The sequence below is a fragment of the Adiantum capillus-veneris genome, chromosome 16 (assembly GCF_014529385.1).
Source record: "Adiantum capillus-veneris isolate H3 chromosome 16, ASM1452938v2, whole genome shotgun sequence".
Classification (NCBI taxonomy): Eukaryota; Viridiplantae; Streptophyta; class Polypodiopsida; order Polypodiales; family Pteridaceae; genus Adiantum; species Adiantum capillus-veneris.
The window spans coordinates 28,671,990-28,744,078 of record NC_140946.1 but is presented as its reverse complement, the minus strand read 5'-3'; positions in this window follow the sequence as shown (position 1 = coordinate 28,744,078).

The window sequence follows — 72,089 nt, the reverse complement described above, 5'->3', positions numbered from 1 at the left end:
AAATATCACAAGCTGTGACATGCCTTTGTATATTTTATAATGTATTGTTTGAGACAAATGACGCTAGTACAAGAGAAACGAGGAAAAATAGGGAGAGTGATAGGAGTGAGATAGTGAGTACCACAAAGAGTGAGGTGAGGGATGAGGCCTTTATATATATCTAGGCAGAGGCTTGTGATATCATGGTTGTGTTAGTTGAACGCATGCTAGTTTAGAGTACGTTCCCATTCGATGTGGAGAAGGCCTAGGCCAACAATTTCCCACGTCGTCACACATGTTACATTGATATGTGGGATGACACTGAGAAGAAAGGAATAAAATTGTTCAAAAGTGATGGAAGATGGTAACAGACATATGATAGGTTCAATGGTGGTCAACATGGCTACGAGGAGACTACTGTGCATGGCTAAGGACTGAAGAACTGTGAACACTCAGTGGCATGTATGGATCAAAGTTGCCAACATGGCTCAAAGACATGTATCCCATGGCTCAGAGGCTGAGTACACATGACCTTAGAAGCAAACCATAGCATCCTGTCTCAAACAAAAGAGCAAGCAGAACTTCCCGCATTTAATACCATCCATTTTGACTGTCTTCATGTTTTTAATTTGGAGATGAGCTTTAATTGTTACTATACTATTTGAGTTACTACTAGTAAGAAAAAACCATCGACATTAACAGTTGTGATAGTAATATCCTTGATGCAAAAACTAGTGAATAAAACAATATCACCCAACACTTGTTCATCAAACTCTACATCTCTAATCACACCTAAGATCAATGCATATATAATTTTTGTAAGGCTTTGCATTTTGCACACCCATTTGATAAGGTGTCCAACCATATTGCATTATCTACAATAGCCATCCTTATTGAAGTGCCAAAAGTGTGCTTTACTCGAGGAGAGTCATGTTGGTTAAGAAACTTATATGATCTTTGTTTGGATCTATTGGTGGAACAGTTTGAACCCATTTAAATTTGTAAACCCATCTACTTCCATGCCGTTTTTTAGTTTAATGTTGCTAGGAAAATGTATGCCTAAGAGCTTATGCTCTTTAGATGGGAGAAACCCATTCCATTGTTAAATGTGCTTCTTCAGGGTTCACTTAAGGGTACATAATTTCTTCAAAAAGTGAAATTGGAGGTGTGAACCTCTTCTAGTGTGGAGCAAATAAGGTATTGATTGCTTTTTGTTGTTGTTTACTTACTCTATGCTTTAAATATCACAAGCTGTGACATGCCTTTGTATATTTTATAATGTATTGTTTGAGACAAATGACGCTAGTACAAGAGAAACGAGGAAAAATAGGGAGAGTGATAGGAGTGAGATAGTGAGTACCACAAAGAGTGAGGGATGAGGCCTTTATATATATCTAGGCAGAGGCTTGTGATATCATGGTTGTGTTAGTTGAACGCATGCTAGTTTAGAGTACGTTCCCATTCGATGTGGAGAAGGCCTAGGCCAACAATTTCCCACGTCGTCACACATGTTACATTGATATGTGGGATGACACTGAGAAGAAAGGAATAAAATTGTTCAAAAGTGATGGAAGATGGTAACAGACATATGATAGGTTCAATGGTGGTCAACATGGCTACGAGGAGACTACTGTGCATGGCTAAGGACTGAAGAACTGTGAACACTCAGTGGCATGTATGGATCAAAGTTGCCAACATGGCTCAAAGACATGTATCCCATGGCTCAGAGGCTGAGTACACATGACCTTAGAAGCAAACCATAGCATCCTGTCTCAAACAAAAGAGCAAGCAGAACTTCCCTCAAGGAAAATTAGGTTGAGGACCAAATGACGAAGGGATTTTTGAACGCAAATGCATAGGGCTGTCTTACCACATATTGCAAAATTATGGATGGTATTGAACCCTTCAAAAACTAGATGCTTATGTAAGGTAAAGGTTTAATCCATGTGGGAAAAAATCCTTTGACTATTCATGCATTTGGAACCGATAAAAAGAAAAAAATTTCATCATATCGAACCAACAAGTCAAGAGGATTCTAATCCAAATTTTAACATTGTTCTTTTATTTTGGTAAAGAGCAATATAAAAGATTACTCAAGATAATACTATGCTATAAGATTAACACCTTACGGTTTGCGGGAAGGGTTTGTCTAGGAGTGCAAAAGGCGGGTTTCTCTGTGGCTCAATGCACGCGCTCACGGGTTTGGGGGTGCGAAGGAGGCGGTTGCTGGGACAGGGCTTTGTGCTTGGCTAAGTGTGCTGTGGCAGGAGGGGGTTTAACTTGTTTAGCCATGCCCTTGAGTAATCTTGAGTAATCTTTTATATTGTTCTTTTATATTGGTAAATCATCAAACTCTACATCTTTAATCACAGCTAAGATCAATGCATATATGATTTTTGTAAGGCTCTGCAGATCAATGCATATATGATTTTTGTAAGGCTCTGCATTTTGCACACCCATTTGATAAGGTGTCCAACCATATTGCATTATCTACGATAGCCATCCTTATTGAAGTGCCAAAATTGAAGTCATGTTGGTTAAGAAACTTATATGATCTTTGTTTGGATCTATTGGTGGAACCGTTTGAACCCATCTAAATTTGTAAACCCATCTACTTCCATGGCCTTTTTAGTTTAATGTTGCTAGGAAAATGTATGCCTAAGAGCTTATGCTCTTTAGATGGGAGAAACCCATTCCATTGTTAAATGTGTTTCTTCAGGGTTCACTTAAGGGTACATAATTTCTTCAAAAAGTGAAATTGGAGGTGTGAACCTCTTCTAGTGTGGAGCAAATAAGGTATTGATTGCTTTTTGTTGTTGTTTACTTACTCTATGATTTAAATGTCACAAGCTGTGACATGCCTTTGTATATTTTATAGTGTACTGTTTGAGACAAATGATGCTAGTACAAGAGAAACGAGGAAAAATAGGGAGAGTGATAGCAGTGAGATAGTGAGTACCACAAAGAGCGAGGGATGTGGCCTTTATATATCTCTAGGCAGAGCCTTGTGATATCATGGTTGTGTTAGTTGAAAGCATGCTAGTTTAGAGTACGTTCCCATTCGATGTGCAGAAGGCCTAGGCCAACAATTTCCCACGTCGTCACACATGTTACATTGATATGTGGGATGACACTGAGAAGAAAGGAATAAAATTGTTCAAAAGCGATGGAAGATGGTAACAGACATATGATAGGTTCAATGGTGGTCAACATGGCTATGAGGAGACTACTGTGCATGGCTAGAGACTGAAGAACTGTGAACACTTAGTGGCATGTATGGATCAAAGTTGCCAACATGAAGTGAGATAGTGAGTGATACAAAGAGTGAGGAATGATGCCTCTATATAGCTCTAGGAAGAGGCTTGGGACATCATTGATTTTGTTAGTTGGAAGCATGCTAGCCTAAAGTAATTCCCACTAAAAGTGGAGAAGGTCTATGCCCACATGCAGGTATCGTTTTGAAAACTTCTTGCACACTTGATTGGTGTTATTTCTTCATTAAAAGACACACATTTGACTTAACTTGGACTTCTCAAGAAAATTTTTATGATGTTTGGTAAATTTGTTATTCTCATTGTCTCTAGAGGCAACCACCTTCTCATCATCTCTAGAGGCAACCAAAATATATGACTCATCCACTCACAATTGTGAGTATGCCAAAAAGAAAAAGAAAATATATAACTCATCCACTCACAATTGTGAATATGATAAATAAAATAAATTTTTTTCTTTAGAAATAAGACACAAGTACAACTCTTCAAATTGAATTTTGCACTTCCTCCCTCATTTTGATGGGACAATTGTGCTGAAGTACCCTTTTTCTTTCTCCGCCAAATCCTTGATAGTTTGAGGTACTAAATACCCAAGTTTTTCTTGAGAAAATAGACCCATACATTCCGTGACCTATCATAAATTTTGTTCACTAAGTAGTATTTTCTCCTCCAAGTGCTTTATGCTTGAATTGGTCCACAAATAGCCAAATGTTAAAGCTCTAATGGAAACTTTAAACTCTCTTGGTACTTCACTCGCAAACAAGAACGATGGGGAGGGATGTTCTTGAGTTAAAGAGTTTAATTTTATGTAGACCTTCCACTTGATCTTCGCTCTTCAATGCATGATAATATTATGGATGGCATGACCTATTTAAATAGATTTCTCTCTTGATGATGGCTCTTTAAAAAAACCCATTAATTTTTTCTAAGCTTCCTCTAAATACTAAAAATTCTCACAAAAATTATAGACATCTACTTATCGATTGTGTTTGTGACGTTTGAAAATTGTTTTATCATCTATTTAAAATATACATTGATTTTATTTGTTTGATTATCTTAAATGCATCATAAAAAATAATTTTGCAGATGGATGACCAAAATCCATACCAAAAGTCCAATGCTACAATAACGTTAGAATTATATCCAATAGTTTTATTTTGTTACTGCCCCTCAATCGTTCCATGCACTACAAACCTATTGGGTGCGCTATTGGTGCTACATAAAAAATTCCAACCCCCATTATGTCCTGACCACTATTGGCACTACGCCCCACATTGCTTCCCAACCTGCCTTGAAATCCCTTCCATCTCCATCCTTCCTTTGAGTCCCTTGCATGTGTGGACCTTGACATACCCATGCAGGCTTCCACTTAGCCCATCCCCGTGTACGGAATGTTCTTTCTTGCGTTGGATTCCTTACTTTGACTCCAAGGTTTTTGAGTTGTCCCCCTTGATTGGATGGATTCAAAATGCTAACATGGGCGGCTAAATTACTGGGGTCATTTCCTTTAGGACATTCGGCCTTCTTATGACCAAATTCCAGACATTGATAACATTGAATCTGCCTTCTACAGTGAATGATTGGAAGAGCATTCACCTTTACAAGAATCCTTTTTACCAATCAATTAGAAGAGTTCCTTAATTAGTGACATCCTCCTCTCTTATCGATCCCTTCTTGGATCCATTTTCCTTCCTCCTTTTCCTGTCGATATTAGGTCTACCTGGACCAAGCAGATTTTTAGACGCATCTATGGGTCCTCCCACCCGACTGGGACTCACTCGCTTCCAATCCCAATTCTAGCGCATTGAATGAACCCGAGCTCAAAATATAAACCAACAACTATCAGTCCTAGCCAGAAAGGACCATCTCCCGTTGCATCCCATAGGTAAACACCTGCGCCGGCCTTTTCCAAACATGTAAAATAATTTTCACACTTAAATTTCTATGTTATGCTAGGGCTATCCATGTCAAATTTTATCGGTAAAGTACTAATCTTAGGTTCATTGAGTTATAATTTCTTTATTCCTATTTCCTTTTAATGTCTACTCAAACAATACCTTAAGAAAACAACGAGTCTCTTGGGACTTTAAGGTTCTGTTTCAACGTAACTTTCAAGTTAACCCCGTCTTGGGCGAATCCCATTTGTTTTCTTTGAATCATTTGCCATCCATGGGGCATCTCCATGGAAGCGGTGAGAATTTTATGGTGAAAGAACACAGTCGGCACTTTCATGTATCCCCTTACTCCCCCCTTCGTAATCGTAAAAAAAACTTGAAAGTAGACAAACTTGAAATGAACAATGCATATTCTCTCTACATTGACCTTTGCTTTGGTGTGAACCATGAGTTATAAATACAAAACTTTAGAATGAACCAACTTGTAATGTTAAAGTAAATAATCTTAAAACTTCCTCTTCTTTGATTGATTATGCAAGAGTGGAAGAGTAAAAATGCAAAATTTTTAAGAGTGGACATGCTAGTGTAGTGAGAAATGCTCATGCAATGGAGGATGAATGATTAACAAATTCTTTTGCAAGATGGGATTTAGGCTTACCTATGCTTCCATGGAGAGGCTTAGAGATTTGGAATAGCTCTTGATTTTTTGATATTTTTGCTTACAACATGGTTTTGCTTTTGGAAGTCAACCCTGGCCAAACCATTTTGAATTTTGTTCAATAAAATGTTATCTAGGCAGCTAGTGAAATTGTAAGTGAACTAGAAAACACCGTGGTGTCTCGATATAATCATGATACTTATCATATTTTTTGACAAATTTATGATGTCCCTTTTTATAAAATAATCCCTCCACAAAAATAGCTTAATCTCATTTCTCCTTTGTATGTCCATTATTTCACTTATACAGTGACTAAAAATAACATTTTTGGGGTTAATTGATATTCAAAAGGACATTGCTTTTTGGGGATTTCAAAAAGCACAAAAAGCAAAAAAAAAGTAAAAAGCTTAAAAAGGAAAATTTTTATAAAATTGAACCACGACTTTATCTAGCCTACCTAAACTAGGAAATGAACCTACTTTTCATCAAAAGCCGCCAAAAAGGATAAAAAGCTTTAGAAAATTGAACTTTAGCTTCCTCGAACCTCAAAGATTAAGGATCTGGCCGTGCTTTTCACAAAAAAAGCACAAAAAAGAAAAATTTTCCAAAATCGAACCAAATGTTTGTCTCACCTATAAGAACACAAAAACGACCTATGTTTCCACTTAAAACCTCCCAACATTGCAGATTAAGCATTCTAGACCAAAAATAAAGTATAGAAATCTATATTTTTAATTTTTGAAATTGGGGAGCTGTTGATGATATAGTTGCTAGGAGTGCTTTGGGTTGAAGGAGGTGGGATGGAGGGAATAATTTTGGTAGTGGAAAGTTTAAAAGAGTATAAAGAAAAAGAGAAATAGATCTTATGGCTGGGAGCCATGTGCATGCAAAAGGACGATCCCTACATCAAGTAGAGGTGCAATTTACCACCTAGATTTTGAGAGCTATGAAAATGCATATAACCCATGGTTCCACAAGTATCATAACCAATTAAAAATGGCCACCAAAGTCTCTTTTCCATAGGTAGAAACTAATCCACCTATGCATGTCTCCACCCTACAAAAGAGTTTTCTAAAAGGGGTACATCAACACAACAAAGGGCACTCAATACTAGAATTATTGCAAGAATTTGAGAGGAGATTTGACCAATTACCTACAACTGAGTAGAGAGTGTTAAACTCCAAAAAGGTGGAACTATTTGTATAAATTGTAAACCAAAAATTGCAAATGAGCCTAGTGGATCTTCTTGAAGATCATGTAGGTGAAATGGGTATGTAGTGGATTGGATGGAAGTGATTGAGGCAATGAACATGGTTGTTAAAAGAAAAAAGATACTTGAGAAATTGGTTGGGGTACGTGCAAGTGTGGATGATGAAGAAGAAGTGATTTGTGTGTGATGAAAGGAGAAGAGTCTGAACCTTGAGGAAGCATTTATGGACGAGCTTGTGAAGATAATTCAATAATTGAACCTTAACCTGAAAGCTATCAATCTTGAGTAGAAAGGTTTGACATGAAGATCAAAGCTAGGAGATTCAAAGAAGGATGGCACACTTCCAATGCACATGGTGTGATAGCCTCAATCACATCGCGAATGATTGTGAAGAATTTGTTGAAGCAAATCATAAGAATTTGGTTTTTTGGAAGGATGGCATGATCCACATGTAAGAAACAAAATTGCCCCTTGAGGAAAAAAATGGAAAATGTGGCATGAAGAAACGCATGGAAGAGATGTTGCAAGAACACCATGCAAATGTAGCTGAAGCACTGACCTATGGCATGCATATTGAAACTAAATTCTAGGATAAGACTACTAGAAATGTTCTTATGGAAACATAATTTTTTGACCATCTGCTATGGAAATAGTACAAAAGGGAAAAGTTGCACATCAATAACTATGCCAAGTGGGTAGTTATATCTAAAAGACTACTAGATGGAAAGATCCTTTTGACTCCCTCTTATTGTATGCACATATAAATAGGCCTCAAAACAATGAGTCCATTGTGGAAGAGAAGCAAAAAAGGAAAGAGGATCTTGCAAGAACTTCAAAAAGGGTGACAAGGTCACGAAGGAAGGAGAATCTAGTTTAGGCGTGCCTCCTATTCCGCTAGAAGTTTTAATGGAGGAGGTTAAGAATGAAAAAGAGAAAGGAAAGTCATGAGGTCCATCTTATAAGCCAAAATTTAATTGGATACTATTGTGAAGAAGTTACTTGAGGAGCACATACTAAATAGTAGGGTGAAGTTTACCTTGGGTGAGATCCTAGGGATTGCAAAGAAAGAATATCATGATAGAATTATCAATATCATGAAGAGTAAGCACCATATACTGCATGGATCCGATAATGACTCATCATAGCAAAAACACAAGGAGTTCAAAGCCGCTTCCCGATTAGATAGAAGCCATCTTGAATGAGATTAATGAAGAGGAATTTAGCAAAGATGAGTGGGGACGAATTGTGGACAATGGTGAGCTTCCTAAATAGGTAAAGCCTGTTAGATTTCATGAGGAGTATACATACGATATACCCTCCACTTGTTTTACATAAAATCATTGGGAAAGGGCTACCATGAAAACTTTGATGAAGGAAGATGATTTTGAAGAATCATTTATTACATTGGTAGGTCAGGGGCCAAAAGTAAATCTTATGTCAAAGAGCTTATACTCAAAAGATAAAACATAGAAAATGGGTGGCAGATATGGGTTGCCAATGCACAATGTGGAGATTTATATGGTGCATTCCCTAATGTCAAAGTTACCATAGGGGATGTGAGTGATGAACATAATTTATTTTTACAAAAACACTCTACCTATCCACTTGTACTAGGCCAACCCTTCATTACTATAAATGGACACAAAGGTTTTGGATGACAAAATTGTGTATGCTAGATCCAAAACCAAGATGCTAAGAAATTTGTCTAATTTTTGACAGTTTGTGTTAATAAGCATACTAGGAAAAGGACACCCTCAAGGATCATCCTGTGCCAAAGTTGACAAAAGAGTTCAAAGAGTACAAGGAATTCTTGGATGTTTTTTGAGTTCCATTTTTGGGGTTGACTTTAAAGGGTTTGGTCTCATACAAGAAATTTAGTGGCTTTGAAAATGGGAGAATCCATCTAGTTGCAATGCCAAATTTGCATCCCAAGAATATGAATTGTTGGATCCAAGTGAAGTGATTTCATTTATTTTTGAAAAATATGCATTTATGGATACGATGGGAGAACTGGATGAAGTTACACAATCCAATGATCAAGCTGAAGTTGACATTGTTAAGGTAAATTTTTTCTTGACATGTATGATTTATTTTTGGAGCAAGATGAGGAACTGGATGCAAAAGAAATATAGGTTATAGTAAATACAAAACAATGGCAAAGAAGGTCACGCCAATGGATATTCCATTACAAAAAGGGAGTGATGTAGTTATGGAAAAGGCTTCACAACAGCGTGCTATTGTGGGGCTTACCGAGCTTCAAATCCTCACTCATACACTCACCGACAACGAGAAGGTGAGATAATTTTGTAGATTTATGGTAGATTTTTTGGTTTGTGTGTGTGTGACATAATGTGTGTGTGTGTGTGTGTGTGTGTGTGTTTGCACAGATTTGGTGGCACCCTCTCAAGCATTTTGTACTCACTTAGGTCACTTATGAGGGCACTATCCCTTTCTTTTCTTGCACGCGTGCACGCACGTGGACACACACACACACACACACACACACACACACGTAAATAAATAAAGATGCACATAATTTAACACACTACGCTTGCATGCACACACACACACAGAAAAATTATATTAAATAAAAAATAAAAACCATATTAATTTTTTTATTTTTAAATTTTGATTAAAAATTATTAGCCACAATCAAACATAATAAAACTTGGTAATAAAAGTATATTTGAAAAAGAATCATCGAGTTATTTCAATTTGGTTTAGATCAATTTATACTTACTCAAAAAAACTTGTTACTTTGTTCATGTATAAATTAAAACTTAATTCGTTTGATACGTTTGACCATATTAGTCAATTTAGACCTAGACGCTTAGGTCAAAGTGCTAGGGTTTGGTCATTTTAATTGGTTTAGAACTTATCACTTAAGATTGGCTAGCTGTATGTTTTAGTCCGCTTAAACTTAGCATTTGGCCGTTTTAATCCATTTAGGACCGGTTCACTCCGCTTCGAGCTAGCCGCTTAGGGTTGGTGGCTTTTGGTTTGGCCACTAATAGATGGTCATGTTTGGACAGTCAGGGTAGGTCACGTAAAGTCGCTTAGGTTTGGCTGCTCCGATTTGGTGTCATAAAATCTAATATCTAACCAACCCAAATGATTTTCTCATATTAAATTGATCACTTAATGTGGGAGAATAAACGGGAACGAGTGTTAAGATATAGATATGTGCTTATAGATCTATCTCAACACGGGGCCAATAGTAAAGGGGCCAAAATGCGAGATGGTCTATCAAGAGCAAGGCTAACCAATGGAGCATAAGACCTTAGGGTTATCTTCATTGGAGACCTCCAATACTGTGTGTAAAAGTCCTTTGACCTTAGGTAAGCTAGGGCTGAGCTTGAGGTGGGAACCCGGCCCAAACTCGAGGTGCTTGTCATGCTTGAGGTGCTTGTCCTGCTTAAGGTGCTTGTCATGCTTGAGGTGCTTGATTAAGATGCTTGAGGTGCTTGACTGGCTCCATGCTTGAGGTGCTTGAGGTGCTTGACTGGCTCCATGCTTGAGGTGCTTGACTTGGTGCATGACTAAGGTGCTTGAGGTGCCTTGAGAAGCTTGCCTGAGATGCTTGTGGGAACACCCCCTACTTCAAGTGCTTAGTCATACTTGATGACTAAGGGGCTTGCTCATCCAAAGTCAAAAAGATCCCTACAAGGAGGGGGGCGAGCCTACAAGGGGGGGGGGGGGGGGGGGGGGGGGGGGGGGGGGAGAGAGAACACACACACACACACACACACACACACACACACAAGGGAAGCCCCAGCTTGAAGAGGCAGCAAGGACACTTGTCAAGTTCCTCGTCATGTTGCCCTCATGGTGGGCCTGAAACCTATTGGTTGGACACCCAAGGGGTCCAATGATAATAAAGGATATTTCATTAATTGATTTTGCATTTATCAAGTCCTCTCTCTCAAAGGGGAAAGGGGGACACTTGTCCCAAGGCTATCCATGTTGCTTGTAATGGCTCCTGCTTGTGATTGGCTAGGCCTGGAGGGGTCCAATGAGCTTCAAGCATGAGCTACAAGGGGGGGTCGACCCAAGAAAGCTAGGGGGGTGCTTAGGGGGTATACTCACCCACACACACTCACAAACACTCTCATTGTGTACTATGCAAAGTGCAAGAGCTCCCTCTCTTTCTCCAAGCAAGTAGAGGTTGAGAGCCTACACCAACACTCTTGGCTATGGAGTGCAAATCCATCCAAGAGCCATGCTTCAATGCTTGAGCTTTCCATCTATTTCTTCTTCATTACTATGCTATTATGTATGCTAGCACAAGAGTTATGATAAGTGAGGAACTAGCTCTTTCTCGTGTGAAATGTTTCTTCTTCCTCTTCCCTACCCTCATTCCCTGCTAGCTCTCTCCACCTTCGAAGGTGTTTGAGGTCTTGGGACTGAGGCTTGGTATAGTTAAAGCTTTCTTCAAGTTTAGGTTATGCTATGATGGTGATGCATGAAGCTTTCCATCTTCATTGCTTCACCTAGGTCACAAGGAACACAAAGAATACAAAGAACAAGTCTCTCTTTATGGGAGAAATCATAATACAAATGCCTATTGGAGGGGGGACCGGCTCCACATAAATCCGGTCCTCAACGGTTGTCATGTTCTCTAAATTCTCTCTCTTGCAAAAGTATTTTCTATGCCAAGTTAACTAATTGCTATGATTATGTTGCTATCTTCAATTATGTCAACCCGCTATGCTCACAAAATCATTTCTTGAAAGTACTCTCATTAAATTTCTCTACTCTCAAATTGAATAGGCAAATTCCATTACATTGGTATCAGAGCATTTGGTTTCTCTTTTCTTGCTTAAGAATAGAGGTCCTTAAGTAGCCTATAAATGGTTGATGTTGTTAATTATAATAGAGTAAGTGGAATTGGGATCTAATATCGGTTTTGTTAAGCCCACTATGTGGGGGATGGTGCACACCTTGGGAGCCTTGGACTTAATAATGGAGTCATTTTAGACTTGCCTACGGCTTTACCATTATTGAGCCATAAGATGTCCAAAAGGAGCTAGCCCTTGGCAACTCTCCTATGTTAGACCTACTCCTCTACTCTCTATAATTAACCACTTTGAGCCGTGGGTGTAGATACTTAAGAGCCGATTTTCAAAGGCTAAGAGGAGTGGCAACTAAGGTTTTGTATTGCCAAAGCATACACTAAGTATAAACATAAATTTTGTTAACATGGCTGACAATAATCAAGAGAGTAGAATGAACATTGATAGCTTTGATTTTGCACATGAAGTGCTAATGATGATGCTCCCATGTTTGTGAATTATCTCGTCACTAGGTTGCAACAAGCTATGGGCAACCCTGTTTTGCAAGCCGAAGTTACTCAACAACTTCGTGCTTATGGAATTTCCCTTCCTCTCCTAGAGGAGAGAGAGCTTAGGAGGCCTCTTGAAGAGACCCCCAAAAGAAGACTCTCTCCCATTCGAGAGGAGGAATCCAAAGAGAAAGAAAGCAATGACAGTCTAAGTTCTTTTGAAGATGTGGCTCCACGAAGACGGCGGTCTAGACGATCGCCTACTCCTCCCAAGAGGAAAAGAGCAACCCACAGTCCTTCTCCTCATCACTCTGAAAGGCAAGAGAGGAAACAAAGGAAGAAAAGGGCTAGGAAGAGGTCACCCTCTTCTCCTTCTTCTTCACCTTCCTCCTCTTCCGATGAAAGTTATGGATATTCTCCTAGAGAATACAAGAGGGGAGGACATCGCAAATCATTTCCTGCATGGCGAAGGTCACAAAAGCTAAAGAAGTTCAAGGAGGGAGGAAAGAGTATCTCTTTTCTCACCTATGATGGCATCTTTGGTGCTACCAACAAAGTGTTGGCCTTCATCCAGCAATTTGATGCGGCCTTTGGGGACGAGGGCTTCACAGAGTCCTCCAAGCTACGCCATGTAGCTATGCACTTCCAAAAATCAGCTCGTCAATGGTGGGCTAGCCTTCGTGGAAATGGAGAAGCCCCAAAGACATGGAAAACTCTACGAGTTTCCATCATGAAGCAATTCCTTCCAAGTGATACTAAAGATAAAGTTCTTACCGAATGGCGCGGCTTGAAGCTTCTCTCTCATGAGTCTATCAACAAGTATGTAGACAAGTTTTGGGATTTACATCTCAAAGCTACTTTCTTTCAAAAGATAGACTTTGCCGAGCAAAGAAAACAATTCTGTGCGGGATTACCTGAAGAGATGGCCGAATACATCAACTCTCAACGGCCCGGTACTATTACTGAAGTAATCCACCATACCATGGTTGCTTCACGCATCAATTTCCATCAAGGGGCTAGACGTAATGTCAAGCCCATGGAAAACAAAGATAAAAATGATGCAAAGGGGAAATCCAATGCTCAAAAATTCCCAAGGCACTTCCAAAAACAACAATAACAACAACAACAATCGGTCCAAGGAGAAGGGAGTTTACAAAGGTAAAAACAAACTCTCTCCTGAAGAGCTTGAAGCTTTTCGCAAGGACCATAAGTGTTTCAAGTGTGGGGAACAAGGACATGGCTATCGTTCTTGCCCCAAGAAGAATACTCGCAATGAGACTCCTAGGGCTTCCACCATCGAAGCTCCAAAAGAGGATGCTCATTGCAAAGTATCATCACTTTCCTATGTGTGGGGAAAGGTAAGAGAGCATGATGCCTTCATCTTGTTTGACCCAGGCTCTACTCTCAACTTCATATCAATAGAGTTGGCGACCAAGTTGGGCATTCAAGATTTTGAGATGGGAGATATAGTAACAGCTGATGCAAATTTCAAGGGACAACAAGCCTCCATCACTCCCTTAATTGGGAAGTTGAGGCTTCATGTCCAAAGCTATGTCGACAAAGAAGACTTCTTCATCTCTCCTCTCCAACATCAGGATGTTATCCTAGGGGCACCATGGTTTGATCGCATGGCTGCCAACATGAAGTTCCCTGAAAGGATAATTTACTTCACCTACAGGGGAAAGAACATGTATATAGATGCTAGTGAGCGTGGTCGCACTATTCCACTTGTAAATCCTCTTTCTTTTGATAAATCAATGAAGAGCTCAGTTTCTGCGTACATGATTTATGTCAAAGAGTCTCTAAAAGCTAATAATGTTTCATCAAATGAAAATGATAGGAATCAAGAAGAGTTAGACGTGTCTACTTTTCTAAAAGGATTCCAAGATGTGTTCATCGATGATATCCCTATGGACCTACCTCCAAAACGAGGGGATGATGACCATCGTATTGAGCTCCTTCCAGGAAGCTCACCGCCTAACAAACCTCCTTATCGAGTCTCACAAGCTCAACAAGAGGAGATTATGAGGCAAGTACATGAATTGGTAGACAAAGGGATGGTGAGGCCTAGTTCCTCTCCCTTTTGCTCTCCAGTCCTTTTAGTGCAAAAGAAAGATGGTACATACCGTATGTGTGTGGACTATCGAGCGCTAAACCATATCACTATCAAAAACATATTTCCCGTGCCTCGGGTAGAAGATCTGTTTGATAGGCTACAAGGCTCTACCTACTTCAGTAGGATTGACCTTAAGAGTGGCTATCATCAAATAAGGATAGTGGATGAAGATATCCTAAAGACCGCGTTTCGCACAACATTTGGTCTTTATGAATATCTAGTCATGCCTTTTGGCTTGACTAATGCACCAGCTACTTTCAATCGTCTCATGGAGAAAATTTTTAGACCATATCGTAAATTCACTGGAGTGTTCTTTGATGATATCATCATCTACTCCAAGTCTTTGGAGGAACATAAGCAACATCTCCAAGTGATTTTTCAAGCCTTGAGGGAGAACAAACTTTTTCTCAACCAAAAGAAAAGTGAATTCTTCCTTCAAGAGATTCAATATCTAGGTCATATTATCTCTCACGATGGTATTCGTATGGATCCATCAAAGTTAGAGGTAATAAAATCATGGCCTAACCCAAGGAATCTACATGAGCTAAGAAGCTTTATTGGTATGTGTGCATACTATAGACGCTTCATAGAAAAATTCTCTCAAGTAGCAGGACCACTACACGACTTAACAAAGAAGAACTTTAAGTTTGTATGGACTGCTAAGGAGCAAAATTCTTTTGAAAAACTCAAAGAGAAGCTTACTTCCCAACCAGTCCTCGTGCTTCCGGATCTCTCAAAGCCATTTGAGGTCCAATGTGATGCTTGTGGTGATTGCCTTGGAGCGGTTTTTCCTTCAAGAAGGGCATGCCATAGCATATGAGAGCCGAAGGCTCAATAGTGATGAACGAGTCTTGGGCATTTATGAGAAAGAGCTTTTAGCTGTTCTACATGCCCTAGACACATGGAAGCACTACCTATTGGGGACTCCATTTATCCTACGAACCGACCACCAAAGTCTCAAGTATTTCATGACGCAAACCAAGCTTTCCGACAAACAAATGAGGTGGGCAAATTTTCTTTCGCAATTTAATTTCCATATTGCTCACATAGCTGGTAAGCACAATCAAGTTGCCGATGCACTTTCACGACGACCAAAAGTTAATGCGGTGTCTATAGCTACTCACAAAGATCTATCCTCTATGATAGATGAGTATGCTACTGACCCTGACTTTAGAGACATAATGTCAGCCCTTGCTTTGGGGAAGAAAGAGGAACCATTCACCTTGCACGATGGTTATCTTCTCCACGGCAATAGGCTATGTGTTACCCATTCCCTTCATGAGAAGGTTATGTATGAATCCCATGCTCCTCCATATGCAGGGCATAGAGGTATTCAACCTACTCTCCGAGGAGTAGAGACGTATTTCTATTGGCCTACCATGAAAGTGGACATACAAGAGTATGTTTCAAAATGTGTAGTATGACAAAAGACCAAGTATGATAGAGGGAAGCAACTTGGATTACTCCAGCCATTGCCTATTCCAAATTCACCATGGGAGAGTATATCCATGGATTTCATCTTTTGATTACCCAAGTCTATCCATAGGAATACAGGAATATGGATAATAGTCGACAAGTTTAGCAAGCAAGCACATTTTATTCCTGTCAAAAAGACTATTAAGGCACATCAAATGGCAACTCTCTTCATATCTCAGATTTTCAAGCACCATGGATTACCCACATCCATCATGTCAGATAGAGATCCTAGAATGACCAGTAATTTCTGGAAAGGCCGGTCTCTTTGAAAATCTAGGAACAAGATTGAATTTCTCTTCGGCCTATCACCCACAAACGGATGGCCAAAGTGAGATAGCCAATCTTACGATACTCGATCTACTCAAGACTTATGTTACCGAAGTAGATCAACGCTCACAATGGGAAACGTATTTACCTCTAGTAGAGTATGCCTACAATAATACTGCCCATACTTCTACGGGTAAAGCACCTTTTGAGATCATAGAGGGAAGACCTAAAAGTCCCTTGCTACTCAAAGTACATGGGAAGATCTTCGCTGCCGATGAGTATAGCCGTGACCTACAAGAATCTTTTCAAAAGATTAGGGAGGCTATAGCCATCTCTCAACAAAGGCAAAAAGCTGCTGCTGATAAGCACTGAAGAGCCTTAATGTTCAAAGAAAATGATTGGGTCTTACTCAAGTTTCCTAAGGCTCGATTAAGGCAAACGACGGGCAAAAATCCTACGGGCCATCAAAAGTATTATGCTAAACTAGCAAAAAGATACTATGGTCCTTTCCAAATCTTGAAGCCCATCAATGAGACGGCTTATCAACTCAAGTTGCCCAACCATTGGGTTATACACAATGCCTTTCATGTAAGCCTACTTAATCCCTACAAAGGAGAGCCACCAACTGAACCAATTATTGAAGACCCTCCCGAAGTTGAAGACCAAGAAGAGGTGCTACAACCCGAAGCTGTCCTTCGGCATGAAGACAAGGTACTACGACATGGTAAGATAATCGGACGGTATCTTATTAAGTTCAAAAATTATCCTTTTGAAGATGCTAGATGGATGCAAGGAATACAACTTAAGGATAGTATGAACCTTGTCAATGCTTACAATGCTACATTAGAGTAAGCAAATGTAGAAATTTCTTTTAAATGACTCATGATTTTGTCTTATAAGACTAGTACTCTTTTTAATTGTGCACAAATTTAACTAGTATGCATGCTTAGAATCATGTTTGTGATGACGACGTCTCTCAAACACCAAGTAGAATTTGTCACTCTACTTTGGGAGAATGAAATGGACTAAAGAGCACACATGCTTGCGGCAGCTATGTCTCCCAAGCACCAAATGGATTAGTCATCCATCTTGGAAAGATGTCGTAGGGTAAAAAAGGGATCCTCTACCCGCTAAGTACGATTGACTAATGACTAAGGCTTTATCTCTTCTACCTCATAGTCGAGGACGACTATGATTTCAAGAGAGGTAATGTCATAAAATCTAATATCTAACCAACCCAAATGATTTTCTCATATTAAATTGATCACTTAATGTGGGAGAATAAACGGGAACAAGTGTTAAGATATAGATATGTGCTTATAGATCTATCTCAACACGGGGCCAATAGTAAAGGGGCCCAAATGGGAGATGGTCTATCAAGAGCAAGGCTAACCAATGGAGCATAAGACCTTAGGGTTAGCTTCATTGAAGACCTCCAATAATGTGTGTAAAAGTCCTTTGACCTTAGGTAAGCTAGGGCTGAGCTTGAGGTGGGAACCCAGCCCAAACTCGAGGTGCTTGTCATGCTTGAGGTGCTTGTCCTGCTTGAGGTGCTTGTCATGCTTGAGGTGCTTGATTAAGATGCTTGAGGTGCTTGACTGGCTCCATGCTTGAGGTGCTTGACTTGGTGCATGACTAAGGTGCTTGAGGTGCCTTGAGAAGCTTGCCTGAGATGCTTGTGGGAACACCCCCTACTTCAAGTGCTTAGTCATGCTTGATGACTAAGGAGCTTGCTCATCCAAAGTCAAAAAGATCCCTACAAGGAGGGGGGCGAGCCTACAAGAGGGGGGGGATGAGAGAGAACACACACACACACACACACACACACACACACACACACACACACACACACACACACACACACACACACACACACACACACACACACACACACACACACACACACACACACACACACACACACACACACACACACACACACAAGGGAAGCCCCATCTTGAAGAGGCAGCAAGGACACTTGTGAAGTTCCTCCTCGTGTTGCCCTCATGGTGTGCCTGAAACCTATTGGTTGGCCACCCAAGGGGTCCAATGATAATAAAGGATATTTAATTAATTGATTTTGAATTTGTCAAGTCCTCTCTCTCAAAGGGGAAAGGGGGACACTTGTCCCAAGGCTATCCATGTTGCTTGTAATGGCTCCTGCTTGTGATTGGCTAGGCCTGGAGGGGTCCAATGAGCTTCAAGCATGAGCTACAAGGGGGGGTCGACCCAAGCAAGCCAGGGGGGTACTTAGGGGGTATACTCACCCACACACACTCAAAAACACTCTCATTGTGTACTATGAAAAGTGCATGAGCTCCCTCTCTTTCTCCAAGCAAGTAGAGGTTGAGAGCCTACACCAACACTCTTGGCTATGGAGTGCAAATCCATCCAAGAGCCATGCTTCAATGCTTGAGCTTGCCATCTATTTCTTCTTCATTACTATGCTATTATGTATGCTAGCACAAGAGTTATGATAAGTGAGAAACTAGCTCTTTCTCGTATGAAATGTTTCTTCTTCCTCTTCCCTACCCTCATTCCCTGCTAGCTCTCTCCACCTTCGAAGGTGTTTGAGGTCTTGGGACTGAGGCTTGGTATAGTTAAAGATTTCTTCAAGTTTAGGTTATGCTATGATGGTGATGCATGAAGCTTTCCATCTTCATTGCTTCACCTAGGTCACAAGGAACACAAAGAACAAGTCTCTCTTTATGGGAGAAATCATAATACAAATGCCTATTGGAGGGGGGACCGGCTCCACATAAATCCGGTCCTCAACTGTTGTCATGTTCTCTAAATTCTCTCTCTTGCAAAAGTATTGTCTATGCCAAGTTAACTAATTGCTATGATTATGTTGATATCTTCAATTATGTCAACCCGCTATGCTCACAAAATCATTTCTTGAAAGTACTCTCATTAAATTCCGCTACTCTCAAATTGAATAGGCAAATTCCATTACATTTGGGTTAGGCTAGCTACTTGGGTTAGCGACTTTTGGTTCGATACCTAATAGATAGGTGTTTTTGGACGATTAGGGTAGGCTGTGTAAAGCCGCTTAGGTTAGACCGCTCTAAATTGGATTAGGATAGCACTTGGCCATTTCAATCCGCTATAGGTTATCCGCTTAGGGTTAGCAGATTTTGGTTTGGTTGCTAATAGATAACCGTGTTTAATCGGTTAGGGTAGGCCGTGTAAAGCCGCTTAGGTTTGGCTGCTTCAAATTGGGTTAGGGTAGCATTCGGTGTAAGGGTCTCCTCCTATTCCTTACTCTTAACCAACACATCTAAACCATTGACTCGGGCTAAATCCAAGCACCAAAGTTTACTCATAAGACACTCTAGGTTTACACCATGGGAACATGGGTCTAACCAATTCATGAGAAATTAGCTTTTCATCTCAAGAAAATAAGCATAAAGAAAAAAGATAAGAAAAGAAAAAAAGAAAAGAAAAAGATAAGGAAAAAGGAAAAAAATAAATAAAGATAAGGTGAGTAAGTAACTCGTTGAAAAAGTTTTGAAAAGAAGGATAAGTTATCAAGATAAACAAAAAGAACTTATCAATAAGGAAGAAAAGCTATCAGGATAAGTGAAGGAACTTATCTAAAATGTGCATAAAAAGAGGGGTTCTCTTCTCATTTTACACTTCTCTCCTTCATTTTTCAAGGTGCAAACTTGAGAGTAAGCTTGAGGAAGCCATAGCTAAGCCTCTTTCACTCACACCTCATACACACCCCTCCTACACACACCCACTCTCCAAGAGAAGCCATGGCCAAAATCCTAATCAAGTTTGTCATAACTTGATCTTCTCCTAATCATTACACTCTTCCTATCCTCTCTCCTAACCCTTAGGTTTTCCATAGCTTGAATCTCCCTTGTCTCTTTTCATTCTCTCATTCCAAATAGCGCAATTGGTGGTCTTCAAGTGAAGTGAAGAGGAAAAGAGATGACTACGCCACCAAGATTCTTTGATACTTCCCAAAGCAAGGAAAAGACTCTACCATATACACACTAATGTGATGTTGTTTTGTTCTCTTTATGCTAGTGCACTTGCTTGAAAGTGATTTACCTTTCATGCTTACTTAAATTCATGCTTAAGCTCTCAGGTTTATATAAGCAAGCATTTCCCTTGCTTGCTTGGGAAGAAGAAAAACTTATTAATTTTGTTGTTCCTTTCTAATTATGATTTATTACTAATCATAACTAACCACATTGCTAACAACTAACCACAATGTTATCTCAAGTTTCTTTAGATTACCAAACTAATATGGCACAGAGAGAGTAGAAAGCACTCTCTTTGACCATAGGTGATTGGAGATCATATTTACCTAGATATTATATCTAATGAAGGGTGACTAATATCCTTAATCTCTTGTATAAATATTTTTATTGATTTTTTAGTTACTTTTATTCTCTTACCTTAATTACTATTATAAAGGTAAATGCGATAAATCAAAGGCAATTAAGTATTGGGATTTTTAAAACTAACCTTATTTTTCAAAAAAGGACTTAAAATTTCTCCAAAAGAAATGCTCTCATGAAAGGTTCAAACTTTTTCTTCGATTATGCATTCAAAGTTAAATAAAAAAATAGACTCCCTTTTTTTTCTTCTCTATAAAGTATTTAATATAATTAAGTTAATATCTATGTTTTCTCAAGAGGAAGTTGAGTTTTGAAGGGTAATTTTATTATAACTAAAGGAGTTTTCTTTGAGACAAGATCTCCCTTCCAAGTAGAGTTATCCTCCCTCCTCTCTTGTCAATTGGAAAACCCCAAATCCTTAAACCACTCCTAGCTACGAAATTGATCCTCTCCACGGTAGCGAAGTATGCCTAAATTCCATCTTAAAGAAGAACTTGTTGATTATTTGTACTTCATTATATGCGCATTTCTCACTTCACTAACATGTCCATTTTTAAGAATTTTGCATTACTCTTGCACTACCGTTTATTGAAGGGTTCTATTCTTGCATAATCAATCATCGATTCTTACATAATCAATCGAAGGAATTTTTTAGATTATTTGACTCAAGATTGCAAGTTGGTGCATTCTAAAGTTTGTGAATACCACTCATGGTTCATACACAAGCAATGTTCATTGTAGAGAGCATATGCATTTTTCATTTCAAGTTTTCCAATTTCCAAGTTTGTTTTGCGATTACGGGAGGAGGGGGATATAAGGGGATAGCTTCATGGTGGTGGCGACAATCGTGTTGCTTGAACATAAATCTTCCATCGCTTCCATGGAGATGTCCCATGGATGCAAGTGATGCAAAGAAAACAAATGAGGTTTGTCTAAGACGGCTTTAACTTGAAACTTGTGGTGAGACAAAACCTTAACTTCCAAGAGACTTGTTGTTTTCTTAAGGTCTTGTTTGGGTAGAAATTAAAAGGAAATAGGAAATGAGGGATTATAATTGAAATGAGCCTAATCTAAATTTAAACTAGGATTAAAGAATTTACTGAGAAGATTTGATGTGGATAGCCCCATAACATGGAAGGTTAAGTGTGAAATTTATCTTACATGTGTGGAAAAATACCGAGGCCCGGGGGATTCACTCTATATACAAAACTGGATGCCACATGCGAGCAGACAACTTTGATAAAACCCCTATATACGACTCATATTAGAGAATATGACCCCCCTTTCTATGCTTATATGACAATCCATGCAAAAAACTATCATACCTCTATCTTACATATCAAATTTACGTCTTACATGATCTAAATGAGTAAAACTAGTCAAAGAGCATGTAGCATAGTGATTGGCAGCGTACTAAGGAACCACTTCTATTGATAACTAAATGTACCCTCAATGTGTTTTAGTTTGACTTTGAAACTATGTGCCCATCCACCCTGCACTCTACCTACTTGTCCAATTCGGGTCCAATTCTAATCCATCTAAATTACTCAAAAACCATGGTTGTAAAGTTTTGTTTTGTTCTCTGTGTAAATTTGCATCTATAAAAACTCTTTATAGCTTTCATCCCTCAACAAATGAACTATATGCAAAGCAGTGTTAGTTCTTGTATGTATCTTTGTAGCTACTGACTCACAAGGTTGAGGGAAGAATCTTTTGGGAAGTCATGATTTAGAAACAAAGATAATTCCTCTCATGTTTCCATTTTCTCACTTCTCCCCCCCCCCCCCCCCCCCCTTTTCCCCCCTCCATAAATATGATACCCCCTGCCTTATTTTTAAGCTTGGGAGATAAATTACTGGGGGGCTTACCCCTAACATATACACTTATGTAACTTGTAAAAAAACCCCCCTCCCTTGCACTTACGTGGTGCGGTAAGTTTTCCATGGTGAATCCCCCGGTTACCGATGCAAGTGTTTATCCGTGGGATGCAACGGGGGATGGTCCTTTCTGGCTAGGACCGATAACCATTGGTCTATGTTTTGAGCTCGGGTTCATTCAATGCCGTGGAATTGGGGTTTGATAGGATTTTGTCACGATCGGGTAGGAGGACACGTGGATGCATTTGGAAATCGGCCTAGTCCGGGTAGTCTTGATGTTGATGGAAAAAGGAGGAAGAAAAATGGATACAAGAAGGGATCAGATAAGGGAGGAAGATGTGAGTAAATTAAGGAAGTCTTCTAATTGTTTGGTAAAAAGGAACCTTTGATATGCTAGGAACCTAAATGGGCTATTCCGCAATCGTCATCATCAACAAGACCTTTTCTTTGGTTCTCAAAATATTCATCTGAAAGGAGCTTAAGGAAGATTAATATTGTAAGCCTTTTTCAAACAAGATAAAGAAAAATAAGAATTGAAAATTGTCTAGTGCCACCTCCACACGTTGTCGAGAAGTTTGCGGTCTTGCCAGGAAAGCACCAGGCCTTTGGCTGTGAGAGTTTGTGAGAGAACTGCAAAAACTATATGAAGGAGTTATACCATGGATGCCATGAAGTCTAGGGTTTGGAAGGAAGAGCAACCAAAGAAGCCCCACTCTTTCTCTCTTGCACTCACATACACAAAGAAAGAACACAAAAGAAAATATAAAAAACAACACAAAGATGAAAACATCAAGGCTATGGTCGTATCGTATCATGGGTAATATGAAATGGTTAATAGACGAGTTAATGGCGTTCAATTTTTGTCAACAAACATGCTACGAATCATTTGTGCTTACCATAATATATATGTTTTGACTAGTGATTGGGATTAATTGTGTGTACAAATCCTCTTGGTTCATAGCAAGATAACTACACTTATGTCAAAAGGAAAGTTATAGTCTGTAAGGGGTAGTATGATGGGATCCGGTGAAAGATGTATTTCATCGAGCCTTTTTTGTTGGAATTAGGGTTGCAAAGAAACACACACAGCTTGGAGAAGACGAAGGAAGCTCAAGGCACACAATAGAGAGTGTATTACTTAGTGTGCAATGGAAACATGGATAGCCCTAGAGTGATGGGCGTATATACAATGCACGGGGGAGAAAACCTCCTAAAGAGGGAAAAAATGCCCCGGCGGTCCTAGTGTGTTCACACACATCACTACCACATGTATATGGTAACAAATCCCCCTTGGAGTGATGCGGTGCACGAGAGCTGGCACATGAGTAAAGGGAAGTGCCATGCCCTAAGGACATGATCAGTCCACAAAGGGGAGTAAGCCCAAAGCTTTGGGGAAAGCTTCAAGCTTCTCACGAGACAATGCCTTTGTGAAAAGATCTGCAAGGTTGTCCTGTGTTGGCACATAAGCCAAGCTGATCTCTCCTCCTGAGAGCCTCTCCCTGACATAGTGGTAATGCACCTCAATGTGCTTTGTGCGAGCATGAAAAACTGGGTTCCTCGCAACTGCCAATGCGCTCTGACTGTCAGTGTAGATAGTGTTGGCAGTGTCCTGTCCAACACCCAAATCAGCCATAAGGCGTCTGAGCCATACACACTCAACCGTAGCTGTGAAGACTGCCATGTACTCAGCCTCACAACTCAAAGTGGCCACAGTAGGTTGCTTCTTGCTCAACCATGATATACATGAGCTGCCAATCATGAAACAAAAACCACTTGTGGACACTCGCGTGTCAAAACAACCAGCCCAATCTGAGTCCGAAAAAGCATGTAAGTCTGGCGGCAATGATCCCCCCTTGGGATAAAACAAGCCAAGATGTAAAGTGCCACTAAGGTAGCGGAAAATCCTCTTGACAGCCTGCCAATGCTTAAACCCTGGGCTATGCATAAATCTACTGACCTGTGAGACTTCAAACTGAATATCCGGCCTCGTGTTGCATACATAAATGAGGCAGCCAACAGCAGTTTGGTAAAGAGTGACATCAGCAGGATCGCCAGCATCATGTAGACTTAACTTCAAACATGTTTCCATGGGAGTGGCAATAGGTTTGCAATCCTCAAGTCCAAATTTACATAGCAATGTCTTTATGTAACTTTTCTGACACAAGGCAATACCACCATCACACTGCTTAAACTGTATACCCAAGTAATGATGCAACAACCCCAAATGTTTCATCTTGAAAGTAGCATTCAAATCAGCCTTAAATTCAGCAATATGTCTCTCATTTGGTCCATTGATTAGCAAATCATCGACATAAAGAACCACAATGAGAAGTACATCACCCTCACGCTTTACATACAATGTGCTTTCTATTGGACTGTTACGAAAGCCTCGTTTGACCAAATGAGTGTCAGATTTCTGATACCAAGAACGAGGGGATTGCTTCAACCCATACAAAGCCTTCTTACATCTGCACACTTTGTCCTCTTGTCCTTTTATGACAAAACTGCGAGGCTGCGTTACATAAACTTCCTCAAATATGTCACCATTCAAGAAAGCAGTAACAATGTCTGATCGATGTACATCCCAACCAAAATGAGATGCCAATGCACATCGAAAACATACAGTAGTCATACAACAAGTGGGAGCAAAAGTCTCTTCATAATCTATGCCTTTTTGTTGTGCATAACCCTTTGCAACAAGTCGAGCCTTATGGCGATCAATCTCACCATCTGGCTTGCGTATCAACTTGTAAACCCACTTCGTACTAATGGCCTTCTTGTCGAGAGGCAAATCACATAAAGTCCATGTGTCATTTTCTATCAGTGCATCATATTCTGATTGCATGGCAGCCTTCCAATTTTTTGAATTCTGTGCTTCATCAAAAGACAGATGCTCCTCAACATCATGTAAGCTAGACACATCCAAAGCATAACAATCTGATGCATAAGATGCATGGCGAGAGCCTGAACGAGTATGACTAGACAAAGGTGCTTCCAATTTACTATCATGCAAAGTGTGCACCAGCCATTTTGGCATACCTCTAGCCTGCTCATTTTTAGCCCTTTCCTCATCAAATACATCATGTACATCTGCATTAGTAATAGGATGATCTGTAACATTTTCAGAAACCCCCATAGGCTGTACATTTGCCTCATTGGAAATTACATTCATATTTCCACCACTAGAAAGAGGCAACAAAGTGTCATAAATGTCCTGTGAGCTTACATTACTGTCTCTAGTACATGACAGCAAGGGCTGAAGAGAATCTTCCACAAACACTACATCCCGTGAAACCAAAATACGTTTTGTTTGCAGATGATACAACCTGTAACCTTTGATTTCAACACTATAACCAACAAAAATACATTTGACAGCCTTATCATCCAATTTTCTGCGCTGTGTTTGTGGCACCAAAGCATATGCCAAACAGCCAAAAACATGCATGTGATCAATAGAAGGCTTTCTATCATGCCATGCTTCATAAGGATAATAGACTACAAAGATTTTGTAGGACACCTCTTTAGTACATAAGTGTCACACATGATGGCCTCAAGACAAAAAGAATGCTGCAAAGCTTGACTTTTGACCATACATCGTGCCATTTTCGTAAGTGACCTGTTTTTTCTCTCAGCAACACCATTTTGCTGAGGTGTATAAGGCATTGTACATTGGTGTTTTATCCCACGACTAGCCAGAAATGCATTAAATTCATGAGACATATACTCCCCCCCTCGATCGGAACGGAGGGTGCCCATAGTACATTTCAAGACATTTTCAGCCATAGCCAGAAATTGTTTGAAGCACATAAAAACTTCCGACTTCGCTTTAAGCGGAAATACCCATCACGAAGCATAGGTGATTGCCCAAGGACGGAGTTTGCATGGGTCCACAAACATCACTATGCACAAGCTGCAACTTGCATGTGGCCCGCATTGAACCATCCTTTGGAAACTTAGAACGCTGCATCTTACCCAAAATACAGCCTTCACAAACATGCTTGACTCAAGAGGCGGCAAAGAAGCAACCATATCAGATTTTTGCAAACGCAGCAAACTGGCAAAATTCAGATGACCAAAACGTGCATGCCAAAGTTTTGCATCTGAAATAGCCCTTGAATCTGCAACAGCATTTGCAAAATTTCATCCACACTTGTCATACAAAGTGAGCTTATACAGCCCACGACACAAAAGGACTGATGCAACAATTTCATCACCAAAACTAAGATCATGAACTGTACATCTGTCATCCACAAATTTGACTACAAGTCCAAGTCTAGCAAGTGCGGATACAAACAAGAGATTCTTCTTGATCCCACGTATATAAAGTGCATCAACAAGTGTGAAGGAACTTCCATTTGCAGCAGTAAGCACAATCTTTCCAACTCCCTGAACCGGATAAGAGGCATTGTTGGCACAAGTGACTGAATTCCCATGAGGGACAGACTCGAGAGAGGTAAACAATTCACGATGTGAGGTAATGTGCTTTGTAGCACCACTGTCGAAATACCACACATGTGAATCTGCAGCAACTAACAAGCATGCATCATGGACAACAGGATTGTAAGTGCAATCTGAGCTTAAATCCCATTCTGCATCAACATCAGCATCACAGTCTCCTTTCACAGAAGACTCAACAATGGCTGCATTTGTAGTGGAACCAGCATTTGCAGTGGAACCACCCTCTTTCCTCTTAGCCTCTTTGGTCTTCAACTTAGGACACGACTTGATCAAGTGATCATTAGCTTTACAATAATGGAAACGCATCTTCTTTTTTACCTTATCACCAGAATTTCCAGACAAATTGCTGCCAGAAAAAGCATTAGGAAGAGAATTTTTGCCACTCGCAGCAGAACAATAAGAAGTGGCTGCATTGCTGTTACCACCCTTTCTTTGAGAAGCAATAAAAGCCTGTTCAACTGCACGCTGCCTAGTCCTATTTTTTCTGGAAAGTGACTCTTGTAACAGCAATGTGCATAATGCATCAAACTTGACAACTTCAGGATTTCCTTGGGTCATAAGTCTCCAAGTACTAGCAAAAGTCTGGTAGGAATCTGGTAAGGCATCAAGAACAGTCTACACTAGGGAACTGTCTGAAATGACCACCTGCAGAAATGAGTTGCTCATTGATATCCTTGAAACTAGCAAGGAAAGTGTCCATATCATCTTCCTCATGCATAATCTTCGACTCAAGCTCTTTACGCAACAAAGCAATTTTAGCCTCAGTGCGACTTGCATAAAGACCAACCAAAATATCCCAAGTCTGTTTCGCAGATTTTGCTGAACGGATGTGAGGAACAATGGTGCGCTTCACAGACAACGTAATCAATGCATGAGCCTGTGCATCCTTAACATCACAACGAGCTTGTTCTGCCGTAGGCAAAACAACTCTAACAGTAGCAATCCTTGCAGCAAGACCTGCAACATCCTCAACATCGCCTACATCCTTAGAACCAGGACGTACATCAATGCCCTACACAATATTCCAAACGCCCTTTGACACAAGAAGATGTTGCATCATATAAGCCCACATAGGGTAATTGTCCCCATCCAACCTGTCCTCAGCAGCAAACATCTTGAACACATCTATGTCGTTGTTGTAAGCCATGGTAAATGCGGCACCTGATGTGAAAACTACCCGAAAATAGGAGAAACAAAGCAGGAACAACACGTGCTATATAGCACAAACCGTAGAAGACTGTAAGGCATCTGTTAAGCAAAAAACGGCATTGACAGAAACGTTGCACAAAATGACAAAATAGCCTGTTCAGCACTGCCTGTAGTGAAAACGAAGGTCGAAATGAGCCCAAATCAAAAATCTGAGCAGACCAAGCTCTATGAGCTCACCCGAAATTTTTGTCGACCTGCGAACGCTTGCTAAAGCTCACTGAAATCGGAGAAAGTGAGCAGGCGCGTGCTGGAGCAGCTAGCGACTAAGCCCGAGACGACGCAACCTGCTCTGATACCAATTGCTGGAATTAGGGTTGCAAAGAAACACACAGCTTGGAGAAGACAAAGGAAGCTGAAGGCACACAATAGAGAGTGTACTACTTAGTGTGCAATGGAAAGATGGATAGCCCTAGAGTGATGGGCGTATATACAATGCGCGGGGGAAAAAACCTCTTTAAGAGGGAAAAAATGCCTCGGCGGTCCTAGTGTGTTCACACACATCACTACCACAGGTATATGATAACATTTTTGGGCCAAAGAGAAACACTATACGTTGTTGAAAGTGTATTTTACGGCTAATTCATACATTAATTGCAATTGATTGCACAGAGTGGGAGCGAAGAAATTCACATCATGTGGATTATTCATCTAGGATAACTTTAGTATGTGAAAATTGTAGATATGAGAGAAGTTAAAGAAAGAACGCCATATTGTAGATTTTGAGACTTTAGAGCCAATTTGGGAATCACCGGTGTCTTAAATATTTGTCCCTATGAACAAATATCAAATATTTTTTAAGGCCAACTCCTTCCACAAGGTAGTACTTGAAAATCTCTTTCAATCTATGCTCTTCAAACTTTGGTAAAGATTTTTCCATGAGGTCAAATCTTAAGCTCATTTTGAAAGTGGGAATTGAGAAATTCCCAAATTCACTAATATGGTGTTAAAGCAAATTTCCCTCCCAAGCCTTATTCTTGCACCTAGGCAATAGGGATACTGCGGGGAGAGATGTACCTGTAACAAGGAGAACGTAGAATTTGTAGAGAAAATGAATTTCTAAGAGTGAGAGAAATGGATATGGTTAGGGAGATGAAATTAGATATATATGTTGGATTAGAGATGAAAAAGAAAACAACAAGAAACCAACAAAATATCAAAGTAAAATACATCTTACTTGACAAACTCTTTGGGAGTTATTCAGCATTTTGATGGAGAGAGAAGAAGAGGGAATCCTTCAAGCCTTGATTGATGCACCAAGTTCAAGACATTCTTTGATTAGAGTTGATCTTCCAAGGATAGCTTATGAGATTGGTTAGTCTTCCTCTAGGAGCAAGTGTAGACTTAGGCTTATGTTTATGGCTAAATACAATTAGGCATCAATCCTCTCACTTCCTCATGAATGGTTTTCAAGGAAGAAGAGGTCCCATTTTATAGGTGAAGGGAACCCCCAAGGGCTACACAAGAAAGAGAAGAGCTAGTGTGAACAAGAACTGACAAAGTTTGAAATGGGCTGTCCCTGCATGATGTGGGCAGACTGGGGTCCAACATTTTGATCATATCTCCTCAACCGTGGCTCCAAATAAAAAAGAAAAAATAGGGACATAAAATTTAGCTCATAAGCTACGACTCCCACTTTACATACTTTTTTCAATTCAGATTGGAACTTTGTGTAAAAAAATCATCAAAATAGGAAACAATTTTGGCAACAAAAGTCTTCTTGTGGTCCTCTTAGCATAAACTTTCATTTGATTCCAATGGACACCTCCTGCAATATGAAAGCATGACATTGATCCTTGAAAGTTTTGTAATCATGCTTGCAACAATGCATTAAAATAGGTGTATCTTTGAGAATCATGCAAGCTAGTGTCCCACTAGGATTTGATTCCTTAATAGCTATTAAAAAAAATATAAGAAAAATACATAGAATATATATACATTAAAAGTTACCCTAGATATAGGATCTAGCTAGGGTGTCAAATAATAATGAGATAGTAGAAAGAAAGAACCAATGCTTTTTGTCCCAAGTTAAAGAAGCGGAGCTATTGACACTTTTTCCATAGTACTTTTGACGGTAAAGTAAGAATATGTTATTCTTGAGATAAATAATAGGATGATATAGAAAACTTATTATTATACTTAGGTATGCATATGTATGTTATAGAAAATATACTTATGTATCTAAAAAGTTGCAAGATAGATCTTGTAGAATTCGTTCCCACTATGTACGTGTCATAGCACGACATCCACCCCCTTTAAACTTGCACATCCTTGTGCCACATTTGATCTTTGCAAGATCAGTGCTCTTGTAGGTCTTCCATGATTTCATCTTCATTGATAGCTTCCAACAATTCATATTCACTTTGATCTTCACCCGTGTTTTGCTCTTCCTCCTCCTCAATATTTTCATGATCACTGTCTTCTCTTCTCTTAAACACTTTGATCCTTTTTCAGACAACCTGTAAGTAGCTTTTTCATGCACATGCTTTACAACATACAGTCCAAACCATCTTTTTGAGAACTTACACATGACTATGTGTTGGTTATCAAGGCTACTATCATACACTAAAACCTAATCATCTTTGTCAATTGATTTATTTCTAAGCCGATGTCGCTTATCAAAGTAGTCCTTGTTTTTCAACCTTAAATTTTTGAGTCGCTCTTTTGCAGCCTAAATGTTTCCAGGTCTTCTCTCTAATTGCCTTATATGCAATGCAAGGAGATATTCCCTGGTAAGCCCCTCTTGCCAAGGTAGTACATTCCATGTGGGAATTGTATCTTCAATCGGCATCACTGGCTTTTGACCATACATCAACTCCGCAGGCATATAGCTAGTTATTGAGCTATGTATTGTACGATCGGCCCATAAAGCATATGGAAACAATTTTGGACACTCACCAACTATTCCTTCGCAAGCCTTGGCCAAAGCTTTGATGATAGGAGGATTCCCTCTTTCACTCTTTCCATTGCCTTCCGGGTTGTAAGCTGTAGTAAGAGAAAGCTTGATTCCTAATCTAGAAAAGAACTCCCTTGCTTCCTCAGCATCCAACTCACCTCTGTCTGCAGCAATCTTTCCCACACAACCATAACAGCAAGTGACCTCATCAAGAAGGAATTTGCATACAGCTTCTGTGGTTTTATCTCTTAATGCTCGCCCTTCAACCTGGTTAGTTAGGTCCTCAAGTGCAAGAACTAAGTATCTCATCTACAACAATCCTAAAGGCATTGTGACTAGATCCACAACCCTTTTATAGTGCATGGCTAGTGGATATGTAGGGTGCAATCCATCACGATGTTGAACATTTGAATAAATTTGATAAGTTACACATGACTCTACAAATTGAGATACATCTTTATACATACCTTTTCACCAGTATTTTTCTTTCAATTTGGAGAAGGTTGCCCACACACCCCTGTGTCTAGCATTGACATGCCCTAAAATCTAACCTAAATCTAATCTAATCTAATCTAACCTTAAATCTAACATACATTTAGATCTAATCTAATCGATCTTAAACTCAACATAAACCTAAATCTAATCCAATCTTAAATCCTAAACCTAAATGTAATCCAACTTAAATTTAACATAGCTAATCTTAAATCTTGTCATAATTTTAAATCTAACGTAAATCAAAATCTAACCTAACTTAAACTCAACAGAAATGTGAGATCCCCAACCCGCCAATACCAAGATCGGGATGGGATCCTTGACAGGTCTCTAGGTCTGATAAAAATCAGAGTCTTTAAACAAGAAAAATCCAAGGAATAGACCTTTACCATTGACAATGGCTTGGGTCTATAGCCTTAAAAGAAGACCTAGTCCTGTCTCGCAACGGAAACGGGACAACATATTAAAAGTCCAAAAAACTATTTCGGCCCTATAACTGCCACAATTGGGCTAAGGTATCCTTAACCAACGCTTTTTTCCCCCTAACAGATGTGAGGGCACAACCGCTAGTGGACTCCTTTTCCAAGTGAAGAAGTTTTCTAAACGTTTTAGTGCGCATGGATGGATAGTTACCCGACTAATCAGGTCCACACGTCCATGATTGACAACCTTAGTCAATCTCCACTTACCACCCCACACTCACACATAATTCTTTTTTTTTAATTTAATTACTATCACATTGTTTTAACACTTAAAATAATGGTTTCTTTTATCCTTCATAACAGGACTTTATTAAAACAGCCCTTGAAAACAGTATTGAAAACATTCTTTTTGCAAACAGAAATCTTTAAACTTAAGACAGGATACTGTCAATCAAAACATTTTATCCATAATAATCATGGCCAATACTCTTCTTGTCTCAAGATCACCTAAGGGTAAAAAAAACGGCACCCATTCCTTATTCACAATCCGGAGTGGATAAACCCCCACCCAAGGTTCCGGGTGCCCATACACCAAACCAGTTGCCCATACAACCAGGCGGCTCCCCTAGGATACAAAACGATATCCTAACTTATGTAGAAACATCAAGACATGACACGGAGTAGAAACTCATCGTTCATGGGGGTAACCGACTTATCCGTGTTGGAAAGCCATCATTATCATCAAAATATACCAAGGAGTTGGAGGTGTCTTGAGACAAGCTGTCTTAAGGATGATCAATCATATCTTTCCTAATTCAACCAGTTTTAACCCAAACAATTCTTTCCTACATTATAAACAATGTACGTTGGAATTTACCTTCCGTTTTTGGTCAATTATTCCTTTCCTGATTCTCTCTCACTCCTTACGTATGCAATGCTAACTTATAAAAGAACTTAAACTATTTAAAGACTTAATTGAATAAATGGGAAACCCACCTGGGATTGATCGGCCATCTGCTGCTGCGCCGGCGCCCTGAAGACTCTCCTCCATAGGCCTACTACTAGGCCCGACTTCGTCATCGTACGACGCTCTAGTTCATTTTGGAGCTACGTCCTCATCATCGGATGTAGGATTTTCTCAGGTCCTTTTAGGTGCCATAACTTCTTCTAAAAAGGACGTCTAATCATTAGGTAAATTATTTGAAATCTACACTTAACCTTTGTATTCAACCGTAACCCATCCAAGGTTAAATTTGTAGTCTTAATTGGTAAATTCTTGACCTAGTAATTTCTTATTTTCCTATATAGACATAATAACTTTTCCACATCTTCTCTAAGGGTTTTCTAAGCTATCCTAATTTTCTTATAATTTTGTATATCTTTTCCCTAATTTTCCCATCAAATTTTAAGCTTGAAATTTGCTTATTTTGAGCTTAATATTTATTCTATATATTTCCTCTCAAATATTTAATTGCCTCAACTTTATATCATAGGTTTACACTTACTATAATTTTCCTAAAAACTTTTGACCGCAAAGTCTATTTATTTTAATTAATCTTTGGCAAAAAATAGGACTTTTAGTCAATTATAAATTTTCTAAACCTACAAATAAATTATGGCCTAATTATCACAAGTAGATAATGATATTTTTGACCTTTGATAATTATCTTATTATTTTTCAACTTAATTATATAATTTCCATCTTCATTTTTCAGCTAAAATTAAGATAATTTGACTTAAATAAATTTTTATACTAATTTTTTAACCTTGACATAATTATCATGGCCTCTTTATTATGTAATCTAACTCTGATAAATAGAATGTAATCATATAACATGATTCATTAAATTTTCCCTTTAAATCTCAACCAGAATTGATATATTTTGACTTAGGTAAATATCTATCTAAGTTTCTAACCTTGATATAATTATCATGGCCTTTATATTATGTAATATAGCTCTGATAAATAGCATGTAATCATATAGCATGATTTACTAATTTCCCTCTTTAGTTTTTAGCTAGAATTAGTATAATTTGATTTAGATAAATATCTTTACCACTTTTCTAACCTTAAAATAATTATCACGGTCTCTTTATCCTATAATATAGCTTTCATAAATAGCATCTAATCATAGCACATGATTTACTAATTTCTCTTTTAATTTACCCTCAATAATAGTGGTTTTCTACTACAATAATTAACTAAAGTAATTATCAATGGTTAAGATAATTATCATGGGTTACTTAAGATGTAACTTACCTCTAATAATTATCTCAAAGCTTTTTGGGTTAATTGTTAATTTTCCCGTTTTATTTTTTCCTAAAAAATAGTATAATTTTATTGAGATAATTAGTTAAACTAATTATGTGAGGCTAAGATAATTATCACAGGTTTCCTATGATGTAATTAACCTCTGATAATGATCTTAAAGCATTTTAAATCAATTTTCTATTTCCCCCTTTTAATTTGTCTTAAAAACAGTGTAATTATGCTAAGATAATTAGGTAAACTAATTATCTGAGGTTAGCATAACTATCACGAGTTTCCTAAGATGTATTTAATCTTTGATAATTATCTTAAATAATTTTAAAACAATTTTCTAGTTTTCTTCTTTTAATTTGTCCTAAAAATAGTGTATTTTTGCTAATATAAGTAGGTAAACTAAATATTTGAGGTTAACATAATTATCATGGGTTTTTTAAAATGTGATTAACCTCTGATAAATATCTCAAATCATTTTGAATCAAGTTTCTATTTTCCCTCTTTTAATTTATCCTAAAAACAGTGTAATTTTGCTAAGATAATTAGGTAAATTAATTATTTGCAGTTAACATAATTATCACAAGTTTTGTGAGATGTGATTAACCTTTGATAAATAACTCAAAGCATTTTGAATCAATTTGCTAACTTCCCTCTTTTAATTTGTCTCAAAAATAGTGTAATTCTGCTAAGATAATTAGGTAAATTAATTATCTGAGATTAACATAATTATCACGGGTTTCCTAAGATGTGATTAATCTCTGATAAATAACTCAAAGCATTTTGAATCAATTTGATTATTTTCTCCTTTAGTTTTCTCTCAAAAACAGTGTAATTCTGCTTAATTAATTATGAAAATTACTCAAAAAATTATAAGATAATTTCCTAGCTTAATGATAGTCTAACACAGCTCTAATAATTATCTCAAATTAATTTAAACTTAATTAATATAATTTTCATTAATTTATGGTTAATATGGACAATTTCAGCCCTAATATGATATAATTATTTTAGCTTAATATCCCTAGGCTTAATTACAACAATCAGCAGAGAATATTTAATTAAGAGAGGATTTTTTAGTATACATAGGATTAATCTTTAATTTATTAAGAAAATACGTTAACCTAGCTTTGCTAATTAAGAAGGATTAAGCTAATTACCATTTAATTTAACCAACTAGAGCTTGATCTCTAGTGATTTCTGTGTAGCTGTCTCTCTAGATGAGAGAGAGTGTATCAAGGCTCCGTGTCTATCTGAAATTGTGAAGCAAGGGGTCCTATTTATAGTTTTCTGGCACTCATAAGCTCTCACAGCCTGGAAAAAGCAGTTGCTTGCAGCTCAAGCAGCCCTATAGCTCCAGATGGCGTCCCTTGCTGCTAAATGAGTCCCTGGCAGGTTAGTGATGACCCTCCCATTACCTGCCAGCTTTTAAAATATCAATTCTGCTATATTTTGACCTATTTTTTCTTAATTGGTAAATATCTTGTAAATATCTGGGAGGCCTTTAATAAAGTCTATGCTTAAATGATTACTACAATCTTCAATTTTTCTTAATAATTTAATTTACATTGAATCTTCCGGAAGGACTAGCGCGGTTAGTTTTTGTCCGAATTTAAATTTGAAAATTTCTAGCCGAGGGTTTGCTGTGCTTAAGATTCCAAAAATACCAATATTTACCACGGTCGGACAATTCTACATTGCTTTTTCAATAATCATATCAGTTTGATTAAGGTTTATACAATCTTTAAGGTTTCAGAAATTGGAAACCTTACAATAAACATAAACCTAAATGTAATCTAACCTAGTTTTAAATCTAATTCAAATCTTAACCTAATTTTAAATTTAGCGTACATTTTAAATATAAGTTAAATGTGTAATCTAACTTAATCTTAGATCTTAATCGAACCTAATTTTAATTAAATATAGTTTTAAATCTAACCTAACCCTAAATCTTAATATAACATTTCATTTCATATTTTCTCTACTTTTTTTTATTTATCTCTCTCTTTCTTTGTTTTCTTCCCTTACCTCTCTCTCTCTCTCTCCATCTTCTCCCCCTCTCTTTCTCTTTGTTTTCTCTCTCTCTCTCTCTCTCTCTCTCTCTCTCTCTCTCTCTCTCAATGACACAATGTGCGTGTGTGAGAGAGAGAGAGAGAGAGAGAGAGAGAGAGAGAAAGAGGGGAAGGGAACATGAGAGAGAGGAGAGGGAAAGAGTATACCTCGTTCTCCTTCCTCTCCTCGTGTGTGTGTGTGTGTGTGTGTGTGTGTGGAGAAGAAAGAGAGAGAGAGAGAGGGAGAGCGTGGGTTACCTCTTTCGCTTGAGCGTCAAAACTCAGATCTGAGATCTCAATTTTTGGCGTTCTCGATTTTTTTAAACCCCTGTCGGGGGCTCTATAAGCGTCGCTATGTAACAAAGAAAATAGCGACGCCGTGGATTTTCACTTTTGAGCGTCGCACTAGGAGCGTCGGTAATGTGAAGTACTTCTTGTAGTGATCCACATTCTCATCTTCCTCTAAGTGTCATCAACATTATGGACAATGATAGTCTTCTTAGAGATGAGCATGAATAGGTACATATGTAAGGTTTTCATGCATATATAGTTATACTATATGATATAAGTATACATAGTATAGATATAATTATGTATACTATAGTATGATAATATATAGTATAGCTATATATATGTTATAGTTATATATATATAGATGTATGCTTTGCAGTTCATATATAGCTAGATGTTCAAGCTCAAAGTCCGGACTTTTTGAAACTTATACATGTTTTTTTGGCGTGTATTGTATGAATAGTCTGTTTTTTTTTGTTTTGTACTATTAGAAAAGGCTTCAAATTAAATGTCAAAAAACTCGCAAAAATGATTTTCATTGCAAAATCTTGAAATCGAAAGATCGCTAAAAAAACACACTCCCTCTAGCAAAGGTGAGCAAAGAGTTTCATGACCATAGGGAAATGATGGATTTTGGCCAAGTACCATTGTAAAGCGGGATTGCAGTGGTATATAAAGAAAAAGGGTCTCGCCTAATACAAAAATAAGTGAAACTTTCTCAATGTGCTCCTTGGTAACAAGGAATGGATTAATATGTTTTACAAAACTTGAAGATTTGAAGAGATGTGAGAGGCAATATGTACATAATGAACAAATAGGCATGAAAGAGAGTGAGTTACTAGAGCCTACTAAAAATGTTTTGGGTTTGTGTGAGCAAGTTTCTTTTGTAGATACTATGGGTGAGCTTGATGCTATAATGGAGTGTAGTTTTCATCTTGAAAATGAAGTTGTGGAAGTATGAACTATGGAAATGTATCAAGTCATAGAAGCCTTTAAAGAAAACCAATGTTTCAAGCAAACAGTTGGTCCAGAAGTCCATGTTGAAACCAAATACAAAAGTGTAGCAAAGAAGTTGAAACTAGTAGCTTCACCCTTACCACCCAACAACAGGGAAAAGATTGAGCAGGCTTGTTTTCAACAGGGTTTGAGAAATCCTACAAAGATTGGGCACATCTTTACAAAGGAGTCTTTTCAAGAGTTGCAGATTGGTTGCAAGGAGTTACTAACAAGGAGGAGACAAAGTGCTTTAAAGAAATGCTTTCAAATCATGGTAAGGCTGTTGCATTTGATCCACATGAGATAAGATGTGTTGATACTTATATTGTAGCTCCTATAGTAATTTTTATAATACCTCTTGTGCCTTGGAAAACCTGCGGCCTATTCCGGTTCCAAAGGCTCATGTGCCCAAGTTAGTAGAGCTATTGCATGAAAAGATCAAAATGGAAATTTTGGAGCCTTCTTGTGCTCCACACTCAAATAGGTTGTTCACAATTCCAAATAAGAATGGTGCTCTATACTTCATCCAAGATATGCAACCAATGAACACAGTGACAATTAGAAATGTAGGTACAAGTCCAATTGTGGATGACTTTGCAAAGGATGGTGCTCTATACTTCATCCAAGATATGCAACCAATGAACACAGTGACAATTAGAAATGTAGGTACAAGTCCAATTGTTTGTAGGGAGGGCAATCTACTTGATGGGGGATCTCTACTCAGGGTATGATCAATTTCAGCTTGCAATTGAAAGCAAAGACTTGACAACCATGAGGACACCTTTGGGTTTGGTAAGGATGTGTACCTTACCGCAGGGAGAAACCAACTCGGTTGCACATATGATGAATGGGATGAATAAGGTCTTATGTGACTTTATTCCTCAAATGACAATGCCTTTCATTGATGATTTGCCTATCAAAGGATGTGAAGAAAGTGAGAAAGATGGAGCTTTGGATCTCAGGGGATGTCGCAGGTTTGTGGTAAATCACATAAATGATTGTGATAAAATTTTGTCTAAGTTGGAAGAAGTGAATCTTACTTTGTCAGGGAAAAAGTCTATGTTTGGTGTAAATGAAGTGCTCATTGTGGGGCACATGTGTGGGCCATATGGTAGGAAACCTTGTCCAACAAAGGTAGATGCCATCCAAAGAGTAAAAGAAACATGCACTAGCATCACTATGGTTAGAAGGTTTCTGGGAGCATGTGTCTTTTTTTGTTATTTGGATTCCACATTATGCACATGTAGATGATCCTCTTTATCAATTTCTTAGAAAGAATCAAAAGTTTACATGGACACAAGCACATGTAAAAGCCATGAAAAAGCTTAAGGAGTTGCTCCAGACAGCACCAACTTTGGGAAAGGTAGACAATGAGTGTCAAAGGCCAGTAATTGTGACAGTAGAAGCCAGTCCTGCAGGGATTGGATGGGGAATAGGGCAAGATGACGAAGAAGGACACAGGTATGTGGTGAGATTTGGGGCAAAGTTACTAAGTGCTCACCAAAGAAAATATCCACAGATAAAGGGAGAGATAAAGGATATGGTTACAGCCTTGAAAAATGGGAAAGAGTACCTAATTGGTGCATGTCTGGTTGTAGAAACAGATTGTCTACCACTTCTTGGGATGATTATAAGCTGCTCAACGCTAGAAATTTCTATGTTGCGGTGGATTGCCTACATTAAGTCCTTAAATCCCAAGTTTAAGCACATTGCAGGTAAAGACAATATAGTGCAAGATATGCTATCAAGGGCAAGGTATGAAGATGAGTCACAGATGATTGACGAGGGAGATGATGGAGGCACAAAGTTCTGTTCTATCTCTCATATCAAAGGTAACAATGTTTACATAACTAATCCACTTGAATTGTTCTTGAAAGAGCTTTATGAAGGTGATTGGCTTCTTATTGAAGGTTCTTGAGTACTCTAACAAAACAGGATGATTGGTCTGAACAAGAATTCAGGAGGATACGCAAGAAAGCATAGGGTACTTTTTGAGGGATGGTTACTTGTGGAAGCATCCTAACCAAAACGCCTTGCGCAAAGAGCAAACACTAGTTACACAACAATATGTATATTCCCATCAAAATCTGACACCTATAAACTCACCCACTAACCATGTTCAATTACCTCAAAATCACCATATGTTCAATTAGGTTAGATTTAAGATTAGATTTTGGATTTGGTTTTTGTATTAAAGTCTACCCTCAGGATTACAAAAAAATTAGAGTTAGGTGAACGATGATCCCTCTCTTCCTCTCTACGGATGCGACCTTAAGTTGGAAATCTTTCAACGACATGATACTCAGATTGGAGGCCAACATGTAATGTGCAAAGTAATCCCTCGAACAAGGATCTGCTGTGAAGAGATGTTAAGATGCTGTGAATTGCTACAGCTAGAGAAGAGGCAAAGGGGGTTTTGTCCACTACATGCACTATCATGTAGACATGGGTGTGTAGATTTCTCGTACCCACAAATATAGGCATTGACCAAGAAAGACGAGATTATAACCCGGTGGTTCTGATCTCCATGCACCTCTAAACCAAGGTGTGCGAGGATGAGACATGACTAGAGAATGTGAGGTAGTTTACAATGTGAATAGAGAGAGAGAGAGAGAGAAAGAGAGAGAGAGAGAGAGAGAGAGATAAAAGACGGAGGATGCCAATAGAATATTAAATTTATGTCTAGGTTATAACGTTTTTACATTCATTATTATGAGTAGTGATGAGAATGTGGGGCCGTCCAACCAAAACACCTATCTCTCAACAAGGATCTTATGTCCTTGTAATCAATTCAAGCATGCTGTGCGATGGACAAGACGCATTTATTTGCATCAAGACTTAATGCACATCAGGCACCCTCATTGAAGAAGCAAATCTAAGAAGGTCATCAAGTGTATCTTCAAGAGAATCATGAGTTACACGATGGCTTTTTGGAAAGAGAGCCACCAAGGATGTCTGCACAAGCATGGTTATGCAGAAGGAGATGTGTGATGACGGTTTGCCCCCAGGGATGAAGAGACTCTCTCTATGGTACGAGTTACCATATTGGCCCAGACTCATGATCAATCACTTGCTCGATCCAATGCAGATATTCAAGAATGTGGGTAATCTGCTATGGAACCATGTGACTGGCAAGAGAGATACTTTGGGAGCGAGGGTTGACCTTAGAAATGTGCATTGTCTGGAGCAATATTGGCCGCAGATAGTATCTAATGGATCGATAATAGTCCCTAAAGCGCCATGGATTTTGACAGGAGCCCAAGAACGCAAAGTAAAAGAGACCATTCGATCTGTGCGGACCCCCACGGCGTAATGCACTCGCTCCGAATGTGTTTCACTAAAGAAGGGAAGCTTATCGGTTTGAAGTCACACGGCTGGCAGAAAATGTGTCAGGTATGTTTGAAGTGGAATATATCATAGTGGGAATTGTGTAACAAATTCGTGTGTGGACTTTAATATCATTGCTAGACGTGTTTTGCAGTTTATTTTACCGGTGGCCATTGAGGGATGTTTGTCTCTTGACGTCTGTAACACAATCTACAAACTTGCGAAGTTGGTGCAATGGATCTCACAAAGGGAGATCAATGTAGACTCCATACCATTCACCAAACTGAATGATGCAGAGATTGTGTGCATGTTTGAGAAACACTTTCCTACTACCATGCTAACCATTCAGGTGCATCTTCTTGTTCACATAGTTGTGGTTCGCAGAATGTCCATCAGGGAGTTTAAGCCCTTTCTGCCTGCGTACTTGTGCTCGTATGGTGTGGGGTCACGTCCTGTCATCGACCACTGTTCAAAACATACAAAGAATCCATAATGTTAGAATTTAAAGTTACAAATAGACGTAACTATCAAAGCTAAAGATCAATGCAAAAACAATTAAAAAATCGGCCTCAAACGATATCCACCCGCCGCTCCCCAAGTGGTGCGAGCTCCCTGCCTCTACTCGCACTTTGGCTGCCTCCTTTAGTTGCTTCCACTTGTCAGGATTCTCACATGATGATTGCTTCGCATTCTTCCAATCTTCTTTGGCCAGCCAATCTTGTCTGTTCCACCCATGCTTTATTTCTTTTTGTACTTCAGAACGCTTGTGCTTGCAGTATTCACGCATTTGAACCTTCATCATGTCTTCATTGAAGCGCTCATCCCGACTTGACATGAGAAACTCGTCATGCAGCATGCTGATGCCTCTGTCTTTTAATTCACTTGGCACTTCACTCCAGGTGTTTAGTATGTAGTGTCTAAACACCTGAGAGCAAAGACCGCGCATGCGCGAGATCACCTTCTTGCCTTCATCATCCAAGATGATGCTGCTGCTGATGTCGATCGAGTACGGCAAGCCCTCTCGCCTGTGATGCCTGAACCTGGGTGTCTAGCGGTGTCTCATGGGGGTACGGAGGTCAGGTGTCTCCACCGGAGTCTGGGCCCCGAAGCGAGGAGTGTCGACTGGGGTGACTCTCGAAGGAGTCGCTAGTGGTGTGTAGCCAGGAACAACCTATAGCTGTGCAAAACCTGGGGTAGATGGCGATGCCGTGGCTGGTGTGGGGGTGGGCTAAGAAGGGGAAGGTAAGGAGCCTTGTTGAACACGAGGCGGTATAGAGGCATTGGCGACGGCATCCCAATAGCAACTGCCACTACCACCACTAGAGCATCGGTGCCTAGACAAGTGTAAAGATCGTCTTGTCGACATCGAAGCTTTGGAGCATGCTGAATGCTTCGAAATAGAGGGAGACACTGAAGGAGTGGAACGATGTGATGGTGCTCTAGAGCGATGACAGTCCTTGTACCACCTCCTCTGTTGGGGTTTAGGGGGTCGTCTTCTCTGTCTCCTCTCATTTCGCGCCCTTTGTCGCTTTTGCTTTGCATCCTCGTATTGTGAAATCCACTTTTGCATCACTAGATTGTGAAGCATGCGAAATCGGTTGATTTTAGCCTCTATATCTTCCGTCATCTTCTTCTCAACACCAAGATTGCACATGACAAGCCCATATATGCGCTCATCATCTATGGTTCACCATAGCGTGTCCTGGGCTTTATCAAATCTATCTAACCACTCTCCAATGTAAACTAGGGACTCTGATACCAGCCAACCTTCTGCCATGCTACCCTCCGGATGTGACTTCTGATGCACATATCCCTTGAGCGTTTTCATGAAACGTTGTAAAAAGAACATCCGTTTGGAATGTATTGTGCCAACTATTTCCACCTCATCAACTATGTGAACAAGAAGATGCACCTAAATGGTTAGCATGGTGGTAGGAAAGTGTTTCTCAAACATGCACACAATCTCCGCAACATTTAGTTTGGTGAATGGTATGGATTCTACATTGATCTCCTTTTGTGATATCCATTGCACCAACTTTGCAAGTTTGTAGATTGTGTTACGGACGTCAGGAGACAAACATCCCTCAATGGTCACCGGTAAAATAAACTGCAAAACACGTCTAGCAATGATATTAAAGTCCACACACAAATTTGTTACACAATTCCCACTATGATATATTCCACTTCAAACATACCTGATACATTTTATGCCAGTCGTGTGACCAAATTATTAAGCTTCCCTTCTTTAGTGAAACATGTTCGGAGCGAGTGTATTACGCTAGAGGGTAATACACTAGTGGGGGTCCGCACATATCGAATGGTCTCTTTTACTTTGCGTTCTTGGGCTCCTATCAAAATCCATGGCACTGTGATCGGGATGGAAACACACACAATGACTCTATAATCACCCGACACACACTCTTGGGATGATACACATGCACACTATGGGGCACCACTCGGCTTACACAACCCACCTGACCGAGACAGGGAACACCAATGGAGTGAGAGGAGAGAGACTATTCATTTGCCCACTCAACACAGAGACACACACATACACACACACACACACACACACACATCCAAAAAACTCAACTCAAAAGAGGAAGATTTCTGATGCTTAGATTCAATTGAGCTTGGGCCAACACCAATGGGGCAAATAGCTCACACAATATGGATGAAATATGCCAGATACAATCACAAATTGGAGCAGAGACTTCGTTCACAAGAGAGATTTACACAAACAAAATAGCAAGAAAAAGTGAGAAATTTGGCAAAATGGATAGTGCCATTGCATCCGGAGTGGCCAAAAACCCCAATCTACAATATCAAAGTGCGGATGAGCAGTTTATGGCCAAAACAGCCTCCAAAAACAGCTAAAATACAATTGCGGATGCTCCTCCTCTTATCTCCATGTTTTGCTGGTATTTTTCTCAGGTTTTTCAATGTCGGCACTTCATTTTATCCCTTGGGCACCTTTGGCCTTTTAGTTGACCTCAAACGGATCCCGAACAGGCCAAAAACTGGCCACATAGTGCATTTTTGTCACCCTTCTACATCCATCCGCACACCTGACACTCAACTTTTTCCAATAATGCATCCTGCAACCACGTGAAGTAGCCCCCAAATATAGTTCTTACGATGACCTTTTAGTATAATTATCACAAGAAAATACCCATGTTGTGTCTGTACTTATCCATTTGCAAGTCTTGACCCTATTCGACCTCTTGACGCCACTAGATGCCATCTGACGCACCTGCTTACCTCATGTCATCGGCCCGCGGATAGCTTCCTCAAGAAGTTTTACGCACTATCAACTCCTCATTATTATAGAAAACACACACTAGTAGTACTGGTGATAATGAAAATCGATATACTATGTATACGTTGTCCTACCTTTACACATGTGGGCCCCACGTAACCACCTAGCTCTAGAAAATGGTCAATCCTTTATTCAATGCACCATGCATGTGTATGTACATATATACAATCAATTCTTCCAGAAAACTTCTAACGTAATTTGCCCATCCCCTAGTCTGATAGATCATTTATGATCAGCATCAACCAAAAAGAGATATGAGACTCGCCGTGTCACAGGTCTCCTCATCCCTCATAGGCATTACTTGTTTTGCAGACAGCTCATCTTGCTCCACCATCATCAATCTAGCATGATACAATTTAAGATGCAATCCATTTATCCTTGACTTATATAGAATCCCATCCAAGTTAGCCATCTGATATGTACCATTCGGAAAACGCTCCACTACCTTGAAAGGGCCTTCCCACTTAATTTGAAACTTCTTTTCGAATGTCTTGTCCAGCTTATTGTTGTAGCGCAAAACCAAGTCATGTTTCTTGATACCCTTACTTTTGACCTTTTTGTTTATCTTTTCTAAAGACTTATCTTGCATCTGCCCATAATGTTCCAATGCGCTCATCCTATCCAGTTGAACCTCTTGTAATTGTAAGAGCCTCTCTTTGAATGCATCACTAGGTAGCCTAAGCAACTTCTCTAGCATCTTGACCGCAGGAAACTCTACTTCCACAGGCAATAGTGCTTCCTTTCCATATACCAAATGAAATGGAGTAAACCCTGTACCTGTCTTCACCGAAGTACGGTAAGCCCATAATGCACTAGGAAATTCCAAATCCCAATTCTTTCCTTGGTGCTCTGTCACTTTCGAAAGAATTTGTACCAACTCACCATTGAATCTTTCATTTAGCCATTACACGGCGGGTAATAAGGAGTGGTATGCTGGTGCCTAATCTTCATCTTTGCGCATAAAAAGTCTAGTAGTTTAGCTCTAAATCCTGGCCCCTTATCTGAAAGTAGCTCTAGTGGCACCCCAAACTTGCAACATATTTCATCGTACAAAAATTTTGCCACATCCTTTGCAATGATTTGTTTTACTACTATAGCCTTTGCCCATCTACAGAGATAGTCCACTGCAATCAAAATATAGCTTTTACCCCTGCTTGTGATAGGTAATGGGCCTATTGCATCAATCCTCCACTTTTCAAACACATCAAACGCCATAATGGTTTTTCGTAGCTCTGGCTTCAACACTCTCTTCTCAAATGCTTGACACCTATTGCAAGACCTACACCAATGGTGAACATCCTTGTGCAAACTAGGCCATACATACCCTCTTGCAAGATCTTATGCAAAGTGATTTTTAGAGCAAAATGTCTGCTACATGCGCCTTCATGATTTTCTTCCAACACTCTATAAGGCTCCTCCCGCCAAGGTATACATCTCAGTATGATATCAGCCCCTTTCAAGTATAAGACATCACCAATCCATTTGTACCTGTATGCTCTACGCACAAAACCATACTTCTTAGAATTTTGAATGTCCTTCAGAATAATTCCTGTTAACAAAAACTCCTCTTCTTGAGCGAAACTTTCTCGGCCATGATAAAGAGGTAAATTGGTCCTCAACACAAATAGCTCCCCAATCATGCTTTGAGCTGCTTCATGTGCCTCTCCATTTAGAGAACATTCAATGTGTCTGATGCTCCATGCTTCAAAAATTTTTAATAGGCCTTTAATTCTGAAACACATTTCCTTCAATGAGGTGTTCTTGCTCTTCCAACACACCCAGCACTTGCTTCACAACTAACAAGGCATCACCTTTTATGCTCAACCTTATAATCCCCTGCTTCAAACAAATGTGTAATCCGGCTTCCAAAGTAGCATATTTAGCCTCATTGTTACTATGCGCATCCAACTTGAACCCTCTCTTGCATATTAGCTTCCCCTCTCGATCATAAAGTGCTATACCCCCTGGAGCTGCATCATTGCTCTTTCTGTATGAGCCATCAAAGAACAACACATGTGCATTGCTGATCTGTGGCACTTCTTCAACTACCCTTCTCACCACCTCTTCCTTAACAAGGAGGGGATTATCCTTGTAAGTCAACAAATCAGCTAGGGTAGCTCTTGTACTATCTTCCACTAAAAAAGAGAACTCAAACTCTTGCAGCTCAAATACCCATTTGTTGACCACATTTGAAATGTTAGTGCCATTAATTAACTGTGGCAAAAAAGTGTAACTCGTTAAGAAAACAAAAGGTTGTGGTAGCAAGTAATGACGAAATCGTCGACAAACAAATATTACACTGGCTATCACTAGCTCTACTTCCAAGAATTTTCTCTCTGCTACCAACTTTACTCGGCTTGCACAATACACTGGCCTCATATAATGGCTTCCCTTCCCCTTTTACAATAGCATGGCTCCAATGGCATCATCCCTGACTGATGGATTTACATAAAACACTTGCTCCCAATCAAGAGCCTGCATGGCTGATAGCCCCCCTAACACCTCTTTCACCTCTTGAAACACTTCTTCACACTTGTCATCCCATTGCAATGGATCATGCTTGGCTACATGTTGTAATGGATAAAGGAGCTGTGAAGACAATGGAATAAACTGCACCATGTACTTCATTTTGTGTATAAAGGTTGCCAATTGCTTCGTACTCGTAGGTGATGAAAGAAGAATAATAGACTTAACCTTGTCTGGATCAGCCTCAATGCCATTTTCTGACACCATATGGCCCAATAACTTCACCCTTGGCTGTGCTAGATGACATTTTTATGAAGCACCTATGGTAGTTTCAAGCACTATGAAGCACTTTGGGGCACTAAACAGAACTATGTGGCACTTTAAAGCATGCTGAAGCACTGTAAAGCACTTTTTGATACTTTCAAGCACTCTGAAGCACTCTAAAGTACTTTGAAGCGCTTTGAAGCACTCTGCAACACTTTAAAGCACTTTTAGGCACTTGAAAGCACTCTGAAGTGCACTTTAAGGGCTCTTCGAAATTACTTTAGTGCTATTCAAGATCACTCTAAGGCACTTTATGGAATTCTGTAGCACTCTAAAGCACTTTAGAGTTTAGAAAGCACTCTGTAGCACTCTAAAGTACTTTGTGGAACTTTCAAGCACCATGAAGCACTTTAGTGCACTTTGGAAGCGTTCTGAAATACTTTGAAGCACTTTTTGGCGCTTTCAAGCACACTAAGATGCATTTTTTGGCGCTTTCAAGCATTTGCAGGCTCTAAGTGATGCACTTTGAAGCACTTTCAGACACTTATAAAGCATTTCAAAGCTTTTGCAAGCACCCAAAATTACTAAGTAAAGCATTGTGACACACTTTGAAGATGTTGTGGCTGATCGATACCTGAGATAAATCGAGGAAATGCACCAAATGCACCACCTGTGCTCTCTTGTTGATTCTCTTTTGAACGACATCTTTCTTGTTTGGGGAGGTGCCGGTTTTCATTGACCAAAATTGAAACACGATTTCTTTGATTTTGATTGTTAAAGTATTGGTCCTATGCTGTTGACATTGACACGTGTCTAAGGGAAGTGACCTCTCCTCCATATCAGTTTGCAGTCAGGAACTAGCTCTCGCGACGTTTCTTGGATGAACTCCTAATGCCTTCGCAACATCATTATGCTCATTACATTATCAACCCCATTGAATCCATTGAGGCATGCCATGACAGTATCCCGTTTCAAAAAAAGCTCATTGTTTGAACGAGGAGTCTTCACCTCAGACAATGTATTACAAATGTTGGAGAAAATCAGCCTCCCAACTGTCTTCGATGTGGGTTGCAACACTGATAATGTTGTGGATGACTGAGAATTTTCTGTAGAATGCTCCATTGAAGACCCTCAAAAAGCCCGTTTGTTTGATTACACCAACACTTAGTAACTGCCCTACAGATCTTTGCCTTCTCCTCATCAATGTCACTATCCTCTTACGCTTGTGCCATCCTTTTTTGCATGTTTCTTTGTTACCTCTTCTTTACAGCCCAATAGCTTTGTAGACTCGTCAGAAGATCCCTTGGGATATGCTGTGTAGCAGATAATGAAGGAAGGTAAAGGGGGTTTGTACTACCAGTATGAGTATTATGTGATTCCATGTGGAACGTGCGAGGATGCTAATGACATGACAATGAAGATAGTCAAACAGTGCCATAGTACTCATAGAGAGAGAGAGAGAGAGAGAGAGAGAGAGAGAGAGAGAGAGAGAGAGAGAGAGAGAGAGAGAGAGACAGAGAGAGAGAGAGAGATGGACAGAAGAGGTGGAGGAACCCATTAAGACAGCGCTGCAAAGAGCCCAAAGGAGTGGCACCTAAATTCCAACCTCTCAACCAAAAAATATTTATTCTTTCCTTTATATGAAATGAAAATGAATAACCCACCACCCATTTCATCTTCTCCCAAAGGAGTGTCCAAGACACTCCTTTTTGGTACCACCTAAACATGCTATCAGCCATCCACCGTAGCCTAATGAATGGTGATTAATATCCATAATTATCCTTTAATCTACCGCATAAAACTTATTTATTGATTTTTAAGTTACTTTTATTCTCTTACTTAAATTACTCTTATAAAGGTAAATGCCATAAATCAAAGGCAACTAAGTATTGGAATTTTTGGAACCAACCTTATTTTTCAAAAGAGGACTTAAAATTCCTCCAAAATAAATTCTCTCATGAAAGGTTCAAACTTTTTCTTTATTATGCATTCAAAGTTAAATAAAGAATACACTCCTTTTTTCCTCTTCTCTATAAATTATGTAATATAGTTAAGTTAATATCTAATTTTTCTTAAGAGGAAGTTGAGTTTTGAAGGGTAATTTTATCATAACTATAGGAGTTTGCTTAGAAAGAGGATTCCCCTTCCAAGTAGAGTTACCCTCCCTCCCCTCTTGTCAATTGGAAAACCCCAAATCCTTAAACCACTCCTAGCTACAGAATTAATACTCTCCATGATAGGGAGGTATGTCTAAATCCCATCTTAAAGAAGAGATTGTTAATCATTTTTACTTCATTGTATGCATCTTTCTCACTACAGTAACATGTCCATTGTTGAGAATTTTGCATTTTTACTCTTGCACTACCATTCATTGAAGGGTTCTATTCTTGCATAATCAATCATCAATTCTTACATAATCAATCAAAGGAAGTTTTTAGATTGTTTTCCTCAAGATTGCAAGTTGGTACATTCTAAAGTTTGTGATTACCACTTATGGTTCATACAAAGAAAATTTCATTGTAGAAAGCATATGCATTGTTCATTTCAAGTTTTCTTTGCGATTACAAAGGGGGGGAGTAAGGGGATAGCCTCAAAGTGGTGACAACTGTGTTGCTTGAACATAAATCTCCCATTGCTTCCATAGAGATGCCCCATGGATGGCAAGTGATGCAAAGGAAACAAAATTATGAGATTTGTCCAAGACGACTTTAACTTGAAACTTGCATCGAGACAAAACCTTAACTTCCAGGAGACTCGTTGTTTTTTTAAGGTCTTGTTTGAGTAGAAATTTAAAGAAAATAGGAACTAAGGGATTATAATTGAAATGAACCTAACCTAAATTTCAACTAGGATTAAAGAATTTATTGAGAATATCTGACGTGGATAGCCCTAGCATAACATAAAAGGTTAAGTGTGAAATTTATATCATATATTTAGAAAAGATCCGTGCAGGTGTCTAACTGTGGGATGCAATGGCAGATGGTACTTTTTGGCTAGGACTAATAACTGTTGGTCAATATTTTAAGCTCGGTTTCATTCAATGCCCTAGAATTGGGATTGGATGGGAGTGTGTCCCAACTGGGTGGGAGGACCCGTGGATGCCTTTGGAAATCGGCTTAGTCCGTGTAGGCTTGATGCTCACGGGAAAAGGAGGAAGAAAAACGGATCCATGAAGGGATCAAATAAGGGAGGAAGATGTGGCTAAATTAAGGAACTCTTCTAATTGCTTGGTAAGAAGGAACCTTGGAAAGGCTAGGAACCTAAATGGGCTATTCAACAATTGTCCTGATCAGCCGTGCTTCTCAAAATAATTATCTAAAAGAAACTTAAGTTATAATAATTTTGTAAGCCTTTCCCAAAAAAGATAAAGAAAAATAAGAATTGAAAATCATGTAAAGGTGCTGCCTCCACAACGAGGCAAAAGAGACAACATACTCGAGTCTTGAGAGGAGGATATGCTTGGAGAAGTATATGTGATTGCTTGAAAGATAACTAGATAACTTTAATTATACTAAAGAAAAAAGTAGGTAAAGATACTAAAAAGAAAAAAGGTGGGAGCAAATTGATAAATGCACACTTGCAAGGGTATGTAACAATTTCCATGCTTCTTTCAAATGTTTAAAATGTATTCAGGCCACTCATTGTGTGTGAAAGGGGATCAAACTTGTTTTCTTTTGATTTTTTTTAAAAAATATGAAAGAGCAATGACGACACCGTTGTTGCCAGTCCTTGAAAAAAACTTTTGTCCAAAAATTTACCAAACCTATGTTAGGAAATAAGACGTAGCTAAATAGATTTTATTGAGTAGATTACTTAATGGAGAGAGATAGATTTCACACACAATGGATTATAGAGTAGAGTAGAGAGAGAGAGAGAGAGAGAGTACACACGATATACGTGGTTCACCCAATATGGGCTACGCCCACGGGAAAGCAGCCACTCAATGGCTTTAGCACTTCAAAAGAAGAAGTAGTTTACAAAGGGATTAAACCCTTGATAGAGCTCCCGCCTTGCTTCACTCTCACCACCTTACACTCACCTTGTTGGATCAACTTCACACTATGAAATGTGTGTAGAAAATGGCCTCCTTTTATAGGCCAAAAGGGCTGCCCTCTCTTATGAGAGGCAGCCATGTGTAACCGTCCTTGTGCGAATAAGTCCAAATCGGACCCTCCAATCCGCCCATGTGTGGCCGCCCTTGAGAAGACAAGTCCGCTTTTGAATTCGGCCACCGGCCATTGAATTCGGCCACCGGCCACCGGCCATCGTCCATTGACTACCGGCCACCGGCCAACCGACCGGTTGTTTTCCGACCACTTTCCGGTCGCCGTCCGGCCATAATATTCCGGCGAAAAGGAATATGGCCTCTAAAGTTGCCCTTGATTCTTGTCTGTGAAAATTTTGGTTTCTGGTGAGTGATTTTCCTTCACACACTATGGCTTCTCCTCATAATGGGGGCCTTACAAATGTGCGGTTTTACCACAGAAAATTACAAGGGTAAATCAGGCTCCATACTTAACAATCTCCCACTTGGAGACTGATCTCCGAACCAAACCTGTGACTGCTTTCCATTCTGGCTTTTTATCCTTGAATGCCGATTGAAGATGAGCAAAAGCTCAACTTCTCCTTGTTGACCACCTTTGTAAACATGTCTGCAGGATTTTCACTTGTATGCACCTTTCCTAGCTTTAGCTGTCCCTCTTCCAAAAGAGTGCGTATGAAGTGATATCTCACCTCAATGTGCTTTGTCCTTGAATGAAAGACTGAGTTCTTCGCAAGATGGATAGCGCTTTGGCTATCACTGTACAAGACACAATTGTCTTGTTTGAATCCAAGCTCTTCTAAGAATCAGTGAAGCCACATAATTTCTTTGCTTGCCTCCGTCATTGCTACATACTCTGCTTCTGTGGTAGAAAGTGAAACCACTTTCTGCAGCTTTGAAGCCCAGCTTACTGCTGTGCCTCCAACCATGAATACATAGCCAGTAGTGCTCCTTTTCTTCGAGTATCTTTGTCACCTTCCATATCTACATCAGCATACCCTTCTAGAAAAATATAAGTTCCTCCAAAATACAAAGCATTTGTTGTTGTCCCTTTTAGATACCTAAGTATCCACTTCACAGCTTGCCAATGCTCTTTACCTGGGTTGTCCATGAACCTACTCACAACTCCCACTGCATGTGCAATGTCTGGCCTTGTCCACACCATAGCATACATTAGAGAACCTACCGCTGTAGCATATGGAACTTTGGACATATAGGATAGCTCCTCTTGTGTCTTTGGACACATATCCTTCGTTAGTTTAAAATGACCAGCCAAAGGTGTAGAAACTGGTTTTGCATTTTGCATTGCAAACCTTTCTAGTACCTTCTTGATGTAATCTTCTTGAGATAGCTTTATTGTCTTCTTCGTCCTGTCCCTTGATATTTTCATACCAAGTATCCTCTTTGAAACACCTAAATCTTTCATTGAAAAAGATTTAGAAAGCTCCTCTTTTAGGTCTTTGATGTCCTGCATGTTAGCACTTGCAATCATCATGTCATCAACATACAACATTAGGATGATGAACTTCCCATATCCCAAATTCTTCGTGTAAACGCAGTGATCCGAGTTGCATCTTGTGAATCTATGATCCAACATCCATCGATCAAACTTCAAGTACCATTGTCTTTATGCTTTCTTTAAACCATACAAGCTCTTCTTTAATCTGCAAACCATTTTCTCCTTAACTTTTACTTCATACCCCTTTGGTTGAAGCATGTAGATTTCCTCCTCTAAGTCACCGTGAGGGAATGCTGTATTTACATCCATTTGCTCGAGATTTATATCATGAGCAGCCACAAGGCTTAAGACAATACCTTTCTTTTGAGAAAACCCTTTTACCACAAGCCTAGACTTGTACCTTTTCTTCCCACCTTCTCCTTCCTTCAGCTTGTACACCCATTTGTTTTGAAGTGCCCACTTACCTTTAGGCAACTCAACCAACTCCCATGTTTGGTTGCGATGTAGTGAGTCCATCTCCACTTGCATGCTCTTCGTCCATTCTTCTTTGGATTCATGTTGCATAGCTTCTTCGTATGATTCCGGCTCTCCAGAATCTGAGATCAAGAGATGGTTGAAGGAAGGAACAAACCTTTCTGGAGGTCTACTTGATCTTGTAGATCTTCGGGGAATAGGTTGAGGCTCCTCATTTGGTTGATGTTGTTGCACATTGTCACCATTTGCAGTCCTTGAGTCTTCACCGTCCTCAAGCTCCATGTACTCATCACTTGTTTCTTTTGTTTGTTTTCTTTCCAAGTAATCTTTGTACATATTTTGTTCGTTAAAAATTACATTCCTACTCCTTAAGATTTTACCATCTTTAGGATTCCATAGGCGATACCCAAAGTCACCTTCTCCATAGCCAATGAAGAAACACTTTTTGGACTTTGCATCTAGTTTTGATCTTTGGCTTCTATCTATGTGCATGAAAGCCTCACACCCAAACACTTTCAGAAATGCATAATTCACCGGTTTACCTCTCCATGCCTCTTCTGGAACTCCCCCATCCAATGCCGTTGAGGGTGACCGGTTGATTAAGTACACAGCCGTACTTACAGCTTCCGCCCAAAGCTCAAGCGGTAGGCCTGTATGTAGCCGCATTCTTTGTGCTCGCTCCATGATTGTCCTGCTCATCCTTTCTGAAATCCCATTTTGTTGAGGTGTCCTTTGCCTCCGAATGCCATTGCTAGCACAAAAGCTTTCAAAAGCTTGGCTGCAATATTCACCTCCATTGTCGGATCTGAGGCATTTAACCTTGGTACCTGTTTCATTCTCCACAAAGGCTTTCCACCTTTGAAATATGGAAAATACATCGGATTTATTCTTCATGACATAAACCCATGTTTTTCTAGTCGCATCGTCTATGAATGTTACATAGTACAATGAGCCACCAAGTGATGGTATACTTGCAGGACCCCAAACATCAGAATGAACCAACTCAAGTTTTTTATTGTTTCTTTCATTTCCAAATTTTTGAAATTTTACCCTCTTTTGTTTACCATAAACACAATCTTCACAGAACTCTAAGTCCACTTCTTTCAAACCTGGTAGAAGCTTCTTTGTTTGAAGGAATTGCATTCATTTGGCACTCATATGCCCAAGTCGGTAGTGCCACACCGCACTGTCAACTTCTGTAGTTGTTGCACAAGCTGAAGGTTGCGTTCTAATAGTACACAAGTAAAGTGTACTCACTTTTTCTCCCTTGGCAACCACCAAAGATCCCTTTGAGATATTTCACCGTTTGTTTCCGAATGCAACGTTGTGACCTTCATCGTCCAATTGTCTTGTAGAGATCAAATTTTTGCGAAGAGAAGGAACATGCCTAACATATTTAAGCTTCCATTCATTTCCGTTAGTAGTTTTGACAGAAACTGTACCTTTGCCGACAATCTCACAAGCTTCATCATCTCCCATGTATACATACCCAAAATTACCTTTGGTGTAGTCTTGGAAATGTTGCTTGTGTGGTGTCGCATGGAATGAAGCCCCGGAATCTACTATCCAGGAATTAGACACATTGTCTAATGAGAGAATTAGAGCATCTTGCTCTACTTTACCTGCCACATTGGCCTTCGATGTTGGCTTGGTGTCTTGAGACTCTGCCTCCTTCTTCTTCTTGGACCAGCAATCCTTCTTGACGTGGCCCTTCTTGCCGCAGTTCCAACATTCAAGAACTGACTTTGTGCGTGACTTGCTCCGTCTTGAGCGATCACGACCCTTTTGGTTTTTGAACCTCTCCTTAGGCCTTCCTCTTGTTTCCACTGATAGTGCAGCACTTGATGATTCTCCTGTGCTTCTCCTTCGCATTTCCTCACTTAGGAGAACACCCACAACATCATCAAACTTAAGAGTATTTGTACCAGAGATAGAATTACTTACAGCCATCACAAGGCTGTCCCAAATATCCGGTAGAGATGATAGTATAAGGAGATCTCGCACTTTGTCATCGAAATTGATTTTCACCGATCGAAGTTGACTTATGTTTGTGTTAAAGTCATTTAGGTGTTCTGCAACTGAACCATTCTCTGCCATCTTTAGGTTGAACAAGCGCTTCATAAGAAATACCTTATTGGATGCCGATGGTTTCTCGTAGAAGTCGTCAAGTGACTTCATCAAGTCCTCCGTGGTCTTCATCTCCGAAACATTGAAGGCCACTGTTGACACCAAGCTTAACTGGATTGTTCCCAGTGCCTTTCGATCAAGGACAATCCATGCTTCATCTGCCATTGTTGCGGGCTTCTTCGCAAGACCGCCTAGTGGCAAATAGAGGTCCTTCTGGTAGAGATAGTCTTCAATCTGCATCTTCCAATGTTGGTAGTTTTTGCCGTTGAACTTATCAATCTTGAGCTTCCCTTCCTCCGCCATAACTCCCACTCAATTCAAGGAATCCTTGCCTTGAGATAATTTAGCTACGAGCAAACCTTTCTCTGATACCAGTTGTTAGGAAATAAGACGTAGCTAAATAGATTTTTTTGAGTAGATTACTTAATGGAGAGAGATAGATTTCACACACAAGAGATTATAGAGTAGAGGGAGAGAGAGAGTACACACGATATACGTGGTTCACCCAATATGGGCTACGTCCATGGGAAAGCAGCCACTCAATGGCTTTAGCACTTCAAAAGAAGAAGTAGTTTACAAAGGGATTAAACCCTTGATAGAGCTCCCGCCTTGCTTCACTCTCACCACCTCACACTCACCTTGTTGCATCAACTTCACACTATGAAATGTGTGTAGAAATGGACTCCTTTTATAGGCCAAAAGGGTTGCCCTCTCTTATGAGAGGTAGCCATGTGTAGCCGCCCTTGTGCGAATAAGTCCAAATCGGACCCTCCAATCCGCCCATGTGTGGCCGCCCTTGAAAAGACAAGTCCGCTTTTGAATTCGGCCACCGGCCACCGGCCATTGACTTCCGACCACCGGCCATCGACCATTGACTACTTTTCTGACCACTTTTCGGCCGCCGTCCGGCCATAATATTCCGACGAAAAGGAATATTCCGACGAAAAAAGTCTCGAGGGCCTCCGCCCCCGAGGCCTCTTAAGTTGCCCCTATTTCATGTCTATGAAAATTTTGGTTTCTGGTGAGTGATTTTCCTTCACGCACGATGGCTTCTCCTCATAATGGGGGCCTTACAAGTGTGCGCTTTTACCAAAGAAAATTACAAGGGTAAATCAGGCTCCATACTTAACAACCTACATTTGAGAAACAATACATGTAAATTGGCTAAATTTGAAGGTTTTAACACCAAATCACAGTAAGTTTTCAAAAGTTTTGTAGGTTTTCTCACCCTTATATATAAGATTTAGAGGTAAATCTCAAAAATTGTAGGTGGGATTACACTAAGTCTAGGTTTTTTTGAGCATTAATTGTTGCAAAGCCTATTTTTAAGACATGAGATAAAAAAAGAAGGAGAAGGTAAAGAAAAGGGGAGGAGAAAGCACAAAAGCGTATTTTTAAGGCATGAGATAAAAAAAGGAGGAGAAGGTAAAGAAAAGGGGAGGGGAAAGCGCAGAAGTGTATTTTTAAGGCATGAGATAACAGAAGGAGGAGAAGGTAAAGAAAAGGGAGGGAAAAACACCAACGGGGAAGAAGGAGAAAAGAAGAAAGGGAAGATAAGGAAGGAGAAAGAGGAAGAAGAAGGAGAAGGGAAAATTTTAAAAAAGAAATAAAGGGGGAAGTTTCAAAGTTGACGATGCAGAAGCGTAGAGACCAAGGGGAGTGAGCAGGAGAGAGAGAGAGAGAGAGAGAGAGAGAGAGAGAGAGAGAGAGAGAGAGAGAGAGAGAGAGAGAGAGAGAGAGTCTCATGAACCAGTCAGCCTAGGCAATGAATAACTAATGTGTATACAATGGAGGCAAGGGGTTGCTTATATAGAAATCCCAATAAATTGCCCTACCCAAGACTTTGACAAAGAAGTAAAACTAATACCTAAACGCCAAACTAAATAATGGGATCACATTGGGCAGTTCACTTGAGATTCCCAATTTCTAAACTTTAACACCCTCTCTGCAGCTCATAGTGGACATCAATACTGAGACCAAGTTGATGAAGAAGCTACCATGGACACCCCAGCACTAGTCGGGATACTGTATACACCTCGATGGTGCTCTCCTCAACTTTGTACCTGAAAGTAATACCATCTTGAGCATTGATTGCCTTTGTAGAAACTTTGAATTGTAGACCATATATGCTACATCCAATAATCCACATTCGTGAACTATGAACACATCACGTCCAAAATATTAAACTTAAAGATAATGAACTGTTGGAACACATCCTGTCCATAATCTGACCAACAACAATGAATTGGCGTGCCCATCCATAGTGTTTTAGACATTTGATTGGCTCCCACCCAGATGCATGTGCATTGAACTCCGACCTACGGGTCGAAACACCAATAACTTGAACTCAAACACAAGGGTCCAAATTAACTATAGAGAGCATTCATTGCCCCTCTCTGCCACTCACAAGCCTATCTCTGGCTGAAGCTAGTGGTGACACCCGTCATTTGACTAGAAATCTGACGTTGAGGCCATTGTGGCCACTGCCACGAGTGCCATGTTGATATCCTCTAACAAATCTTTAGTATCGTAATCTCTGTCTAGCTTCCCTTTATCCTTGTCTTCTTGTAAGTTGCTGCTTGTGCCTTTGGCTTCAAACTCTAGAGCCAAACAAAGTGTCCAGTCACATTTATAACAACTCTGGTTGTACCTCGTGGGTACCAAGGTAGCTAACTGAGAGTACTGGTACTGCCATTATTGTCCAAGTTACCTTTGCCACCACTTTCCTCTAGCAAACTCTTCCATTTGATGTTGACTTCACAAAATCAAGCCAAACAATATGTCGGGTTCCTTGAGAACTGTGCCGATGCATAGGCCGGTTGACAATCTGTTATCCGAATAGCTTTTGGTTGGTTTTGGTTGATGTTGTCAGGCCTCGAGCAAGGTAGGGACATATTGAAGTTGCAAGATCTGGTAATCGGGTCCCTTGTTGCACTCCAAAAAATGGCCGTACAAACCAAGCCACAAAATATCCAAGCCGATTCAAGTCTACCACAAAGCGAACTCTTCATCCAATGGGCACTGCACAATCTGCTATCCCTCTCTAAAGTCCAAAACTCTATTGTTGATAGCCGCTTTGCATGTTTGCCTTGTGGTAGGCCTGGAACAAATCCAAAGCTCTACAATAAACTTTGCATAACAAGGGCTAAGAGTTACATCCAAGCCGATGTCAATTCGCTCCATGACTTATGCCAAACTGCTCCAATGATCCACCTTTTCAACTCCAATTTCCCACCTCTTCATCTCCCAAGCCGCACAGATTTCATGTGGGAGCCCTTGAACAAATCAATGCTCCACACAATCCCACTCCCAAAATTACTCCAAAATCTCCTCCAGTCCTTAATTGGCACGAAGCCACTCCAAGACTAGGCTGCTATACTCCTTCCTCGCTGTCCAAACTATTGCCAAGCTAGGCCATTGGCCTAGCGTTTCAAAACGTTGGGGCAGGAGAGGGAAGGTGGAGCCACACATGGTAGCCTCTCTGCAGTGCATATTAAAATGCAGATGGGAGGGGGTAGGGCGCGATTGACAGGGCACACAACAGGAGGATCCAACAACAAATGGCTACAGTGGTGGCGTTGCCTAGGGCATCTCAAAATGCAAACGGGAAGAGAGGTGGGTAGTGCTTCACGGAAGGGTAGACATTGATGGGGGATTTTCACAAGCCAAGCTCCCATACCCCTCTTCTCTCGTCCCCACCCCATGAAAACCCCCTCTTAGGGAGGGAGTGATAAAAGGCATTGGAAAAAAGTAAAAAAAAATAAAGTATGATTATGTAAATATATAAGAAAGGTAAAATAGGCCACCTCATGCCTGCGGGGTAGCCCTCCCCACCTTGCCTCCTTTTTCTTCACTATTGCCCTGCCGGGTGTCCCTTTTCCTCTCCTCCACTCAAAAGGTCAACCCCCTCTCTCTTCCCCTTGTGCTTTCTCCTTTCTCTCTCCCCTCAAGCTACCCCACCTCTCACCAATAATGCATTCTAACTCACCAATAATGCACCCTAACTCACATGCAACTTATCCTATCTTCCAAAATAGTATACCCCACACCCCCTTTCTCTCTCCTATCATATCCCATGACCCAAATACCCCTCCCTCTCTCTAAAGGGCACCATGTCTCTTGTCTTGTAGCTAAATAACCTCCCCCACACTCACACACACTCAGTTTCACTGAAAAAGGTGCCCACAGACCCATCCCCACCCGGTGGTTACCTGATTTTTCTTGTGTTCACACACATCTGTACACAGATTCACCTCTGAACACACTCCCCTCTCTCTCCTCTTGTAATTACTTTATTCTCCATGTCACCTCTCACTTTTTTCATCAACCCATCTCTCTCTCTTAGTCTCTCTCTCATGAGACTGCTGTTCTAGCACATATACACACAGCCAGACAAGTGGGGCCCACAGTCACATGGCCTATGTAGATAATGATTTCTTCATTTCTAAATTCTAGAATTTCTCCCCCCTCCTCCCCTATATAAAGAGGGGTCACCATCACACTAAACACACACAACATCACCAAAGAACACACTATGCACTGTGTGTGCCTAGCGCACACACACACACCCACACCATCACCATCACCATCACCGCAATCACCATGCTTGTCTTGAGCATGACCTCTACACCCTTGGCTATGGAAGATGAAGGGCAACTAAATGAAGGATGATGGCCATAACCCTCGTGCGAGTCTTCGCCATCAACTCCCACCTATCCGCCATGTGCTCTACCACTCTCTCCCTTCTCATTCCCCTACCCTATGCTCCCCATTTCATCGCCTTATTCTCTAAATAAAGCTTGAGGTTTTGTGAGTATGTTTTCCTGCAATGTTTTTTCCATGTGAGGTGTGCGGAATCGCCACCTAGTCTTGTGTTTGGAGTGAGCTTGTGTATGTGTGAAGGGTGTGTGGATTCGCCATCCTTCTGTGGTGCCTAAGTACTAAGCCACCATACCCCCTCCTTCACTCTCTCTCTCTCTCTCTCTCTCTCTCTATTGATCTCATTTCCCTTCCTCTTCATCATTACTCCCAAGCATCCATCTCTCTTGGATGAAAACTTTGTTATGGTGGTGTGTTGTTTGCGTCCTAGCCGCTGAAGCTAGGTGGTGCCCCCTGTTTGCTTTACCATGACAGGCTCGAGGCGCGCCATTCGGTCCCCAGTGTTTTAGAGGCCGTCAGGGTTCGGGGTTCGCTTTGCTCCCGTCATTTGGTGCCCCCATGGAGGATCTTTTCATGAAACCCTTTAGTTTACAAGACTGAAACCCCTAAACTATTGTGAATGGATGAATGGCTAGTAGGATTTGCTAATTGGACGACAGAAGAAGAAGAGCTCCAAGCACAACTAGACGAACTGTGCATCTTTATCGAAGCTCGAGTGCCAGGCGTAACGGTAATCGATTTGCAGTGGGAGAGTCAACCAACACGCCAAACCCAGTGGATATACATAGGCCAAGTGCCAAGAAGAAGAAGGAGAAGGTCGAAACCATGTCCGCAACCTACAACCAATCAACAACAACAAAATGGAAGGAGATCTGCACAATAGAGAATCAACACTATTCTACTTTGAGAATCGGGTAACTCAAGTCACCGAGGTAATTATCACAGTCAGTTTTCAAGTCGCACCTGATGCTGTAGCACAGATAACGGAAGCATTGGCTCACACTCTCACTAGAGAAACTAGGGATTTACTGAGTTTGTTTCAGAAAAGAACACCACCCTCTCCCACAAGCTTAGACAATGACTAAGCACCTCTAAGCTTCACATGAATCAGTACAACCTACCTCAAGACAAATCACACATACCAACACGTGTACGCTCAATCAAGGTAATACTGGACTTGAAGGCTCAATACCAGCACGTCATTGACACCATGTTGGGTGGGGAGCGGTTTTTTGAGGTTCTGGCATTAGATCAACCATTTGTCTTACCTTTGGTACAAGGCAATGTACCGTTTGAAGTTTTAATCTATGTCCTAGTATAAGAGGGTATACACGCCTCCTTGTAAAGAAGAAAAAAACTTTTGCAAGTTAAGCAGTGTGTCTTTCTAGCTCTCTCTCAGTAATAATGGCAAGTGTAGCATTTCCAACATTTAAAGGAAAGAAGGGGGAGGATTTGGTAACAGACTTCCTAGATGACTTTGAAGTAGCATGTGTAGTGAGCAACAAAGATACGGATGAATCCCGGGTTAGAATCTTTAAGCATCTCATGAAGCTAGAAGCTAGATCATTGTACAATGCACTTTCACAAGCAACCAAGGATGACTGGGAACCCTAAAAAAACCGCTTTTAAGAGGCGCTTTGGCGGAGGTACCACTTCAGAAAAATTGTGGGACAAGTTGAGAGACTTGAAGCAGGAGGGTCTTTTAGAATATGCCACCTATGAGTCCAAATTTGTGGATTTGTGGGAACGGTGGGTTGAGTCACTGGCAAGGGGGGAAGCCGCACCCGATTTCCTAAAAAAAGATCAGTTCACGCATGGCTTATGGCCGCTTCTCAAGGAGAAGGTGAAAAGTAGATTCCCGGCTACGCACGAGTTAGCCGTTGAGATTGCTCGCCTTAAGGACAAGAAGCTACGAATGAAAGCCAAAGAAACCGAGTCAACAGAAACAACAACATCACGTCGACCAGCAACTACGACAACCACCATTCCACCACCACCACCGGCTCTTGGGGTAAGAGATGACCAACAAGATATGTTGGCCCATATTACGGACCAACTGCAGAATTTGTCTGTCCACTTAATACAACAAGGGAGGAGTCAAGAAAGAGATCAAGACCCTAGAAGAGCACGACAACAAAACAGGGAGTATCATTGCTACAACTGCGGAGAAGACGGTCACGGTATGTACTACTGTCCCAAACCACGACAAAACTATAATAGAGGAGGTAGGAGGAACCAATTGTCACCCCCTAGAGAAAGAACACCCCCACCCCGAGCACCAACCCCACCAACACAAATTCTACGTCCACCCCAGACACCACTACAAGCATCCATTCCACCTCTTCCACCAGCCCCACCACCTGATCGCCCTGTAAACATCATAAGTCTAGAAGAGAAAGGAAAAGCCGTAGTAGTGGATCCACCTAGAGCAAAGGAGAGGGACAAGGGTAAAGAGAAGGTAACCTTTTTAGAACCACTTGAGGCCATGACTGTGAAAAGAGCTAGGAGGGAGAAGGCTACACAATCAGATGATGAGAGAAGCATGAGAGGAGAAACTAGCAAGAGGCCATCCAGGCCACGACGGAAATTGGGCATCACCGACTTCCAGCTAGGGGAAAGTTCTAAGCCCTATGATCTAACATTGGATGTGGCAGAGCAAGGACCGAAGATTACATGGCCACAGCTGCTACATCTTGTACCTAAAGTAAGGCGACAATGGTCTAAAATGGTAAGTACAAGACGCTCCAAAACAAAGGTAGCCGGAGCAATTTTGGGATGCAACATGGATGACATCCTTCCAATTGTCGACGTAAACATAAAAGGAAAGAGGGTTGGAAACACCTACATTGATGGAGGTGCAAAAATTTGTGTAATGAGCGAAGCTATGATGCTTCGATTAGGGCTCGAGGTTGACAGGCCTTCTCCATGCAAGGCAAAGATGGCAAACAACGCAAAAGTAAAGTGTGTGGGTGTGGTAAGTTCCGTGAAAATCAAATCTTTCAACACTGAGGTAGAGGTAGATGTTTTTGTAATGCCTACTAAGGGGGAGGGCTATTCACTAATTTTGGGAAGGCCATGGTTGATGGCCATGAAGGCAAAACAGGACTGGGGTGCTGGCCTTCTACGCATGACCGGTAAGAAAGGGGAGACAATCTACTACGACATGAGGATTGGCAAGCAGAAGCAAATGAATCTGGAAACATCGACAGATGAAACCACTAGCGAATCTTCCAGTTCTGAGGAGGAGACCACATCCACCGACGAAAGTGACAGTTCCATTGATGTGATGGGTATCATTATGAAGGATCCACAAAGGGTAAGCACAACTGGTGATCCATCACCAAAAGGGAAACCCAATGAAGAGGAGAGAAAATCACCTGGCCTAGGAGGAAGTAGGTTGAAGGGTATGTTGTCTACGGAATTAACACTTGAGGAGAAAGATAGTTTTTTGCAAATGTTGATGGGATTTCCTAACCTGTTCATTGACAACTATGAAAGAATCACAGGCATTACAGTGGTGGAACATCATATTAAGCTGAAGGAAGGGGTAAAACCAGTTGTGCAAAAGCTACGACGACTGGGGGTCATACAAGAAAAGGCACTCTTGGCCGAGGTAAGGAAACTGCTGGAGGCGGGATTCATCTATCCTGTAGAAACTCAGAATGGGTGTCACCTGTAGTGGTGACGCCTAAAAAGAATGGTAAGTGGAGGGTCTGCATTGACTACAAACCACTAAATGCAGCTACAAAGAGAGACCACTTTCCTCTCCCTTTGTTGGATGAAATTTTGAATGAAGTAGCGGGTTTTGAATGCTATACCGTCTGTGATGGTTATTCAGGATACTTTCAAATACGCATAGCCTTGGAAGATCAGCTAAAAACCACTTTTATCACGCCATGGGGTTGTTTTGCATACAGGGTTATGCCATTTGGTCTCACAAATGCACCTGCCACATTCCAAAGATATGTCACATATGTTTTCCAACCATTCTTTGGAACATCCATAAGAGTGTTCATTGATGATTTTTGTATATATAGCTCCCGTATTTCACATTTAGAAAAGGTAACTAAAGGTTTGGCCAGGTTGCAGAGCCTAGGTGGGCAATTAAATGTGGATAAATGCCACATTGGGGAGAGTAAAGTCATTCTACTAGGCCATGAAATTTCAGCAAAAGGTATCAACGCCGACCCAAGTAAGGTGTCCGCACTCATAGCCCTACCTTCACCAATGATCGCACGTCAACTAGTCTCTTTTCTACAGAAGGTGAGGTACTTAAGTAGATTCATACATCTACTATCACAACTTGTTCTACCACTGCAAAAACTCACTCAGAGATCAACTTTCACTTGGGATGAGGAAAGCGAACATCACTACAAGAAGGTAAAGGAGGTCTTAGCCACTCTGCCAACTATCTCACCACCTAAGTGGGATGAAAAATTCTATGTCACCTCAAGTGTTGGTGATGACTCATTGGGGGCTGTGCTACTCCAAAAGGATACGACGACATCTTTCATGAGGCCAATCTACTTCTCTAGTTGAATGATGACAGTAGGAGAGAAAGGTTTCACCCATGTGGAACACTTAGTCCTAGCTCTTAGATTTGCAACTACAAAGTTTAGGTCATATTTGCTGCCTAAGAAATTTGTGATTCTAACCACGGATGAAATATTTCCCTATGTTGTACAACACATGGATGTGTCTGCTAGAATTACTAAATGGCTAGTTCGTCTGCAAGAGTTTGACTACACGGTACAGGTAGAAAGCACGACAAGGACAAGTTTGGGGGGACTCATGACCTACCAAGTCTTTGAAGGGAAGGAGAAGCAATCTAAGGAAGGAGAAGTCCGATTACCTCCAGTACCACCGATGGTAGAGGGAGCACACTCTCTCTACTTTGATGGAGCCTACAAGCGAGCGTCCGACAAAGCAGCTGCAGGCATAGTGGTCTTTGATGACAACGGGACAAAGGTATTTCGTTGGGCCAATTGTTAGATTCACATTCTAACAATGAAGCTGAGTATGCAGTACTAACCAAGGGTCTACAATGGTGCGTCTCACAAGGTGTACAACGCCTTAATGTATTTGGGGATGCTCTACTTCTGGTAAGGCAAGTAAATGGAGCATGGACATGCAAGAATCCTAGTTTAAGGACTCACTTAAGTGGTGTAAAAACCTTTTTGGGTAAGTTTGAAGAAGTTCAAATACACCATATCCCAAGGGCTCAAAACCAAGAAGCAGATGCCCTAGCAAGTGAAAGACTACAGGAAGTGGTGGTTGGAGCAATAAAACTAAAGCTCCCTCTATTTCAAGGCAGTGATGCCTTACCTGACATCATGCATTTTTTGGAAACAGGGGAATGCCCATCAGATTTAACAAAGGGACAGAAGCAATGGCTGACGCGGAAGGCCACAAGGTATCGACTCATCAATGATGGTTTGTACTGTAAGGGTAAGGACCAAATACTTAGGAAGGTCCCTATCTCTCACGAAATCACGGGAGTAATTGCTAGCTGTCACGAAGGGGTTTGTGGTGGTCACTTTGCCCTAGACATAACAAGTAGGAAAATCTTGCAGGCAGGCTTCATATGGCCTAGCCTCAACCGTGATGTACACCATTGGTGCAAAACGTGTAAGTTGTGTCAAAAGGCCGGCACTAGGTCACTTATGCCTGAACCACAGACACCTATTCTCTCATATGGCCCATTTGAAAAATGGGGTATCGATGCCATTGGGCCATTACCTAGGGCCAACTCAGGAAAATTCTACATTATCATGGGGGTCGACTACATGCCTAGATGGGCAGAGGCTACAACCACCACTAGAATCACAGCGGTAGAGGTAGCTAAGTTTATCTACGAGCACATATGCTGTAGGTTCGGCACACCTTTAGAGATCATCTTTGATAGAGGGCCAGGTTTCAGAGAAAACTTGGTAGGAGAATTAATGCAGAAACTGGGCATTACAAGGAGGCACTCTTCACCATATTACCCTCAATGTAATGGCTTAGTTGAAAAGGTAAATGGAATGGTTTCTAAAATTATTACCAAGCAGGTAAACAATCATCCCGGAGACTGGGATAAGTATCTACTACCAGCTTTATGGGCCTACAGAACTTCATTTCGTACATCCTTGGGATTCACACCGTATCATCTAGTATTTGGTAAGGAAGCAATCTTGCCCATTGAAGTGCAACTACAAAGTCTCAGAGTAATGGCAAGCCAACTTCAACAACCCAACATGCATTTGAGTGATCACATCATCAACTTGGAAAGACTGCAGCTGGACAGAGAAGAAGCAATAAATTATTATGTAGCACAAGCACAGCATAGACGGCTTAGCTTTAACGAGCATCTCCGGAGAAAATAATTGAAGAAAGGAATGTTGGTGCTCCGCTACGACAATCGCTTCGACACGCGTAAGGATAAGAAACTCTTGCTCCGATGGGAAGGCCCTTTCATCATCAGGAAAAAGTATGCCAATGGAAGCTACCAGCTTATGGAGGCTGATGGAAAACTTCATAAAACCAGGGTAAATGGTTGGCGACTTAAACCTTATTTTCTTCGATTTGACCAGGCTCCACCAATTGAAATTCCAGTTGAGGACACACCATCAGCTGCCACCTCCGACGATAATGATCAAACAGATGAGCTAGAGACATGAATGCCTCTAGCCAAAAGGGGAGGGCTATTGATGGGGGCTTTTCACAAGCCAAGCTCCCATACCCCTCTTCTCTCGTCCCCACCCCATGAAAACCCCCTCTTAGGGAGGGAGTGATAAAAGGCATTGGAAAAAAGTAAGAAAAAATAAAGTATGATTATGTAAATATATAAGAAAGGTAAAATAGGCCACCTCATGCCTGCGGGGTAGCCCATCCCCACCTTGCCTCCTTTTTCTTCACTATATGCCCTGACGGGTGTCCCTTTTCCTCTCCTCCACTCAAAAGGTCAACCCCCTCTCTCTTCCCCTTGTCCTTTGTGAGGTCCCCACCCCGTCGTATCAAACAACGGATCTGATGGTAAACCTGGTGGCCACTAGATCTATAGCGGAAGCAAACAAAATGGTTCAGGGTTCGACTAGCGGACGATCTCTCATCACAAAGTGAGTCGGGTTCGAGCCTACTAGCAAAGAGATCTAGCTCCACCTCGCAGGGGAAGCGTACTTAAACTATCTAGCGATCCTATGGCCCACCTTCCAAGAGGAGAGAAGCCTCGAGTGCCTTTTTCCCCATGTTTCAGAGGCACGTACTCTCGAGAATTCCCCGCTCTAGGGGCGATAAGCGTTACTAATATCGAGTAAGCACTATGGGGACAGAGAGTTCCCGACCAATCGGGACCACCCATCTCGTAGGCATTGGCAACCCGAGCCAAGCCCCCACTTTCCACCCCCACACTCACACTTCATCGTGTGACCTAATTACTACCACAAAGGTTGTTCAACATAAATATTCCTTGTTTAATTCCGAATCACATGGTTTGTTAAAACAGCCCTTCAACCAGTATTGCAAACAACACCAAGACAGAATTCTAGTAAAAATTCTACTCAAACTTATTCATGAAAATTCCAATGTTCTGGAGGTACAACATCCCCCCTCCAGCGAGAGTTCACTCCTCCCGTTGTCGCCTAGCTGCCCATACAACTAGGTATGTCCACCGCATAGAAAACACGTCATGGACACTCCCACCGCATAGAAAGAAAGACGTGGGTTCCCACCGCATAGAAAGCAAGTCGTGGGTATCCACCGCATAGAAAGCAAGTCGTGGATTCAAGAGCCCTTAACGAGGAACTCTACCCCCTGTGATCAGTAGGGGGGTCAAGACTGATTCAACATTGGAAATAAAATGAACATGCCGAGCTAAATTTTTCCTAGCAGACATTCTTTCCTCTTGCAAACAGCATACCCATCAAACATTACCTTCCTACTTTAGAACTTAATGTATAATGATTTCAATGCCGAGGTTTCCGTCGGATTTCTCCAACATGTTTGGGGATATGAGCATTCCTAACTAGCGTATGCAATGTTAATTTAAACAACTTGAAAAAAAAATATGATCTACCTCTTCCACTTCTTCATCGATGGCCCGTGAGATGGCCGGTATTTGCTCATCCAAGGGAGCCTTTCCCTTTCCGTTGACATTGCTCGTTCCTGCTTCGCGATCATGGGCACCACCGAAGCGCGTCCTCTTAACCGGGGCCATTTCTCACTACTTTAAATGATTAGCTTGGATAAAGAGCTAAGGTTCACAACATCATAACAGTCCAATGGGTAGATTAGTGACATCAATTAATCCCTCCTATATGAGAGTCTAGATTTCTTTCATAAGCAATCATTAAGGATGGCACATAATTCTATGGGAACCGGCTCTAAGATAATTATTCGTCTTGCATGATCAAGAATAATTAAGATTTCATTATTAGGATTACCAGAGAATTGGATTAAGTATGATTAAACTATTTCCTAGCAATTAGATGATGCAGATTTACCCTATGCATATGTGTGAGGAAAAACCAATTCTTAGAGACTTAATGACGGATTAATTTCTCCTTAATTACGTCTTAATGCATAAGAAAAAAATGAATTCAATTAAGCTGCAATGTTAATGAGTGATTACAATAGTGATTCTCTTCAATCTGCACAAATACTAGCTTACCGATTAATTACTATACTATCGAGAGAGAGAAGATTCTGATAATTATGCTCTAATCATTAATCGAGAGTGAAGAATGGCTGATAATTCAGCTATGGAATGATGATTACATAATAGAGTACGAATAAGGAGAATTTAGGGAGTAGTCATAGAGATTTTCGACTAGGAATAGGCATAATAGACAAGGAATTTAGATGGTAGAGAAAAAGATTCACAGATGGCATTAATTAAACTGTTATTACCGTGATTAAGAGCTGGTGATCTTCTCGATTTTCTGATCTAATCGAGCCTCTTGAGATGAAAATTCGGCAGCACCTCCCTCCTAGCTTCTTCTTTAATAGGTGTGTGATTCGGCAGCACCTCCCCAATGTATGTGGGTGTGTGTGTATGCACTGTGTGTGTGTGTGTGTGATCAGAAGTGTGTGTGTGTGTGTATGCAGGTCTTTAAATAGGCTCCTACAGGCTGAAAATCAATCTAGGTTGCTAAATGCATCTGGGAGCTTCTCCAGTTAAGCATGGCAAGTCCAGTTCTCTGCCCACCAAGTGTCAGGTTGGCTTGGTTAACTGGTTCTGAGACTGAGTTGCACGCTTGGCAGCTTTCCCAAGACTCCCACAAAGCAAGAGGGCGCCCCCTAGCTGCTAAAGCTGATCTGGAGTGGCCTGGGACCTGTTCCCACACAGTCCCGGGCCCCCGGTGCCTCCCCGGACAATTTTTAGGAAATTTGGTTCTAGGCTAAAACGGGTCATACGAATCGGATTTTGATGCCGTAAATTGCCATACGAAGCTCTAACTAAGGCTTACTGGCCCGAGTACCTGCCATATTTAGCAGCCCCCGGGGTCTGAAAATGCATTTTTTCAAATTCGGGGTACGGGTGCAGATTTTTGAGACGGTCAAGACTGGCCGGGTCGGGTGACCAAAAACTTACTATTTTTGGAAATTTTTCACAAAAATTATTTTAATTCACATTTTGAAGCTTTATAACATTCTAAACATCATGGCACTGACAGAATCTAAAAAACTGCTAAAAATAGTAACTTATTCCATTGTATTCATTTCGTGGTACAAGGGTGTTCTTGTGATCGGGTCAGAGACCTTACAACCTCCCCAACGTGAAAATTTGAGATGTCCTCATCTCAAGAATGAGTTTGGGTAATCTTTAAGAGCGTCGACTCGTCTTCGCAAGTTGCATCTTCTTCAGGGTAATCCTTCCATTTTACCAGATGTTCTGTGATAGTCCTATTGCGTAATTTCCTTTCTCTTGTTTCAAGTACATAGTCAGGTTGGAGCTCGAGAACTCCTTGTGCTGGCATGACTATCTGATCTGAGTCCAAGAATTGATCGGGATTGGGAATATAGGGTTTGAGTAAGCTGACATGGAATACATCATGAACCTTCAAGTTTGCAGGTAACTTTAGCTTGTAGGCCTGGTCACTTATAACCTTAACAATCTCAAATGGTCCACAGTACCTTGGGCTAAGCTTCTTATATCTGCCTAGCGATAAGTTGCTTTTCTTAGGTCGGACGCGTAGAAAAACCTTATCTCCTTCCTTGAAAGTCCTTTCCGAACGATTCTTATCTGCATAATGCTTTTGTCTATCTTGAGCTGCGTGAATGTCCTGGCGAATGGCTCTAGTCTGTGCTTCCATATCTTCTAACATCTTTCTAGAGGCTTCTACTCTGATGGTTGGATCTGAAAAGTTCAGTGGTGCTAAACAGTCCTGTCCATAAAGAGCTTTGAAAGGTGACATTCCAATGCTTCTGTGTTCGGAAGAGTTATAAGCATATTCTACCAAAGGTAGATATTGTAACCACTTCTTTGGTTCTTGCGAACAATAGGCTCTGAGAATGTCCTCAATGACTTGATTAACTCTTTCGGTTTGCCCGTCAGTCTGCGGATGATATGCTGTGCTGAAGGCTAATTGTGACCCAATAGATTGGAAAAGAGAGGTCCAAAATTTTGATGTAAACTTGGCATCTCTATCGCTGACGATACGCTTGGGTAGACCATGTAACCTAAAAATCTCCTTGATGAATACCCGACTAATATCTGAAGCAGTAAAGGTCGTCTTTACGGGTATTAGATGAGCCACTTTTGTGAGCATGTCCACAACCACGGAAACAGAATCATAACCTCCTGTAGAAGGTAACCCTGTAACAAAATCCATACTGATGCATTCCCACTTCATCTGGGGTATGTCAAGAGGTTGAAGTTGCCCTGGTAATTTGATCCTTTTGGCCTTTATCCGTTGACAAGAAAGACATTGCCTCACATATCGAAGTATGTCTCCTTTCATTCCAGACCAGAAATAACTCCTTCTGACGGCGTGAAGAGTTTTAGCATAGCCTGGGTGTCCGGATGTAGGGCTATCGTGTGCTTCATATAGAATGGCCTTCTTTAAAGCTGGGTCTCTGGGTACACAGAGTCTATGTCTGTAGTAAAGACATCCTCCCATAAGAGAGTAATCTTTTGCTTCAGACATCTTATTCTGCTGGACTAATGAAGCCATACGTTGGTACTCTGGATCTTCGAGGGATGCTTCTTTGATTCTATCCCAGATAGGTTTATTTGGAATAGAGATAGCTCCGAGAAACGATTTTCGGCTAAGACCATCTGCAACTGCGTTTTCCTTCCCTGGTCTATACTTTATGTCAAGGTCATATTCCTGTAATAGCTCTATCCATCGCCGTTGTCGCATATTGAGAATGGGTTGAGTAAAAATCCACTTTAAACTCTTGTGGTCTGTAACCAACTGAAACTTGCGTCCAAGAAGATAATGTCTCCATAACTTCAGTGCATGTATAACTGCTAAAAGTTCCAGATCATGAGTGGGATAATTCTTCTCATGATCCCTCAGCTTTCGCGAAGTATACGCCACCGGTCTTCCTTCTTGAGTAAGAACTCCTCCTAGAGCAAACTTACTAGCGTCTGTCGCTACTTCAAATTCTTTACTGAAGTCTGGAAGCTTTAAAATAGGAGCTGAGACCAAGAATTCTTTTAGCTTAGCAAAGCTAGACTCGTGCTCGGTCTTCCAATCGATCCTCATTCCTTTCTTCAGGAGTTCCGTCAAAGGTGCAGCAATACGTGCATAATCCTTGACAAAAATCCTGTACCATCCCGTTATTCCAAGAAATCCCCTTACTTCGCTGACAGTGGATGGTTGAGGCCAGTCAACGATGTCCTTGACTTTGTCTGGGTCTACTGAAATCCCTTCAGCCGGAATGACAAATCCAAGATAGTTGACCTTTGGTGAGCAGAAAGTGCACTTGCTCTCCTTAGCGTAAAGCTGGTGTTCTCGAAGGAGATCAAGTACTTTGCGAACATGTTCTTCATGATCTGCCTCGTCTTTGGAATAGATCAGAATGTCATCAAAGAAAACCAAGACAAAATCATCCAGGTAAGGTCTCAAAATATCCTGCATAAGTCGATTGATGCTTGCAGGAGCATTTGTTAGACCAAAAGACATTACTGTGAATTCGTAGTGCCCATACCTAGTATTGAAAGCTGTCTTCGGAATATCTGATTCCTTGATCCTGATTTGGTAATATCCTGACCTTAGATCTATCTTTGTAAATATTTTGGCACCGTGGAGTCTGTCCAAAAGTTCGTCAATCCTTGGAATTGGATACTTGTTCTTGACAGTTACCTGGTTCAGTCCACGATAGTCTATGCATAGCCTTAAGGTCCCATCCTTCTTCTTTTGGAAAAGAACTGGAGCACCCCAAGGAGAAGTACTGGGTCGAATGAATCCTTGCTCAATGAGTTGCCTAAGTTGTTCTTTGAGTTCGATGGCCTCCGGAAGTGACATTTTATAAGGTCTTTTTGAGATAGGTTCACACCCAGGGATAGT